Source organism: Phocoena phocoena, chromosome 5, assembly GCF_963924675.1.
Source record: "Phocoena phocoena chromosome 5, mPhoPho1.1, whole genome shotgun sequence".
Lineage (NCBI taxonomy): Eukaryota > Metazoa > Chordata > Mammalia > Artiodactyla > Phocoenidae > Phocoena > Phocoena phocoena.
The window spans coordinates 137,979,619-138,040,566 of record NC_089223.1 but is presented as its reverse complement, the minus strand read 5'-3'; the positions used below and the strand labels follow the sequence as shown (position 1 = coordinate 138,040,566).

At 54.6% G+C, this 60,948-nt stretch overlaps 1 protein-coding gene across 1 annotated transcript; it reads left to right on the top strand.

Annotated features, from left to right (window-relative positions):
- Positions 1-11,887: 11,887 nt before the first annotated feature.
- CFAP99 (cilia and flagella associated protein 99) lies at positions 11,888-46,521 on the top strand. The gene is made up of 15 exons (XM_065877292.1): positions 11,888-11,998; positions 21,676-21,820; positions 22,175-22,269; positions 25,435-25,547; positions 27,057-27,234; positions 30,126-30,206; positions 30,367-30,441; positions 31,343-31,414; positions 31,633-31,724; positions 32,381-32,585; positions 43,770-43,911; positions 44,018-44,169; positions 44,986-45,191; positions 46,125-46,287; positions 46,405-46,521. Exons 1-15 carry the CDS (start codon positions 11,888-11,890, stop codon positions 46,519-46,521), a joined length of 1,947 nt encoding a protein of 648 aa, XP_065733364.1.
- The last annotated feature ends 14,427 nt before the right edge of the window (positions 46,522-60,948 follow it).

The window sequence follows — 60,948 nt, the reverse complement described above, 5'->3', positions numbered from 1 at the left end:
CTCTCCAGTTTTAAAACTTTCTCATTGTCCTCGCCAAAAGAAACCCCATACGTTTTTGCTATCATCCCTCATTCCACCCCCCTACCCCCGCAGCAACCACTGATCCACTTCCTGTCTCTGTGGATTCGCCTTTCCTGGACATTTCACATAAATGGAATCACACGCTCTTTGTCCTTTTGTGTCTCGCTTCTTGACACAGAGCATCAGGTTGTCAAGGCTCATCCACGTCGCACTAGGTACTTCATTCCTTTTCGTGGCCGAATAGTAGTCCATTGTGTGTATATACCCCATTTTATCGATATTCACCTGTTCACTGTTGATGGACATTGGGGCTGTTTTCACCTGGCTATTCATGTTACTGTGAGCATGGGTGTACAATTCTTAAATGCATCTAACATCTAGGTGGCTGAGTCTGCTTTTAGACTTTTTTATAACTACAATATCCCTAAAAACAACTGGAAACATTTTCAAAAATTGAAAATGCAAGAAAAGAATTACTGTTCTAAAGACATCATCCCTACAATGGGTATGCTAACCCATTTTCCCCAAGAACCCAGCCAGTTGTACCCCCGTGGTTGGAGGGTGGTTTGTCAAGGGGAAGGCATTAGCTGGAGTAAACCCCACCACGGCAGAGACTTACAGGGCCCCTCATGCAGAGCTCAAAGGACCCCCTCAGCCATGAAGGGAGCCCCACGTGAAGTGCCCCCAACATTCCCCTGTCCCCATCCAGCACGAAAACTATGAGAAAATGGAAGGGCTTCAAAATACTTACTGTAAGAAGGAAAAAAACATTCCATTCATCTTAACCAACTACTCTACATAAATTACCATAACATGAAATGTTCTGTTCTACTTTTGCTTAATCTATTCAGATCAGTGGGAAAAAATCCATTCATTTTTGTCTTCCTCCTTCAAACACTTGAATTGCCCATCAATATCTAAGTTTCTTTGCAATCCAACTGTAAAAAGTACAAAAGTAATTGTTTCACCAAATGGAACTCATGTAAAACCTGATAGCAGCGACAGTTCATTCCCGAGGGACGTGCACAGCTCAGGACGGGCTGCTTATGGATTCCGGCTCTGGGGTCAGACAGACCTGAGCTCAATCCCAGTCCTGCCTCCCCCTGCCTGTGAAGGCTCCAGCAAGTTCACCTCATTTGCATTTGGACAATCAAAATGTTAACAAGCACCCCAAAGCCTCAGTGCCTTAAGCAACAGAGGTCTCTCCTAAGCCGCCACTCACTCCCAGCCCCTTCCCCAGCTCCTTCACTCCCCCATGGCCCTGGGGTTCTCCACTGGATCCGGAGCCTCCTGCCAAGGAACCAGGGACGCAGACCACATCCACAGGAGGACAGCTCAAGAGGTCTGGTGTTGGGCCTGACATGGTGGACCCCACTGTTGCCCACACTGGCTAAAACTCAGTCCCGGGACCTTCACTTGGGAGAGGGTACCCAGATGGTAGGCAGCGTCTCTGCCACGGGGGAAGGCGCAGGTAAAAGGACCCCCGGGACGCCCGAGTGCCCTGAGTCAGGGTCTGTTCCCAGCAAATGAGCACAAAAAAAAGTCGGTGGGGGGGGTGGCACCCGTCGAGACATTTCATTCTCAAAATGACCCAGTAGGAGTAGCCGGCAGCCACAGTGGCCTCTGGCACTCCAAAAAGTCCTCCACGCACGGTTCTGTTTCAACTCCACACCTCCAACCCACCTGCAAGTTCCACTGATAGCGACAGAGGTCATTTCTTGAGCCATCACTGTGAGTCTTTGACAGACACGGTCCCCTCAAATTCCAGGCAACGGGTCCCCTCACCCCCGCCTGGCAGACAGGGCTGCGGGAGGGGCAGTCAGGGTTCCCGCCCAGGCTCTGCTGCCCTGTCTGTGGCTTCAACACCATCAAAACGCATAAGCCATGTGGGCCGCAAAGACTTAGGGCAATAAACACGGGAGAAATGCTGACAACCCACAACATTCTAGACATTTATTTGTCTTTGAACTGGAATCAGCTCCCCTTTGTCCACCTTCGTGTGGGCACACGGCACACAGTTAAGGGCTGTGGCTACTCGATGCTATCAACTCCAACAAGACTCTGCTTTCAAAACCAGCAGATGACCGTTCCGTCACTTATGGCTCTCAGATGTGCATTTTCACACTTATAAAACAAGCGTATCTGGTGTTCTGGGAATGTCTGGCAGCCTTATGGAGAGGCACTAAAGCCTCCTGACATCACCCACCTCAGAATGGAGGGTCAAATGAAGTTGCCCAACACACTTCCCGTTCAGGGGGGCCAGTACACTGCGGGTTCCTTCCCCGCCATGCCACCGCCTGCTGGACGCCAAGGCCAGATATCAATTAGGCGAAGCTTAAGCCTCCCTGCCTATGACTCACCCATTTAACAGAAACCGTATCATACATTTCCCATAAATACAATGCACTGATGGTAAAGCACAGAACCCCTAAGTGATGACATCAGAGTTGGCACAGAGCTGGCACAGAAATTGATGCTCGCAGCCTGTCTGCAGCTCAGCCTCTCCCCTCCCGGCCAGTGCCGGTGGCACAGCCTGGGCGTGTGTAGCCCCACAAGCTCCCGCAGCCCCAGACAGAAGTACAGCAAAGCCTGGGGAAGGAGGCGAGAGCTGCCCCTGAGTCTACCTAGCAGACCCGGCATGGGTGCTACAAGCCTCCTTGACAAGTGGACTCTCGGGCCCTCCCATGTGCCCAGGCCTGACGATGCTTGTGTGTCGTAAGGAAGGCTCTCTGGGGGAGGTGGGGCGGCCAGACCCGGCAGCAGGGAGCGGGGCCCAGCGCCTTCTGAATTCAGGGACAAAAAACAGGTGCACTAGGCCAGCCAAGCCCACTCTGACTCAGCCCAGCGGGGCATCCTTCCCGGGGCTTCCGAGCCCCACTCTGGGCCAGGCACCCACTGGCAGAGGGAGCTCGGCGCTGGCACAGCCTGTGCAGTAGGCGTCCGCACCACTGGCTTTCCTGCAGCTCACCTCGGAGACAAACGTGCAACTCCAAGGACAGCCTCAGCCGCGGCTGGGCACTCAGAATTTATCGGCCGAGAAAGAACTAGTTAGCAGCCTGGCCAGAAGTTAACTCTAAAATCCCAAGACCCTGCAGCAGTGTCTGTGCCCAGCGAGGGCTGCACTCAGTGCTCTGAGGACAGCAGCTCGTTTCCCACTCGAGCGAGCGGGGAGAGCGAGGCCCGTGCTGCTGCTGTCGCGTCCCAGTCAAGGTCACGCTCAGGCCCCCGTGCAGAGCCCAGGGCAGCAGGACCAGGTCGTGGGAAGACCACCGTCTCACTCGTCTCCACCACGACCCCTGCCGCCATGCTCTGAACTGGGGACTTTGCTGACCGTGTGGCTGAGTTTCTCTGGGTCCCCGTCGTCCGTGTCATCACCGCTCACCCTCGGCCCCCGTGGGGGAGCCCTGTAAGGACAAGTGGGCTGCTCATCGTCTGTGTATGCCGGGGGCCGTGCAGACACAAGCCCAGGCCTTTCCCCAGCCCCGGGGGCCGCTCATTTAACACCTGAAGGGCTCCCAACTGCCGCTGCACTTCCAGGGTGTGGCCCCCTCCACCCAGTGGTCAACGTGCAGAGTGCCAGCCACCAACGGGCAGCTCCATGCCCACTGCCCACGGCCGGGTGTACCAGGACTCTGGAAAGAGGGAGGGGCCCTGGGCGTGGCTCTGGATGCCCAGCTGCTGACTGAGGCTGGGTTAAATCAACAGCCACGTGGGAAGCTCCACACACATCCCCCCACCCCCAGCCCACAGCAGGCAGAACTGAATTCTGCAAAGATCAAAGGGCTCTTCGTTCAAGAAGCGCACACACCCAGCAGGTTACCCGGCTTCTCTTTGAGAAGGCCATTTCATCCCTAATCTGAACCCAGGATACTGACAAAGTTTCCAGATAAACATCACTTGGTAAAGCCCTGTACTTACAAGGAATGCTTCCCCACAAAGAATGGGGACAAGGAAGATCAATGACCCACAACCCAGAAGTGGTTTGGGGGTGCAGACAAGAGAGTTCTTCCTGAGGTGCACAGGAAGCGTGGTAATTACCACAGTAATTACCATGAGCGTGGTAATCGCCATCCATCTGGACAATGCCACCTACCCGCCAGTCAATTCCTCCTCAAAGATGGAAAACACAAGTTCATCCTGTACCATTACTAACATGCTCTTTGATGGTGGCCAAGAAGACCTGGTGGGGTCCGGTCTGGGTCCTCCAACCCCCGCACCAGCATTTCACCCCTTAGCACAGTCAGCAGGGATCAACGAGAAAATTATAACCCAGCATGAAACACAAGTATTGAGACTTTTGTTTCAAATGAAGACCCCGGTATTCCAAAATGTTTCCCCTCTGAACGTTAACTCTTTTTTCGGAAAGCCTTTCCCTAAACAAAAGCAAAGACACTTAGAAATCCTGAACACTTTCCATGGAAAAAAATCATAATACTGTTTAAAAGACTGCCTTAAAGAAAATAACTGGAAATATGAGAGTCTGCAAATAACTACTGCACACATCAGGTTGGTCTGTTTGTTACTCAGCTTCGGTAGTTGTTAACGATTCAGATATCAAACATTCTAAGTGTCATATGGGAATGTTTTAAAGCATTTCCAAACGCTTTTTAGAACTACAAGAACAATGAATACTTTTGGTTTCAGAATGTTTTCCACTGCACTGTAATGAACAAGAAGCTCAGTGTTCAGTTTTAGACCAAAGCAGGGATTAAATCAAGAATTCAGTTTGAATTGTATATCTATCTCAATACAGCAGTGGAAAAAATCCTAACTACAGGCAACAACCTCCCTCGGACACATCCTCCCACAGCTAACATTTAACACTTCAACTCTTCCAGGCCCGGAAACCTCCCAGAACTGACTCCTGCTCTCACTTGTGCCAAAATGTGTTAAATCAGACAGGAAGGGGAAGCATAAAATTCAATTCATAACCTGAGGCCAATATATGAGATCTGGTTTGAAAAATGAAAAGCTACTGGGGGTGACCTAACCCACTCCAACCCTTCAAATAATTAAGACATTTAACCCCAAAGACAGATGTCCAACAAGGAACTACCATGCTCAGACTGACCGCTGGGCAAACACACAGAGATGTGTCTTGAGTCCAGGGGTCAGACAGCAGGCCAAGACACCACAGTGAAGGAAAGGAGAGGACCAGATGAAACGCTATCCCCTCCCTCCTCCTAAGGCGCACAGCTCTGGGCTGAGTTGCTGGGATTGGCTGACTCACCAGCTCTCCACCTTGCCCTGGTCAGCCCGGGGGCTGGCTTTGGAAGGGCAGCTGCCTGCTGAGAGGGAAAATTAGGAACACGACTCTCAATTCTGGGGCACAGTCTCATGGGGAGTATCATTTTCCACTTTTAAAGACTTTTCCCTAAACTGAAACAGGCAGGGCCACTGAACTTATTCAGCTGCAGATGAAACAGGTTCCACGTTGCTTTTCCGTCCCTTCCAACAACGTGTTACGGTTAGGCAATCCTAGAAACAAGTCCTCTTCCACAGCCACGTCTGGAAAAAGGCATGCGGAGCCCTAGTACCCTTGGCAAATGTGTTTTCAGAGACACCAGAAGGTTACTATGATCCATTTCTCTGCTGGCCCTGCCGTTTGTCACTGAAGAACTGCTGCTGCTGCTATAACCCTCACAACAGCCCTCTGACAAGTCCCCTTGGTCCTTAACTGGTGACAGAAGTCACACAAACAAAAAGCCACTCCTCGTACACACATCGCGTGCACAGGCTGCCGCCCTCCCCTGGCGCCCTCCCCAGCACCAGCAGGTAGGATCAGAGCCGCCTGGGGGGACTGCAGCAAGGAGAGGGCTGGGCAGGAGGCTGCCAAGGGCAGGGAGGCCCCAAACCACAGGCAGCTCCGGGAAGCACTAGGGTCACACCAAAACACCACTAATAAGCAGCTGCTACAAAGACAGGAGGTGCGAAGGGGGAGCAGGGCTGCGCAGCTGCACCGAGCAAGAAGGAACCCGTATCCCCTCTGGGCCAGGCCAAGGCCGAGCAAGGGGCGGTCCCAGGCACCCTAAGCCCTCGACCCAACACTGGGAGAACTCTCCGACTCCAAAGGCGATGAAGTACGAGCCCTTCCGGTCCCTGAACTCGCCCCAGGACCTCGGGTGCCCATCTTCCAATGGACCCGCTGCAGGAGAGCACAGATTTCAGGAACACCTCCCGCCCCCCACCCAGCCCACCCTGGGAGATCACCCACGGTGGGGGAGGGGAGCAGAAAAGCCAGACCCAGAGAAATGGTCAGCCCTGGGCAGGGGGCGGAGCGGGGGCAGTGTTCCTTGGGTCGCTCAGGCACACTGTGGATGTCCGAGGCGCCTAGACGTGACCACTGGCCTCACCCCGGCCAAGACGCCCCCCCCAGCCAAGACCCCAGCGCCCCAGCCCTACCGCGGTGCCAGCCCCCAGGGTCCGACACCCGGACGCCTAGGTTGCTCCCAGGACTCTGCGCCCGGCTCCTGGGCACCGCCGCACCCAGACTAGGACTAGCTCTGGCCGCAGCGGACACGAGCCCTGGGCAGGCGTTAGGGACGCAGCGCCCGCAGTGCGACTGGCGCAGCTGCCGAGGAGCAGGGCGCGCTGCCCAGACCCCGACCCCACGGTCGGGGAGGGGCGCAGCGCCGGGAGGACCGCACCTCCGACCCCGCTGAGCCTGCGGCCCCGGGCGCACTCACCCCGCCACCGCCGCGCAGGGGACTGCCCTGCATTTGATAGCACGCGGGTGGGCACGGGAGAAGAATGGGCACGGGACAAGGATGGGGACGCGAACTGGGCCGAGGCGCGGATCGGTCCTGGGTCGGGAAGGCAGGGCCGGGACAGTGGGATGGGGACCCGCTCTGCACACAAGGAAGGAGGGGTCCGTCCGGGACCCGGGAGAGGGACATGGGGGTCCCCTCCAGAGCCTGGGGTAAGTGGGGAGAGGGTCTGTTCCGGATTGCGGAGGGAGGTTAAGAGGTACATTCCGGGTCCAGGATAATGGGGCGGGGGAGGCAGAAGAGGAATGGGAGAGTCATCCCTGGTGTAAGGAGGGGGGATGGAAAGGTTTTTCCGGGACCCAGGAGAAGTAGGAGGGGGTCTGCTCGGGCGACCACGAGGTGTGAGCAGGGCACCACGCAGGACGGGAATGAGAAGGGAGAGGGGCCCATCTGGCAGCGGGCAGGCGTGGGGAGGGAGTGCACCCTGGCCCGAGGGTAAGAGCAGCAGGCGAGGTTTGGGACCGGGCGGGGTGGGGGGACCCGTGGAAGGGGGAGGGCGACGGTGTGAGCAAGCCGCGGAGTGGAGGGTAGGGTGTCGGCGGCACCACGGAGAGGCCGGTCCCGACCGGGAAAGGGGGTCTGCCTCGGCAACAAGGAACGGGTCCGCTCACCTTGGGTTTGTACAGCCACTTTCGGAACCTGTTCATCATCGCCGCGCCGGCCCGGCCCGGCCCCGGCGGCCCTCACCTCCGCAGCGCTGCGCCTGGGCCCGGCTGCGGCGCGGGGCGGGCGGACGCGGGGCAGGGCCGGGCCGGGCCGGGGTCCCGCGCGGACCCGGGGCGCCGGGCGGGCGGCGTCAGGTGCGCGGAGCAGGTGCGCCGCCGGGAGATGCTCGGAGAGCTGCGCGCGGCACTGACCCGCAGACCGCGGTGGGCAGGCGGACGCGCTGACTGACCAGGCACGGGGGCGCCGGCTCCTCGCGGCTCACTGACACCAGGTGCCTCGGCCGGCCACCGCCGCCCGAGCCACACATGCGCCGACGCGCCGCGAGCCCCAGGCCAGCCGCAAGCCACCGAGGCTGCCCAATCCGGTCGCTGCGCCGCGCCGCGCCCCGCCCGAGGCGCGCTCCCCCGCAGGAGACCCGGCGCGCCCGGAGGGGCCGAGAACTACAAGTCCCGATGGGCATTGCGGGGAAGAAGGGGCCCTGGATGTGGCGACCTTCCTGGGCTGCGGGCGCTGTGCATTCTGGGGGTTGTAGTCTCCCCCCGGACGGCTCCGGAGCGTACAGTGGTTGCTAGGTGACAACGCCCAAACTGCGCCCCAGCACCGCCCGTGCCCTGAGGGTTGCCGGGGTTCCGGCCGAGCAGAAGTGGAAGGGGAGATCCACTGCTATTCCCCAATCCCCTCGCGCCCGCTAGCCCTGCAATTTCTGTGCGGCGGGCGGTGGCGAGAAGGGAGGTTCCGGAGCGCCTGCGGAGCCCGCTGACAGGTACGGGGGGAAGGGAAGCAGGCGAGACCCGAAAGGGGGCCGAGGCGCGTCCCCTCAGCACCAGCACCACCCACGTGCAACTTCCCTAGCTCTGCGGGCCAGTTCTCGTGTTTCTTGTTTCCCATCTTCTTGCTTTCGCTCACCACCTTTTTGGTCTTCTTCCCAGCTCCTTGACTAAAGTTAACGGTGCTTTATTTTTATTTAATCGCCACAATAAACGATGCTTTTTAAAAAGATATTCTCCCGTATTCGCTACTTCCCCTAGCCATGCCCTAATTTGGATCCATAAAAACAATCAACAAAATCTGAGAATCTATTAAGTGCTAAGCAGAAAGCTAAAAACAAGTGTGTGGTCTCCCTTGAAACTCCCTCTGGTACCTGAAGAATCAGGCACAAAGAGGCTGCTGCCCTCTGGCTGTAGGAGGGGACCCTCCCCCAACCGCCTTGCGCTGTCCCCTGCCCCCACCCAGCAGCACTTCGGGTACGTGCAGATTTAGGGTGCACAAGAGGGAGGTAACTCTCTCTTGATAGAGAATTTATTCTCTGCTGCTCATGTTATCACTGGCCCAGCGTCCAGGTGCTCAGATGGGCTGGACTCCCTGGCCCCTCTATTCCATTAGAGTCAATGTGAGTCTAGGCACAGGCAGCCGTCTGAGATTTCCCTGAGTGTTGGCAGTCCTCCGGGTTCGTTTTTGAGTACCTGGTTGATCCTCCCCACTCCCCTCCAGCTACCACCCAGTCACTGCTCCCCTAAAGAGCAAAACCCCTCCGGAGTTGCCTCTTCAATTTATTTCCACCTTTTCTCTCTTGAGCCTGCTCCAATCAGATTTTCACCCAGCCCCTCCTCCCAGGCTCTTTAACTAAGTCATACTTGAGCTCCATGTTGCTAAATCCAACTATGAGAGCTCAGCCCCGCCTCTTCCAGGAACAAGTGTCCCAGCTGAGTACTCCCCTCCTGGACACGCTGTCCTTACTTGGCTGGAACAGATCTCACTCTCTGCCTGTCCTGCTGTGGCTGCTCCTCTTGAGTCTCCTTGGCTGGCATCTCCTTGCTCCTCAACATCCTGACACTAGAGCCTCAGGACTCGGTCCTTGGAAGTCCCTCTATCCACCCTCTCCCTGGATGATTTCCTGCGGTCACATGGTTCAATAAACAACCGTTTTCTCCTGACCTTCCCAAACCTGCATCTCCAGCCTGAACCTTGCCCCGGGACTCTAGACCCCTTTCCCTGTTCTTTGCCAGTTGGATGTCTACCAAATTCCCCCAAACAAAACGTGTCCAACTGCACTCCCAGTCATCCCCCATAAATCCTGCTCTTCCCCCAGCCACTGTTTCCAGTCTGAGAACTTGGGTAGACTCTCTGTGGGTGTGCCCTTGGCCTACTCCAAGTCTGGGACTGTTGTTGCTGCTCAGAGCCTCCCTTCCTATGCTACCCAGTTTGAAACTGTGCTCAGGATGGAGGCTGACATCAGGGAAATGGGTGTATAGTTAGGATTAGATTCAGCTTTATGCAACAAAACATTTCAACATCATAGTGACCCAAACAAGATTATCAGTGTGTCCATAAAATAGGCCCATGGGGAGGCAATCTTGGGAGATATGACACCCCCAAAAGTCATCAGGGATCTGGGCTCCTCTAGCTTGCTCTTCTGCCATCTTTGCTTGTTTCCTCATGGTCCAGAATTGCTGCCTAAGTTCCTCCCATCACCTCTGGAGTCCAGGCAGCAGGGTGGAAAAGAGAAGAAGTATATGCTCCTCCCTTTCAAGGAGACTTTCCGGAAGTCTCAAACTCTCCCACTTCTTGGCATACCTAGATGCCAGGAAGGCTGCCTACCCCCCCCACCCCCCACACCCCACCCCCACCCCCACCCCACCCCCACACCCCACACACCCCACACACCCCACACCCCCACACCCCCACACCCCCACCCGTACTCTGGGGCCCTTGGCCTGCCACCTGCTGTCACCTTCCTGGAAAATCTCCGGCTTCCCAGTCGCAAGCATGCCCCTTTCTGGGCTCCCTCCCCGGGCCGGGTGCAGGGCCCACGCATCCACAGAGCCATCATTCTTCCTGGTTGGAGATGGGTTCCCTGAACGCTGGTGCCCAGAGTTACCACTGGGGAGCCCGAGGCTACCCTGCACCCCTCCTGTCCCTTCCTATGCGACCTGCTTCAGGGCGCTCAGGAACCCTGTCCATCGATTCTGGGATGTTCCCTTGCATTGTGTCTCTCGCATTTTCTGGAACTCCTGTTAATTGGAATTCAGATCTCTGGAGTGGTTCCCGATTTTCTTGGTGTGTTTCTCCTACTTCCTACATCTTCATCTTTTTCTGCTCTCTGGGAGATTTCCTCAGCTTTATCTTCTGCCTCTTCTATTTATATCTTTACTTCTGCTGTCATATTTTAATTTCCAAGAACTCTTTCTTTTCCTGCAGATGTTTCTTGGATACCGTATCTTTCTCCATCTCTCAGAGGTGGTATAGTTGTTTGTTTCCAGGTTTTTCCTGCTGTGTTTGTTGTCTGCTTTCTCCTACTTCCTTTTTTGCTGGTTTCTGTTTCCATGTTTGGTGTCAGAGGCTCTCTGCAGTGTCTGGTGGCATTTGGCCTTCATTCTCTTTCAAGTGATGGGGTGGGGGGGACTCACCCAGTGGACTGTGATTGGCTGGGATTGGCCATCTCATTGGTGACCCCCAGTGTCAGTGTATGTGGCTTTTGTTTTTTCACTCAGTCTCCATCCTGGAGGGCCTCAGTCTGGGTGCTGCCATCCAGAGCCATTCCAGCTTGTTGGGTGGAGAAGAGGTGTCCCTGCTGTCCCCAGGGCGCTAGCAGCCTGGCTTTGCTGATAGCTGGGGCGCAAGAAGCCAGCGGCATGGTGACCCAGGGAAGCTGCTCAGTGTGGAACAAGGGGGGGCGATGAGAGAGGAGCTCCTGGGGGGCTTGGCCACCCTGCTCTGAGGACAATTTTGGGGTCACCTGTTAGAACCACTTCCTGGGGTTCCATTCCTACCCCAAGCGGCTTCTCCAGGGTCAGCCAAAGAAGGGCTCTGAGCAAGCCAGTCTCCTGGAGCTTGTCTGTTTCTGGAATGCTCAGACCTGGCCATTTACCAGCTATGCATCCCCTCTGGGTGCTGGTTACCTCATCTTTAAAATGGGGGTATTGAACGTGGTGACCCGAAGATTCTTCTTGCCCTACACTTTTGTGTTTAGGTCACCCTCTCCCTCCGAGCAGGACCTGCTGAGTCATCCACCACCAAACCCCAGTTGGGCTGAGGGCCGCTCAGGCTGACTCACGAGGTGCCTCCACTCTCTGGCCTGGCCTCTCCCAGGGGTCATCCCTACCCGTGCACAGCTGGAGGGCTTGGGGGCACGTGGGGCAGCCAGGGAGCCTCCAGGGGCAGGGCAGAGAGGGCTGCTGGGGCTATGGGTGAGTGGGAGCCTGGGAGCGGGCTCCCCAAGGCCTGCAGGGACACAGTCCAGGAAGTGGGCCTTGGGTTCCCCCTGCCGGGGTCCCCACTTCCCTCCAACACTCCTTGTCCCACAAGGTCCCATGCCCCCTGGTGGACCTCCTGTCAGTTTGGTGAAGGTCCTTCGCCACCTGCCGAGCTGACAGCCCAGGGTGCATAGAGGGCGTGACCTGTCACGGTTTGCTTTTAGGGTCCCACCTGGGAAGATGGCCTACTATGGAAAATGCATTGAAACTGTGATTAAGCTACTGGACCAATTTAAACCTGAGAAGGACAGTCCCGAGCAGTTCCTGGAGGCTGCGGCCACCTCCCTGCAGGTAAGGTCCGAGTGGTGGCTCAGGGCTCACGGGGAGGCCGTAGCAGTGACACCTGTCAGGTTTTTTGGGGTTTTTAAAAATTTATTTATTTTACTTACTTATTTTTGGCTGCGTTGGGTCTTCATTGCTGCTGCGTGCGGGCTTTCTTTAGTTGCGACGAGCGGGGCTACTCTTTGCTGCGGTGCGCGGGCTTCTCACTGTGGTGGCTTCTCTTGTTGTGGAGCACGGGCTCTAGGCGCGCGGGCTTCAGTAGTCGTGGCACGCAGGCTCAGCAGTTGTGGCTCGCGGGCTCTAGAGCGCAGGCTCAGTAGTTGTGGCACACGGGCTTAGTTGCTCCGCGGCATGTGGGATCTTCCCGGACCAGGACACGAACCCGTGTCCCCTGCATTGGCAGGAGGCTTGTTAACCACTGCACCACCAGGGGAGCCCTGTCAGGGCCTTTTTAGTTTCATTCCTAACAGCCGCTTTCCTTCCTTCACGAGGAGAGGCCCAAGGCGAGACTCCTAGCTAGCCAAAGTCTTACGTCAGCTCTCACTCTGAATCTCGGGTGCCCTTCAGGGATGGGACCCCCTCTTTGCTTCAGGAGGCATTCCTACCTCCCAGAATGTGCGTCAGACTACTCTCGTGACAAGGGAACATGGGCGCCGTAACTCGGGTTGCGTCTGTGGGGTCATCCCATCCTCAGCCGAAGGTGGACGGGAGTCAGCCTCGCAGGCACCTCAGCTCAGCACCCTCCACTGGGGCACATCTTCGTCCCCCAGGGCAGGGATGTGCGTGGGACAGAGGGGCCACACCTGGAAGAGCTACTCGGCTCTTGCTCCCGTGCCCCGGGGGTCCCTGTCCTACCACAGCCCACCCCACTTCAAGCATATGCAGAGAGACCCTGGGCTGAAGTCTCTGGGCCCAGGTCTGACCTCGCTCTAGCGCCTCGGAGGCCTCCCTGTGACTTGACCCCGCATCCGTCCGTCCATCAAGGACAGGTGCCAGGAACGGGTATGCGTTGCCGGAGTGCCACCTTCATGACTCCGGGCCGTGGACTCTGTTGGACGGGGCATCCAGAGGAGACTAAGTCCACCCAGGCAAGCGCTCGGGGATTGCCACTCCGCCTGCTGCCCCCATCCCCCTCGCCTGCGCCCCCTGGAAGGAGGAGCAGATGGGGTCTTAGGGGATGTTCGCTGTGAATCGACAGCTGCAGCCTTCCCTTACTCTGCTTAACAAGGCCCGTGAGCGGCTTTGCTGGCCCTGGGATGTGACTGTGGCCAGGCCCCACCCCCATACACCTGCAGGGGTGTGGCCTCTGCTGTGCCGAAGACAGACCCACCTTCCCTTTCTCCATCAGCCGCATTGTGGTGCAGCAGCTGGAAAACCTGGTTGGGAGGATGGGGGGCAGGGCCCCGGCAGTGCACGCAGAGCTGGGGAGTCTGGAAACCAAAGCCTCTCTCACAAGAGAAAGCTTGGGACCCCTGCCCAATCCCTGCTCCCCTGTGTCATTCAGAAAAGGATGTCTCTGCCAACTGGAGCCTGGCAGTCAGCATGGACTGGGGCACAGGCTGCACCTCCTCAAACCCTCCCCTGAGACCCTAAGCATTGGGGGGGAATGATGAAAACAGCCAAGGCCAGGCCCATCCACAATCCTTCTCTTTCCCAGTCTGAGCTGGCCTTGCACAGCTCAGCGCAGCCCCATCCCGGCCTGCCTGCCCCTCCCCACCTGCAGGCCCGACCCCTTTGTCTACTCCTTCTGTCTGTCCGGCCTCACTCCCCTCAGTGGGTCTTTCCCATCACCCACAGCTGCTATGCATTCCCTCATCCTAAAAAAAAGACCTCTCTACTCCAATTCCCTGTGTCACCCATGTTTCTCACCCTCCATTTCCAATGAGACTCCTTGGCGTCCTTCTGTCTGTCCCCAACCCTGGCCCCCCCAGGCCCTGCAAGGCATCCCTTACTGCTCAGCAAAAACGGTAATGTCCTTATTTCTCCAGAATAATTACTGAAAGTGGGTTTGTTACAACAAATAGTTTGGGATGGGAACTCCCTGGTGGTCCAGTGGTTAGGACTCTGAGCTTCCACTGCAGGGGGCACGGGTTTGATCCCTGGTCAGAGAACTAGGATCCCACAAGCTGCGCGGCACAGCCAAAAAAAAAAAACAAAGTCGTTTGGGGATTTTTTTCCCACATCAGTTGGATTATTAATAGTAGATGAGTCCTAGCTGTCACCGGTGAGCCATGGCATGATGACAGACATGTGCAAGGCCGTGGGGAGGGAGGCGCCACGCCAGCCCGGCCCCCAACCCAGCGGCGCCCTGAGTCTTCCGATGGGGCCATCTGCGTCTCTGAGATGTGCCTAGGCTGGACGGGCGGAGAAGCAGCCTCTTTTACAGATGCACCTGTCTTTTACATCCCTTCAGAAAGCCATCCTAAGTCCAAGTGGAACGGCACACTGGAAACTGACACAGTTTGGACAACGTACCTTTACTTCCAGCTGTCAGAAAATTGGTGCAGTACACCGATCTTGTTAGGCCAGGGCTCAAGACTGCCACCTGGCAGAGAATTACACAGCACGTAGACCCACTGGCAGAGAGTCCGGGGAAGGGCAGGGCTGTGGATTCAGCTGGGTCCCCCAAAAAGAAATGTTGACGTCCTCACCCCAGTTACCTGTGAATGTGACCTTATTCTGAGATACCATCTTTGCAGATATAATTAATAATCTCAAGATAGGGAAAAGTCCAAGGATTTGCGGATGGGGGGCAGGGTGTGGTGACTCTCCCTCTCTAGACTGAAGCCTGGGAACCCCTCGCCTGACACACACACACACACACACACACACACACACACACACACAGAGCAGCCTCCCAGCCCCCTGACAGGGGTTCCCTCGAGCATGGTCCCAATGGCATTTCTGCACAGAGAACATATGTCAGTGGGAGAGGATTTGGTCTAAGATCAGAAAGGGATCCATTTACCGTTGAGAGAAAGTTCTCCATCAGCAGCACGGTGCGCGAGGGGGGCTAAGGTGTGGGGAGCAGCCTCTCCAGACGCCAGTCTGCAGAGTGGTTGTAGAAACAGAAGTGGCCTGACATCTGGGAACAGCACTGAGGACCTGGCTGGGGCCTGGAACTGGAGAAAGGACGGAGGCAGGAGGGGGCAGCACCACTGACAAGGCATTGCTGCCAGCCAGCTCCTGGCCCTCAGTGGGGAGCAGGAGGGAGGAGGTGCTTCCCACCCTGCCTCCCTCCTGCCCCAGGCTTTGCCCACCCTCACTGGTTAATATCTCTTTGGAACAAGTGTCATTTCATTAGTGCACCACCTATAAGGGGGTTGGAGCCTGGGGGCGTCACTCCTCCGGGCTACCCAGCACCACGGCTCAGGCACCAGGACCACCAGGTTGGGTGTAGGAACGTCCAGAGAACTGCCCGGGCCTGCAGGACAGAGCTGGGGTGTGATGGGTACAGCAGGCAGCTTGGGGTACCCAGAAAGCCCATGAGGTCTGAGTAGCCCTCGCAGAAGGGTCTGGCTTTGAGAGAGATTCCCTGGGGGTGGGAGGAGGGGAGAGAAGGAGATCCAGCCACTCAGCAAACAGTGGGCAGGAGGACAGGTGAGCTCTGAGCAGGGGAACGAAAGACTCAGCCCTGGGCTGGCAGGGGAGGTGCCCGGCAGCTGGTCAGTCAGACAGTCTGGGGGTGAGGCAGGGGTGGGGAAAGGCCGGTTCCCCAGCCCGAGTGAAAGGGGTTGGGGGGAGGGTGGGCAGGGAAACCGGAATGGGCTTGTGCAAGGGGCTGGTGGAAAAGCAGGAGTGGGTGGAGCCTGGAAACACCAGCCCAGGTCCCTGCGGGAAGGCCCAAGGTGGCAGGGTGGCGGGGTGGCAGCGGCCAAGTCCCAGAAAGCCTTGTTTCACTTTCTAGTCTGTAGTGTCAGAGAAAACCTGGGCTCAGGAAATATTTTTTATTTTAACATGTTTTTTTAAATACCTGATATGTTGACATCAAAGATCTAAAACCCAAAAGGTTCCAAATGGTACCAGCGGGGGTTTCGCTCCCATACCGGCCCTCCCAGGAGACCAGCGACCTGTGGTTCCTTCCAGAGACAGTCCAGGCCTGTCTTGCATAGATAATAGATCTGGAAAATTTTTGTTTAAGCTCTCAATTTTACATTTAAAAGTTATATATAATTATATATGTATTTTTAAAATCTTTTTCAAAACGGTAGTGCATTGTAACACAGTCCTGCCTTTGCTTTTTTCACTTAACGAGATATCCCGGCGACTGTTCCACGTTCTTATCGTGAAGCCATAAGCATCCTTATGTCTGGCTGTGCCAGAGCCATCACAGCCATCCCCCATGGACGGGATCATGGCTGTTTCCAGTCCTTTACTGTTGCAAATCGCCGTGGGACTGACTGGCCCACTTGTCCCGCTGCACCTGGCCAGACGCGCCCCGGGTCAAGTCCCAGAAAACACACGTGCGAGAGTATTGGCCCTCATGATTTCAAAAGATCTTTCCAGTTGACCCTCCACAGAGACCTCCACGTTAACACTCTACCTGGCAGGTGGGCAGTGCTTGTTCCACTGTGGCTTGCTTACGTAGTGTGCTAGCAAATGTTATCTTTGCCAACCAGATAGGTGGGAAAAGGCAGTTGGTGTAGTTATAATATATTCTTTTTTTGTTTTTAAGACAAAGCCCATACTTTTATTACAGTTTATTTATTTAATTTATTTATTTTTGGCTGCGTTGGGTCTTCGTTGCGTGCAAGTTTTCTCTAGTTGGGGCAAGCAGGGGCTACTCTTTGTTGCGGTGCACGTGTGGTGGCTTCTCTTGTTGCGGAGCATGGGCTCTAGGCGCGTGGGCTTCAGTAGCTGTGGCTCGTGGGCTTCAGTAGTTGTGGCTCGCGGGCTCTAGAGCACAGGCTCAGTAGTTGTGGCGCATGGGCTTAGCTGCTCCGCGGCACGTGGGATCTTCCCGGACCAGGGCTCAAACCCATGTCCCCTGCATTGGCAGGCGGATTCTTAACCACGGCGCCATGAGGGTAGTCCCTCTCCTGTTATATTTTCATGAGTATTTCTTTTTCTGAACTATCGCTTGGACCTGTGTCTGTTAGGAAACAGTGTTTGGCTATAACAACACCAGGAAAGCAGTTGCTTAAAGAAATTAGAGGTATCTTTGCTCACATAAGAAGCAGTCTAGAGGGAAGAGATATGGGAACATATGTATATGTATAACTGATTCATTTTGTTGTAAAGCAGAAACTAACACACCATTGTAAAGCAATTATACTCTGATAAAGATGTTAAAAAAAAAAAAAAGAAGCAGTCTGCACATAGGCAGTCCAGGGTGGGTTCAACAGCTCTGTGGTGCCATTAGGAACTCATTCTCCTTCCTGTCTGCTTATCCAGCCTTAGAATGTACCCTTTGCCTTGTAGTCACAAAATAGCTGCTGTACTCCAGCATTGCATCCATATCCCAGAGAGAAGAGGAGAAAGACAAACAGTATAAGGCAGGCACCAGCTGAATCTCCCCAACTTTCAAGGAGCTTTCTTGGAGGCCACACCTAGCAATTTGCCATCAGATCTCATTGATTGGAGCCATGTGCCACACATCAGCTAGGGGCCTGGAAAAGTTTTAGCTGGGCACATTGCCTCTCCCAACGAGACAGCTTTCTCCTGTTAGGCAGGAAGAAAGGGAGAGGGGCTTGTGTGGGCATCCGGCAGCCTCAATTTCCTCTGCCTACTTTTCTGACTTCGGTCTCTGCGTCACTGATTAGCAGGAGGCCCTGTGTATTGGTGACATGAATTTCAAACCCTGGGTTGCTGTAAAAGCAGCGTCCTGGCCCCGGCCCCTGGTCTAGCTCTGTCCTTTCCCTGTGGCTCCAGCAGACAAGCTGGGCCTGTGAACTCTGAGGATCTCTTGTAGGAGGCACTACAGGTTGTGAAGAGCCGGCAGGCTGTGGGCCTCTGCTTCTCCCGCCCACAGCCCAGCCCCTCCCCAGGACTGCCCATGAGACCCTTGTCGGAGCACTTGCCGCTCTCCCCGGAACCTGCCCTGGTCCCCAGACTCAGGAGCGCTGAACTTGACCAAGGCCCAAGAGTGTATCAGGAACTCAGATGCCCTTGGGTGTAGCCCTCTGGCCTCAGTGACTAAGGCCGGCCCAGGACTCGGGGTCGGCTCCGTGCTGGGGCCTCCTCAGTGGGGTCCAGACCTCACCCTGCCTTCTGTGCTAGCCTGGCCAGGAGGACCTGGTCTAGGGCTCAGTGCCCTCTGACCTGCGTGTCACCTCTGGGCCTCGGTCTCCTCTTTGTGACCTGCTGGCCTGGCCTTCCCGGCGGAGAAGACCTGGCATGTGGGCCAGAGTGTCAGGTCCTGCCTGGCTCCTCACCTTCCCAGACCCCTGGGCCGATGCAGCCCTGCCTGACCCCCTCACCGCGGGCAGGTGGCATCCTGTAGCCGCAGGCTCAAGGCTCTGGCCTTATTAAAAATACACATTCACACCCCCAAACACAGACGTTCAAGTGAACGAGAAGTGGAGCTGCTGTTGTCTGAGCCTGGGAGGCCGGGGAGGCTGTAGGCAGGCATCCCACGGTGTCATGCAGCCTCAGCACGGGCAGCGCTGACTCAGGGCATCCTCCGTGCCAGCCCTGCTGACGCACTGCTTTCTGAGCTGCCTGTTCCGGGCCCCCCGGGCTTTCTCTGACCAGTGCAGTAAGTTAAAAGCGGGGACTGGGGCCCAGCTGGGGCTCGTGCCCTCTGGTGTGGGCACAGCCCAGGGGTTAGAGGAGCCTGAGAGGGAAAATGAGGCAGGATCCTGGTTGCTGAGACCAGAGCTGACCCCGAGGCAAGAGCCCCCCCACCTCCCCTCCTGGCTGTGCTCCGTAGGGAGGAGCCTCCACTCTGTGCCCTGCCCCCACCGGGACATCACGGGGTCCCCACGGCCTCCCACGGAGGCAGGATGCTCCAATCCCTCCCTCTTGAGCTCCCAGATGACATTCCAGCAGGCAAGGGGCAATAAACCTGGTGTGCGCTGCCCGCTGAGGGGGCCAGGCCGTGTCTGACCCTGAGGGGTGGTTAGGGTTGCCTCCCAGGTCAGGTGACATCTGAGCAAAGACCTGATGGGAGTTGGGGAGCAAGTGTGCAGGGAAGAGCACTGCAGGCAGAGGGAACAGCCAGGGCCGAGGCCCTGAGGACACGTCCCGCGTATTGGAGAAAAAGAGGGCAGCCAGTGTGGCTGGAGTGGAGCCAGGATGGGGAGGAGGCGGGGGACTCCGAGGGAGCTGGGCCTTACCGGCCCTTTTTTTTTTTTGCGGTACGCAGGCCTCTCACTGCTGTGGCCTCTCCCGTTGAGGAGCACAGGCTCCGGACGTGCAGGCTCGGCGGCCGTGGCTCACGGGCCCAGCCGCTCCGCGGCATGTGGGATCTTCCTGGACTGGGGCACGAACCCATGTCCCCTGCATCGGCAGGCGGACTCTCAACCACTGTGCCACCAGGGAAGCCCATTGCCGGCCCTTTTAAGGACTCTTTGGGGAGGGTTCTCAGGAAGGACAGACACGATCTGACTTTCATTTTACAAAGAATTGCTTGGCAGCTGGCGGGTTGAAAATACACTGAGGAGGAGAAGCGGGAGAGCAGCTGGGACCCCATAGCCGGAGCCGATGCATGGGACGGTGGGGTGGGCATCAAGGGCTTGGTCTGAACGGTGGAGCAGGGCATTGTGTTTACGGAGCCGTGCAGGCGGGGGAGGGCAGGTCTGGGCAAAGCGCATGGGGTCAGACACCCAAGCAGGGAGGTAGAACAGGGGCAGAGAGCGCTTCCCGAAGTCCAGGGAGAGCCGCCCGGGCTGGCGCACGTTTGAAATCAGCATGTGCCAGCCTTGACGGCCGGTGAGTTCACCCAGGGAACAAGTGCAGATAGCAGATGAGAGGAAGAGGAGCCCGGGAGCAGAGGTCAGAGGTCGGAGGTCAGGTCGGAGGAGGACGTCATTACCCCGGATCAGATGGGGTCCCCGTACTGGAAGGGCAGCTGAGTTAATGTCGGGCCCAGCCCCTGCCGAGGGAGGAGGGGAACGTCACCCCGCTCGCCTCCCGTCTCTCCTGCAAGTATGTCTCACCAGCAGAACCCAACTGTGCCCAGAACCTCCCCAGAAGCGGCTGGAGAAGGTGGCTCTCGGGCCTTCAGCCCCTGAGGTGCGGAGACTGGGAGGGAGTGAGAATGCTGCCGTCTGCCCGCCGGCATCCAGCCACCCCGCTCACACGCGTGGGGTCCGGGGCTCTCCGAGGTCCTAGGCTTGTCCAAGACCCCTCAGATGATCTCATTATTCTGTTGTTTTCTTAGCGTAAAGACAAGGGAAGAAATCACAGAGGAAAAGGTAGATTTGACCTAAAAACAAAGTAAACACGGGACTTCCCTGGTGGTCCAGTGGTTAAGACTCTGCCCTTCCACCACAGGGGGCGCAGGTTCTATCCCTGGAGGGGGAACTAAGATCCCACATGCCACATGGCGCAGCCCCAAAAAAAGAAAACAACGTAAAAACCTCTACGCTCTACATGCTAAGAAATGTTTTATGCAAAGTTATAAGGAAAATTACAAGCTTACGACAGATAACGATCACACTAATGACCATGTTAATTCCCTCAATATGCAAAGAGCTCCTAAAAATATTATCCAAATAAAAAAGGTTAGCCAAGGATATGAATTGATAATTCACAGAAGAGAAATACAAATAAATGTCCAGTAAATGTATGAAAATGTCATTGATCATAAAAAGTTCAAAATAAAGCAAGGGAATGCCAAAATTTATCCAATAGGTTGTCCAAAAAAATTTGGGGGGAGGAGGGGAATGATACAGCTAGCAAGAGTTTATTTTGATGTGTTTCACATCTGTTGGGATCCTGTTCTACATTTTCAGTTTTACACGGTATTAAGTATTTTGTCATCTTACTATAAGTTTTCCAGAAACTTCATTATAATGGCTGTGTCCTACTCACCCACAACACGGAGAGATCGTATCTGATTCCCTGTGTTGACATTTAGGCTGTTAGTACTTTCGACCACTGCATGTACCGTTGCCCTGAGGTGCTTGTACGTGGATATTTTCTGCTTTTTGTCCAGTTTCCTTAGATTCCCAGAAGTGTGGTTACTGGATTAAAGTGTATGGAAAATACAAGGCTCTTAAAACATATTTCCAGAGTGCTTTCCAGAAAGACTCACCAGCACCATCCCACCAGCCCTTCTCGTCGCTGCATTGGCAACAATAGACGTTCTTTTTTTTTTGTTGTCAAAAACTTAACTGGTTTTTTGAATAGGTAACATGTGACACACACAGGTCACACACCCCACAATATTCCAAAGAGTAAGTAGAAAAAAGTCAGTCTCCGCAAACACGAATTCCCTCCCCCAGAGATTTTCCTTGCTTGGTTTTTTTTTTTTTTATTGTGGTACAGAGTCACACAGGACTTTTCCTTCGGGGTCATTTTCCGTGTTTATTTCCGTCTTTGCCCCACCGCACTGTCACCGCCCAGGAGAGCCGGTGGGACCGATTCGTGGGGGAGGACCTGCAGGGTCCGAGGGTCAGTGTTCCTGGCGGCTGGGGTGCTGCCCACTGCTCCGGGGGGCACTGGGGACCCCCACATCGGAAGGCGGCTGCCCTCTCCCCTGGCTTGGCCGGCGGCCCCCTCCCGAGCTGTTTCTCCTCCAGACCCTGAGCCCCCAGGAGCAGGCGTTCATCATGGAAGTTCTGTCTGGGTGCCTCGAGTACCGGAAGCTACTGAGCATCGTGGTGGACGCCTTCTATGTGCGGGATGGCCGGCTCTGCCTGTGGGCCGATTACAGCCTCTTTGAGGGTAGGTGCCTGTGGCCAGGCATGGTGTGGGGCCCGTGGGTCCCTGTGGGCCAGGCCCTGGCCTCCTTGTCAGCCTCAGGCCCTCGACAGCGATGGTGCCCCCCACCCCCACCCCATATGAGACGACGTCATTTGTACTGTCGTATCAGGTTATCATTTTCACGTGGGCCCAGATGGAGCGCTTACCTCTGGTCCCGTGCCCTGCTGGAGGCGGGCGCCTTCAGTTCAGTTCGCTGCACCTGCAGTGCACCTGTCGGGCCCTCAGCCTCTGGCTGACTCCGCAGGGTCAAACGCCAGGGGCCCAGGGCGGGGACCTCCATGTCCTCCTCCCCACTCTTGCACCCTCTCTCCTTAGTGATCTGCTACCTGGCCACTTTCCAGCTGGAGGAGCTCGGCTTTCAGCTCTTCTGTAGCATCGTGAAGTCCCAACCCGTCCACAAGGTGCGCAAGGTGAGTCTCACCTGCCCCAAGTTCTATTCTTAAACCCAAGGTCAAAGGTCTGCCCCATCTGGCACTGACCTCTTACCTTTCTGGCTCACTTTAATGAAAGAAACTGCTGGGTTTGTTCTGTGTTTAAAACGAACCCATACCCTCTCTTTGCTGCAAACGTGCTCTTTTTGTGCCTGGGGAATTTGTTTTCCGTTCCTCATGGTCCGGTGGGTGGTAGCTGCTGGATGCTAGCTGTTAGTCACGACACGGAGTCCTTGCCTGTTCAGTCCGGGCCTCTGGAACCTTCTTGGGCTCCTCTGACTCGTGACCAAGCTCCAGGCCCAGGGCAGCCTCTCCTTCCTCCAAGAGGGGCTGTGCGGCTTTGCGGGGCCGAGGGAGCATTTCTGAGTGGGTCTGAGGATTGGTACCCTTCGAGAGAGAGCCTGCAGGAGCCCACCCCCCTGCCCTGCCCGGGACCACTCCTGTGGCTGCCTGTTTCCTGTGCAGAAAGCCCGGGACTCCTGGGCCTTGGGGCCAGCAGAACCACGAATGAACCTGAGGGTCCTGCCCTCTGCCGGCTACTCCCACAAAGCATTTGCTGTGGGGCCGGCTTCCTCCGCAAGCAGCTCTTGCTTCACCCTCACAATGACCGGGTAAGGTCACTCCTACGGGCACTCATCCCACAGTTGAAGAAACTGAGGCACAGAGAGGTTCCGTAACTTGCCCAACGTCACACAGCACATGAGTGGCAGAGCCAGTTCTTGGACCAGGCTTTCAACCGTTGGCTCGCTCCTCCTTACTTGGCTTGGCGGGGGGGTGATGGACACACACACAGTCACCAGACCAGGACAGGGACTCCCTGGAGAAGAGCGGGGAGAGCTCAGGCCCCAGGAGGGCTTTGGGGCCTCTCTGGAAGGAGGCAGCTCAGGCAGGGTGGGGTAGGAGCCTTCCCACTGCCCCCGCCTGGGGAAGGGGAGACCTGGAGCAGTGACACTTGCCAGGACCACAGGCCCCAGAGATCTGCACCCTCCCCCAGCAGGTAACCTGAGGCAGCAGGTTATTTTTAATGACTCGTTTTTCTGTCTACATATAAATGTAAGCAACTCACAGTGGGTAAGCATTTGCACAGTTATCTTAAGCAAGGGCTTCATTTTTTTATATAAATTTATTTATGTATTTATTTATTTTTGGCTGCCTTGGGTCTTCGTTGCTGCACACAGGCTTTCTCTAGTTGCTGCGAGCGGGAGCTACTCTTCGTTGTGGTGCACGGGCTTCTCATTGTGGTGGCTTCTCGCTGTGGAGCACGGGCTCTAGGCGTGCGGGCTTCAGTAGCTGTGGCACTTGGGCTCAATAATTGTGGCACGTGGGCTCTAAAGCGCAGGCTCAGTAGTTGTGGCACACGGGCTTAGCTGCTCCGTGGCATGTGGGATCTTCCCGGACCAGGGCTCGAACCTCTGTCCCCTGCATTGGCAGGCGGATTCTTAACCACTGCACCACCAGGAAGTCCCAAGGGCTTTAATTTTATGACAGTGTTTTCTGAGAGATCTTTGGAGACTGCCCAGGGCCAGCTTCCCAGCTGGAGAGCCTGCACTTGGTTCACGCTATGCTGTCAGAGTCGTGAAATTCTTAATCACTGTTGAGCAAGGGGCCCACGTGTCAGTTTGCAGTGGTGGAGCCAGCCCTGCCCCGCCTTGGCCTGCAGAGCCTGCAGAACCCATGGGGAGCAGCTCTTGGCCAGCACAGCGCCTCCAGTGCAGGTTCCTGGGCATTTATCTCCCTGGAGAGTCTCTGGGACAAGATTCATGGAAACGGCGCATTCACACTCCCAAAGGAGCTGGGGGCTGCAGGAGGTGGTGTGGCACCCCACCAGGGCCCTCCTTCCTCGGCCCACCCTCATGCCCCAATCCCCACAATGCCAGCCCCATTAGGGTCCGCCCGCCTCGGGTTCGAAGACAGGGAGCAAGCTGTTGGGGACAGGACGGCTGCCCAGGGAACCCCTCATACCACACCCGCATGCTGTCACCACTGTGGTCAGATGAGCTGGTGCTTGGGCAGCCTTGGCTGCGGTCTCCTTGGGAGACAGTGCTGTATGTGGGCATTCTAGGGGGACTGGCCCTGGGACAGCACCTGGAGGGGTTCTGGCAATGCTGTTCCCTCCAAGGACGCTCACACTCACATGCTGGAATCCTCTGGATGGCAGGGAACCCACCCGGAAGCCCACCCCCATTCCAGCCCGTTCCCTGAGGGGGCTGCCTCCACCGCACCCCCAGAGAGAAGGAGGCCCCCTTTAGGAGGGCCCTAGCCCCAGGGCGGGGGGCAGTATGTCCCCAGGTGGGGGTCAACAGACCAGCTGCACTGCGTGGGAGGAGGGGGCTTGGGGATGGAGGGGTGGGCTGGGACAGGGAGTGCAGAGACCCCAGGGCCCAGCTACTGGTGGCGGGGGCGGGGGGGGGCTGGGAGGGGGAGTGCAGAGACCCCAGGGCCCAGCTACCGGGGCTGACTGCCTCCTTCTGACAGGAAGTGGGAGCGGGGCTGAAAGAATGGGTGGGAGAGAGGTGGGGGGACTGAGCGGGGTAGGGTGGGGAAGCTGAGGAGAGGCCCCTGGGGTGGGGTGGGGTGAGCAGGGACCAGGCTGCCAAGTGGGAAGCTGTGGAAGGCTCTAGAAGGACACCTGGCTGCTGCTCCGTGAAGAAGGGCGGGGAGGCCTGAGGGGAGGCGGGAGTGAGCACACGGCTGGGGGGCAGCGGCCCCCCTGGGGAGGCAGCCGTGGGGACCAGAGACCCTGCGCTTGCCCACCGCTGCCCCCTGGCTCAGCCACTCGAGTTCACCATGGCTGCAGGGACGCCTGCTCAGCCCACCAGGCCCCACGTGCGGCCTTCACTGCTCCAGGAGCCACTCAACCCGAGAGGGGCGGACAGGCTTCTCCAGCAGGAGTCGGCCCAGGTCCACAGAGGGTGCGAGGGGTTGGAGCCCGGGGGCCCACGGCAGGCAGGGACCCACTGGCTCAGGCGGGAGCCCCGGCGAGTGAGGGCAGCTCCCCCAGCCCAGCAGGAGGGGGCGAGCGGGGTGGGGCCCCTTGCCTGCTGTGGGCTGCGCTCCCCTCGGGGGGCGATGGCCACGCCTGTCCCCTCGGCCCTGACTCTCCCTGTGGAGGCACCTGACCCCCACGGCTCCCTCTTCCCTCAGTTCCTGGGGTTCCTCTTCAACCCCTTGAACCTGGGCTCATGGATCAAGGATGAGTGGAGCCTCATCTACGAGACCACCCACGTGAAGGAGCAATGGATCGACCCCCTGATGAGGTGGGCAGTGCAGGGCCCTGACCCGGTGCAGGGGTGTGGGGCATCCACGCGGGCAGCCAGCCAAAGGCCAGCAGGGCCTGACGGCCATTGGCTTTAGGACCAGCCGGATCAGGGGGGTGGGAGCTGGCCCCTTCTGCCCTGGAGCCCACTGGCTGAGGAGGGCGCTGTGCCGGTGCCACCTTGCTGCAGGGACCCTGCAGGGACCCTGCTGGTCCGGCCCTGGTCCGGGGATGCAGGGGTGGACGTGGGGCGGGGAGCTGAGGCAGCAACAGCCTCCGATGGGCTCCGGCCCACATCTCTTCCCCAGCTGCCTCCAGGGTGCCACTCCTGGCCCTGGCACCCCAGAGCTGCCCTCTGCCTTGCCCTGCCTCTCCCGTGGCAGGCTCCGGCCCACGCTGGTTTTGCTGGTACAGGCCAGGACCCCCAGGCAGAGGGCCGGCTCAGGGGTCTCTGGGGAGAGGCCTGCTAGGGCCAGGGTGCAGCTGCCTTCTCCAGCTGTTTCCCTTCTGACGGGGCTGGGGGAGCCACTTCATCCCGCTGGGACAGGCAGGCAGAGGGTTCTGGCACAAGCAGACCCCTGAGATGCCAGCTATGTGTGGGAGAGGAGGCCCCGGCCCTGGGCAGCGGGGTGTCCCCCAAAGCTGCCCCTTCACCACGTCTTTGTCCCCACCAGGCTGGACTTGCTGCCTGTCCGCAGGGCTGGGCCTGCGGGGCCCTGTGTCCCTGTCCAGCACCCCATATGCAGCCTTCCCTGCTCGCTCTGTGACCAGCCCCATCACAGACCTGCCCCTTCCCCCACTGCCCCTCCCGAGACCACACTCCCTGTTGGCCCTCAGACATGCCCTTCCTCCCCCTGGTGACCTTGGTCCTCAGGCTGGGGCAGGAGCAGTTCAAACCAAGCTGTCTCCCCAGGGGAGCCCTGCAGGAGGGTCACCGGCCAGGTGGGCAGTGGTGGGCTGGAGTGGAGGCACGGAGGGGGCCCAGACTTTGGGGCAGCCCAGTAGGGCCCTTCTCAAGCCCCTGCCCCGGGGCCCCCCACCTCGAGACTCTGAGACTCTCCCCCCGCCCCGTCCCCCTCTCGAAGCCCAGCTCCCCCTGTTGCTGGCACAGCTCCACGGACCTTCCTTTTGAATCACCAGCCTGCTCCCTGCTCCTGGCTTCCTCCCCCTGTGCCACCTGCTGGGGACCAGATTAGCTCCATGGGTCCTCGGAGCCCCCGGATTCCTGCAGCAGGGACCCACCCTGTCCCTATCCTCCCGCTCCCCCCACCCAGGATGAGGATGCCGCTGGGCCTCAGTCTCCTCCTCCGTGCTAGGGGAACGCTGGTGCGTGTGGCTCTGGGGTGTGGGGAGCCGGCACCCGTGAGTGAAGGGCGGCTGTTGGTCCCACCGCTACCTGCCCCCAGGCAGACCCAAGCTCTTGGGGGTCCTTCAGGTCCCGAGGGGCTGTTCCCTTGTTGGCGTGCTTAGGAAGTCACCCTACGTGGCCGCTCCCACCTTTGCCTTCAAGGTGGCAGCCAGAGGTCCAGGAGCTGCTCAACCAGCTGCAGGGGCCGTTGACCAATCAGCCCCCTCTTCCAAAGACCAAGGCCAAGGTCACAGAGCCCAAGGAGTTCAACCTGACTGCCCCCAGGCCCCGCGCCATCCCAGTGCCTGAACCAGTCCCTGTGGTGGCCAAGACCAGACCAGTAAGTGTGGCTGATCACAGTGGGCTTAGGGTGTCCAGGCAGGGAGAGTGGATCGTGTGGGCCAGTGGGGCTGGGCTTTTCCAGGGCTGACGGTGCCCGGACCAGAGCAGGAGCATTTGATCACCCTCCCCAGCCCCATCTCACCCCACAGAGAGGGAAGCCCAGCTGACCCAGAGCCTGCCCAGTGGAGTGGGTTCCTGCGCCCCACCTGCTGAGGTCTGGTCAGTAGGCGTGGAGTGGAGCTGTTGGCTGCGGGGCACAGGCCCATCTGCACTTGGCACTCGGAGCCCGCTTTTAACCCTGTGGCAGTGTACCGCTCCCTCCCCACTGTGTATGTGCGTGTGTAGGTCGCGGTCTCTACTCCTCGGGCTGCGGGGGTGACCTTATCCGCGCCTCAGGGCCTCTGCCTATCTATCCCATCTGCCTAGGGCCTCTTCCTCTACCTCTCCCTCCCCTGCCTCGCTGACTTCTGTTGGTCAGAATGCTTTGTATTACAAGTAACAGAAAAAAGCAGCTCAGTCTGGCTTAGATGACAGAGGACCAGCTGACTCTCAGGGCTGAAGTAGGATAGGCTTCAGGTATAGTTTGATCAGGGTTCCAGAGCTGCTTCTCTGTGACTCTCTTCGCCTAGTCCCCTCCAAGGGTCAACTTTATCTTTGGGCTAACTTCCCTCATTGTAGCAAAACATCCAGGCCTCACACCCACACTACATCATCCAGGGCATGAGAGGACATCTAGGGTCCAGAATCCTGTGAAAGTGTGATTAGACCAATTTAGGTTGCATGTCTACCCTTGAACTCCTCACGTGACTGGGAGTGTAACGTTCTGACCGGCCGTGGGCTCTACGCTGAACATCTGTGATGGACTCGGCTTCCCAGAACCAATCTGGTTCCCCAAAAGAACTAAGTACTACATGGAGGGTAAGGGGATAGTGCTGGGAGGTGCCAAGGTCCCAGACCACTCCCACCACCTGTCAGGTCTCGTTACAGTCTCTGCCCAGAGAGGCCTTCCGTGAACCCCTCGCCTATCAGGTCTCTCTTAATTTCCTTCTCATTGACCCAGATCCTTTTCTTCATGGCATCAATTAGATTTTAGAGTTGTTTAGTAATTTGTGGGTCTATTTATTATCTGTCTCTTTTATCAGACCACATCCATCTTACTTTTCCCATATCCCCAGTGCCTAGCACAGTCCTGGCTCAGAGCAGACCCTTGGAAAATATCTGTCGGATGGATGGATGGATGGATGTGTGGATGGGTGGGTAGGTGGGAGAATGGATGAGTGGGTGGGTGGACAAATGGATGGATGAGTGGATGATGGATGGATGAATAGATGGGTGTATAGATGGGTTTATGGATGGACGGTGGATGGGTGGGTGGTTGGGTGAGTAGGTGGGTGGATGATGGATGGATTGTGGGTAGGTGAGTGGATGGGTGATCACATGGATGGACAGATGGGCAGATGGACAGAAGGATAACGGATGGGCCTTGTTGCTGAGCAACCCCACAGTTACCCAATCTGTGGGAACCTCAGCGTTTCTGACCCCAGGTCCTCTGGTCTAAGCGTGTTTACCTCATGTCATTTTACCACCTGCATCTCTCTCCCTCTCTGCCTGGCCCCTTCCCATCCGCTGCCCTGCTCCTTAGCTGCATGAGCTGTGAGATATTGGTGGACCGTCTCCTTCCGTGGGGTCCACAGATGGCTGTGCTGGAACCATAAGCTCATTCCCTCCACGCTCCCTGCCCTGCTCTGTGCCCAGGACCCTCTTCGCCTCCTGGGTTGAGGGCTCATTCCAGGTCACTCATTCAACAAATGTGTCTGGATGCCCAGTATGGGCCAGGCACTGTGCCTTCATGGAGCATGTGTTCCAGTGAAAAAAAGGATAAGTAAAATGTAAGGTGTGTTATCTGGTGAAAAATGCTGAGGAGAAAAAATACTTCAGGGAAAGGAGATAAGAAGTGTTGGAGGGGCTGCATGGAGTTCTGGATGGCACGGCCAGGAAAGCCCTCCTGAGAAGCACCGTGGGGTAAAGAACGAGAAGTGAGCAAATGAGTCATGGATTTGTCTGGGGGAAGAACATAGACAGAGCAAAGCCTGTGGAAAGGCCCTGGGGCAGTGCCATCCCTCCCCCAAGGGTCAGGGGGCAGCCAGGAAGGGAAGGAGGGGATGGGAGGGGAGGTGTTCAGGGGGCAGAGAGACAGGATATGGGCTCACAGGGTCCCTCTGGCTGTGGTGGCCAAGGAGGGAGGTGAGGGGTGGCCTTGAAGCAGGTGGGCAGTTTTTGAGGTGGACGTGGCTGTGAGAGGCCGAGAGGGGTTGAGGAGGGCACCGAGGAGGACCCCAAGGCCTCGATGTGGGCCAGGGATGGACAGCAGTCAGGGTCAGCAAGGCTGGGGGAGGGGAGGGTTTTGGGGCAGAGAGGGTTTCAGGTTTGGAGATGATGAGTTTCCTACGAACATTAGACGTGCAGGGGAGGGGACACGGAGTTAGGAGTCTGGAGTTCAGGGGTTTCCAGCCGGGCTCTGCCCCACCCACGCTGTGGACACTGCTCCCCTCCAGGAGCCACCCTGCTGTCTCAGTGTTACTGCTGCAGCCCCTCCCCCTCACGAGCAGCTCACTTTTCTGGGGTCCGTGACACTCTCCCAGCCCTACCTGTCCCTCCAGCATCTGCTGGGCCTGGGCCCTGTGCTTGGCCACCTTCCTTCCTGCTGCTGGCGTGGCGTCCCCCGCCTCCTCCGCGCGTGACCACCGGCCCTGCTCCTCCTGGCGAGGGCACCACCATCCGCCCTCCTGGCCCTGGCACCTTCCTTCACCCACATCTAGCGGGCACTTCTACTCACCCCTCCAAAATGCCGCGGCTCACCACGGGCTCTTCCTTCCGCCGCGCCGCCAGGTCCCCAGGAGCACCTACCAGCCGCCCAAGGAGCAGCGGCTCCTGGAGACGACCAAGAGATACAATCGCCGCAAGGCTGAGGTGGGCCCCCTGTACGCGGAGACCCCTGTGGGGCATCAGGGGCGAAAGGCAGCTGGGGAGGAGGCGAGGGGCGGGGGCGGGGGCGGGGCTGGCCCATGCCTTTGCGGCCCGGGGCACCCGCGGGGGCCGGCGGGCTGGAGCGGCCTGTCTCTGTGCTCAGGAGCTGCTTCTGCGGGCCAGCGTCGAGGAGATGCGGTGCGCGCGGCCCAGGCCCCAAGGGGAGCCCCCGGTGGAGGTAACGCCAGCACACCCACAGCCTGGCCTGTCTTCCCGGCGGCCTCCTCTCACGTCGTAGACACGTCCCTCCCCGTGCCACGGCCACGGCCACACTTCGAGGGCCACGGAGGGTCAGGGCCCAGCGCCGCCAGGCTGAGTGCGGCCGAGCGGGCAGGTGCATCGTCTCCTTCCCTGGGTGTCTCCAGATTTTCCATCCTGAGCACTTAGTGTTTCTGTGAGGAAAACCCCAGGGTGTGTTTGTCAATAAGGAAAGTCAGGGAGCAGGATAGGGAGGGCCCATTCTGGGTGGATGCTGAGTGAGGCTCACGCAGGAGGAGCTGCCCGGCCCCGCCTCCCCGCTCCCCCCACTCCGGACCCGCCTGGGCGGCGGCGGACGGGGCGAGGTGAGCCCCCCAAGCAGTTGGGGCAGCCCAGGAGAGTGGGCACCCCACACAGTAGCAGCAGGCCCCGGGGTGTGATGGCTGAGGTGCTGTGGTGGGGAGCTATACCCGCTGCTCGCCCACCGTGGATGTGGTGCCCACCCTGAGGGTGTCTGCAGAGCAGCAGCGGCCTGGGAGGGGGCAGCCCAGGGAAGGTCCTGGGGGCCGGCCCCGGGGGCAGTGGAGGAGAAGCCCCTGAGCCCAGAGGCTCCAGCCCCCCGACTAGGAGCTGCGGTCCCCGGCCCGGCAGGCTCTGCACCTTCCCTGCCCCTGCCTGGGCGGCTGGACGGCCTTGGAGGACAGAGGTGCTGCGGGGGACCCAGTGCAGGGAGCTGGCTGGGCTGGAACGCGTGGGTGGGCAGCTGGAGTTAGGACAGAGGGGAGTGGGCCAGGCCTCCCAGGGCTGCAGGGCCCCCCGCTCAGCCGGGGTGTGTTTGGGGGCACCTTGTGGGCACAGGTGCCAGACCCTGACCCCCATAGGACTCCAAGGAGAAGCTGCGGCTCCGATTTCCACCTCGAATCCTCAAGGCTCCGAAACTGACCTTCTACAGGGTGAGCGGTGCCCCTGACTCTCGGCTCGGCTCGGCTCGGCTCGGGGCCTTGGCTCCAGGCCCCGCCCCCTGGGGCCCACCTCCGGGCCTGTTCCCCTGAGGACAGCCCCGCCCTTGAGGCAGAAGGAAGCGCTGGGGAGGGGGCAGGAGGGCAGAGGGGCACTTGCTGCTCGGAGGCTCCCCTCCCCCATCACAGCCGGCCCCTACTCTCTCCTGCAGCCCAACGATGACTCCCCGGTCAAGCTGAACACTGCTGCCATCCTGCGAGAAGGGGCCTTATACCAGCGGCAGGTGGAGAGAGAGCTGCAGAGGTGGGGTGGCAGCTCCTTGGCCTCCCCTCCCCTCCGGGAGCGCAAGAGGGGCCGGCGCCTGGCAGCTGCAGTCCTGCAGAGGCGGCTTTGGGTGGGGGGCACCCAAGCAGACCAGTGTCAGGGTCACAGCTGAATCGTAGGAAGATAATCTGCACTCAGTGAGGGAGATGGACTGGGTAGGAGGAGGCTTAGCAGAAGCCTGGCCCACCCCAGAGCCCCCTGAGGGGTCACCTTCTCCTGGGATCCCTTTCTGATACTCCCTCCCCTACCAGCAGGGCTGCAGACCCCTGCACTTACCCCAAGAGTTGGGCTGCGGGTGGGAGCTTGGGTGGCTGACCAGATGGATGAGAGGATGGACAGACGCACAGGTGGACAAGAGGGTGGCGGATGGACGGACAGGTGGGCAGGGGTGGCGGATGGCCAGACAGGTGGGTCACACACGAGTGGATGGGGGCTGGAGATGTGGCTGGAGGGCGGACGCACAGGACCGGGACGGGTGGACGGGTGGACAGTGCGTGGAGCGGGTGGCTGGTGTTGGTAGAGGGCGGCCCACGCCTGTGAAGGCCACTGCCCCCAGGGGAACTGTGGCCTCCTGGTGTCCCATGCAGCCCCACCACAGGAGATGCCCAGCCCCGCCTCTTGCCTTCTCTCCCCAGGCTGGATAAGCTCATGGACGGGGCCGGGGACCTCTCCGAGTTCCTCAAGTGGCAGAGGAAGACACGGGCGAAGGACCTGGAGGAGCAGCTGGCCACAGGCGAGTGCCGGAGGCTGCAGGGGAAGCTCAGCCGCGAGGAGGCCGTCCTGGCACGGCGGCAGGTGGTGCAGGAGAAGAAGCAGAAGGCCGACCAGAAGAAGGAGGAGGTGACGGGCAGGCCGGGGTGGCTGGGGCCTGGGCTGGCTGTTCCCATGGTTGCCGCCCCCAGGCATTTCCTCCTAAAACCCACAGAGTCGAGGTGCTTCCTCTGGCCCCATCTCACCAGGTGGGGCTTCTGGAAGCATCTGGGGTCAGCTGGGCTGCGTGGACTGTCTGGCCAGCACTTCTGGTCCAGACTGCCCCCCGCCCCCACTAGCACGGTCAGTTGGTCCGCACATCCACGTGTGAGGGAGGACCTGAGGTCTGGCAGAAACTTCCAGAGGGCCAGCATGTTTGCATAAGATGCGAGAGAGTCTGTGGACACCCACGTTTCCACTTCGGATGCTCTGGACGTCAGTCCTGCCCTTCCTCCTCCTAGGACGGACGTCCTGGCCGGGGCCTCCCTGCCCGTGTCCCTTCCAGTGGGCCTGGCGGCGGCCCAGATGAGGCGGGAGCCTGCAGGGCCCAGAGGCCCAGCCGTAGCCCCCTCTCCTTAGCCGTGTGCTACTGAGGGCCGCCAGTCGGCAGATGTGCCCCGGGTCCCCGCGAATTACTTCTCCCGGCAGACGCGTCTGTATCTGCTCTTCGTGTTAGGGTTGGCTTTCCTTTCTTTTTAGCTCACTTCTTAAAAATACAAAGTCAAAACAATATGACACATAGCCTCAGAGAAGTCTTACTTCTTGTAAGTCTGTAACTTACAGCCCATTTCCACCTCCACCCCAAGTCCTTATTTTCATGAATTTCTGTCTTTCCTTCCAAGCAAGTATGCACACTTCTTGTTTCCCCTTTTCTTAACATAAAATGGCCCAGCCTGCTTTACCGGCAACGAATAATGTTGTGCACGTTCTTCCTCTTTGTGGAGGTGGCCCTTCGAGGTCCACTGCTAGAGGAGGGACTGCTCCATCAGAGTAGCTGATGTGGAGGTTCTGTCTTGTTCTTGTGGCTGTTTTTGTTGGGGGTTTTGGGGTCTTATCAGAGATGCCACATCACCTTCCCTGGGCAGGAACTTCAAGGCCCCAGCGCCGGGGGAAGGGGCCCAATCCCCCTGACCCACCCACAGAGGTTACTGTACTGAATTCAGGAATTTTTGCCAGTCTCAGAGGTGAGAAATAGGATCTCAGTATAGCTCTGATTTGCATTGCATCTATGAAACGTGAATTTGAGGATGTTTCCATATAAGAGCCACTTGTGTGTCTTTTTCTGTGAACTGTCTGTTCATGTCTTTTGTCATTTTCTTTTTTTTTTTTCCAGTTTTATTGGGGTATCATGGACAAGTAAAATTTGTATATATTTAAGGTGTATAATATGATATTTTGATATACAGATACATCGTGGGGTGATTGCCACAATCAAGCTAATTAACACATAGTTACTTTTTGGTGCATGTGGTGAGAACACTGAGATCTACTGTCTCAGCAAATTTAAAGTGTACAAAACATTATCGTTAACTCTAGTCACCATGCTGTACGTTAGGTCCCTAAAGCTTATTCATCTTCTAACTACAAGTTTTGACCTTTTGACCAACATCTCCCCATCCCCCTCACCCCCCAAGCCCCTGGTAACTACCATTCTACTCTTTGTCACTATGAGTTCAACGTTTTTAGATTCCCGCAGAAGTGAGATGAGACGGCATTTGTCTCTTTGCGTCTGGCTTATTTCACCCAGCATGACGTCCTCCGGGTTCATACATGTTGCCACAAATGGCAGGATTTCCTCCTTTTTTAAGGCGGAATAATATTATAAGGAATAATATAAGGAATAATAATATTCCATTATGTACGTATAGCACATTTTCTTGATCCGTTCATCTATCGATGGACACTTAGGTTGTTTCCGTACCTTGGCTACCATGAACAATACGGCAATGAACATGGGAATGCAGATGTCTCTTCAACATAGTGATTTCATTTCCTTCAGATGTACCTCCAGAAGTGGGATTACTGGGCCATACGGAAGTTCCATTTTTTTATGTTTTGAGGGACCTCCATACTGGTTTCCATAGTGGCTGCCCCAATTTACATTCCCACCAACAGTGCACAGGGTCCCTTTTCTCCGTATCTCTGCCAACATTTGCTATCTTTTGACTTTTTATGCTGGCCATCCTAACAGGTGTGAGGTGATATCTCGTTGTCACTTTGATTTGCATTTCCCTGATGATTAGTGATGTGGAGCATCTTTTCGTATACCTGTTGGCTGTTTGTATGTCTTCTTTGGAAAAATGTTTGTTCATGTCCTTTGCCCATTTTTAAAATCAGGTTACGCTATTTTATTTTGCTATCGAGTTGTGGGAGTACCTTATATATTTTGGACATTAACCCCTTATTGGATATAGGATTTACAAATATGTTCTCCCATTCCATAGGTTGCCTTTTTATTTTGTTGACTGTTTCCTTTGCTATGCAGAAACTTTTTCATTTGTGTAGTCCCACTTGTGCTTTTGGTATCAAATCAAAAGTAAATAAATAATCTCCAAGACCAAGGCCAAGAAGCGCTTCCCCTATGTTTTCTTCTAGGAGTCTTATGGTCTCAGGTCTTACATTTAAGCCTCTGACCCATTTTGAGTTGATTCTTGTGTGTGGTGTAAGATAGGGGCTCAGTTTCATTCTTTTGGGTCTGTATATCTGGCTCTTCCAACAACATTTATTGAAGAGACTATCCTTTCCCCATTGAGTTTTCTTGGTGCCTTGGTCAAAGATTAGTTGACCATCTCCATTTTCTGTTGAGCTTAGAGTTCTTTATATATTAAGGAAAGTAACCCTTTAACTATAGTATGTTGTTACAGATATTTTGTTCCAAGTACTCATTTGGCTGTGCTTAAATGATGTATTTTTGCCATGTAAATGTAATTTTCATGTCATCAAACTTATCAGTCTTTTCTTTCATTGTATCTGGGTTTTGAATAGTTAGCAAGGTGTTTCCCATACCCATGTTATACAAGAGTTCACGCATGTTTTCTTCTAGTATTTCTGTAGTTTCAGTTTTACATCTGGATCTCTATCCACTTGAAGTTTATTCTTATACACGGTGCGAGATCTGGATCCACTTTTAATTGTTTTCAGATGGCCAGCCGGTTGAGTCTTCCAATCCATGAATGCGCTACGTCTCTCCATTTATTTAAATCTTTTATTTCCTTCATCTGGTTATTTAGGTTTCTGTATGTAAGTCCTATACAAGTTTTGTGAGATTTGCACCGAAGTATTTCTTTTATTGTTTTTGAGTGGTTGTAAATGGTGCTGTATTTTTAATTTTGGTGGCCATGTGTTCAATCCTAGTAGGTAAAAATGCAATTGGTTTTGTGTGTTGTTTTTGTGTCCTGTGACCTTGCTGAACTCCCTTATTAGTTTTCTAGGACAAACAAGGAATTTAGTTGTAGATTCCTTGGGGTTTTCTCCGTAGACAATCATGTAATCTGTAAATAAGAACAGTTTTATCTCTTCCTTTCTGATCTGCCTATTTATTTCCTCTTCTGCCTATTGCACTGGCTAGAACATTTGTGCCTAGTTCACCATCTTGGCGGAAATCAGCCTTTCACCATTAAGTGTAATGTTAGATGTAGGTTTTTCTGTAGATGTGCTCTTTATTAAGTTGATGAAGTTCCCCCCCATTCCTATTATTCTGAAAGTTTTTATCAGGAAATTCTGCCAGATGTTTCTCTGCATCAACTGATACGGTCATGTGATTTTTCTTCTTTATTTTATTTTATTTTTTTTTTAATCATCTTTATTGGGGTATAATTGCTTTACAATGGTGTGTTAGTCTCTGCCTTATAACAATGATTTTTCTTCTTTAGAAAAATTTAGTTAATATGGTGGATTACACTGACTGAATTTCACATACTGAATCAGCTTTGCATCCCTAGAATAAACCCCACTTGATTATGGTGTATAATTCTTTTTCTATATGTTGAATTCTATTTGCTACGATTTTGATTTTGTTAAAGTTGTTCTTGCACATAGTTTCATAAGGGGTGTTAGTCCGTAGTTTTCTTTTTTGTAATGTCTTTTGTCTGATTTTGGTATCAGATAATTCTAGCTTCATAAAATGAATTTGGAAACATTTCCTCCTCTTATTTTCTAGGAAAGATTGTGTAGAATTGGTATTAATTCTTTGAACATTTGGTAGGATTCTCTAGTGAAATCATCTAGGCTTGGAGGTTTCTTTTTTGACTTTTCTAAATTAGAAATTCAACTTCCTTACAAGTTACAGGGTTATTCAAATGATCTGTTTCATATTGAGTAAGCTGTAGTAGTTTGTGTTTTTTGAGGAATTGGTCCATTTCACTAAGTTTCCAAATTCATGTATGTAGAGTTGTTTGTAATATTCTATTACCATCCTTTTTTATTTTTTTAATTTTTAAAAATTAATCATTTATTTTTTATTTATTTTTATCTGCGTTGGGTCTTAGTTGCTGCATGTGGGTTTTCTCTGGTTGTGATGAGCAGGGGCTACTCTTCGTTGCGGTGCACGGGCTTCTCATTGTGGTGGATTCTCTTGTTGCGGATCAGGGACTCTAGGCGCGCAGACTTCAGTAGTTGTGGCTCGTGGGCTTAGTTGCAACACAGCATGTGGGATCTTCCCGGACCAGGGCTCGAACCCGTGTCCCCTGCATTGGCAGGCGGATTCTTAACCACTGTGCCACCAGGGAAGCCCTACCATCCTCTTTTATGTCTGTAGGGTCTAAAGTGTTTCATTCTTGAATATTGGTGATTTAAGTTTTTTCATTTTTTTCTATTAGAATTGCTAGAGATTTGTCAATTTCATTGATCTTTTCAAAAAACCAGGTTCTTGTTTCATTGATTTTTCTCTACTGTTTTTCAATGTTATTGATTTCTGCTCTTTATTATTTCCTCCCTTCTGCTTGCTTTGAGTTTATTTTGTTCTTCTTTTTCTAGGTTCTTGAGATGGGATTTAGATTATTGACATGAGACGTTTCTGCTTTTCTATTGTAAGCACTCAGTGTTACACATTTCCCTTTATTTGTTGCTTTAGCTGTGTCCACAAATTTTGGTATGTTGTATTTCATTTTCATGCAGTTCAATGTACTTCTTCATTTCACTTGAGATTTTCTCTTTGACCCATGGATTATTTAGAAGTATGTTGTTTAGTTTCCAAGCATTTGGAGATTTTTCTGTTACCTTTGATCATTGATTTCTAGTTGATTCCATTGTGGTTGTTGAACATACTCGGCTCTATTTATTTTAAATTTGTTGAGATTTTTTTCGTAATTGCTTGTTGCATTTTTATGAGGGCTTCTTTACAAATCATTGTCAAATCTAACATCTGTGATCTCAGTGCTGAGATTAGAGCTCAGTGCTCTACTGATTGTGTCTTCTTTCAGTTGGAGATCATCCTGGCTTTCGGTATGGTGAGTGATTTTCGATTGAAACCCGGACATTCTAGGTATTATGTTACAGGACTGTGGATGTTACTTAAGCCTTCTGTCTGAGCAGCCTCTCTCTGACGCCACTCTGGCAGGGGAAGGGGGGCACTGCCACATTACTGCCAGGTGAGCTTAGCAACCCACCGTCCCCACGTGGCCTCTGTTGACCTCTGAGAGGGGGCCCCTGATGATTTGTGGGTAAGGGCTCCAGCTAGACCTCCATCAATAAATACCCACCCCTGACTGGGAGAGGGAGGAGTACCTTATAACTGCCCCCCACGTGGCCTCCACTGTCACGTGACAAGCATGGAGGTGAGAGTCCTCACTCTGCACTAAGCCTCCTGTGATACCACCTTAGTGGGGATCGGGAGGGACCCTTGTTCCCGTGGGTGGGGGTGGACACCAGATTGCCATGAGCTCTCCTCTGACACCACTGACACCGGGGGCAGGTCCCAGCTTAGGCTCCTCTGTGCCACCTCCCCGTGATCTGGGGAGGGCAGAAGTCTTACGCTCACTCAGCCTTTGCTCAGGTTTTTCCTGTGATGTCTGGTTGGAGCACAGGTTGTGTCACACAGTTTTCTGTGTCTGTAGGCAGCTCCTTTCCTGGTCCCTTGGCAGGCTTTGGTTGGGCTTTTTTGTCTGCACCTATGGCATTTCTGGGTCCTCCAGCACCCAGCCTGGGACACATGAGGTCAAAGAAGACCCAGGGGCACCACCACCCCCAACACCGTGCCATCCTTCAAGTCCCACGGTCCCAGCCAGCCAGACTTCTTCCCTCCGCCTTTCATAGCCTTCTGTGTGTTTAGTAATTTATATTCAGGGGTTTTAGTTGTGCCTGGTGGGAGGAATAGGGAAAAGCACCTCTACTCCATCTTCCCGGAAGTGGAAGTCCCAGGTGTCGATTCTGATAAAGGCTTTTGCAGCATCTGTGGAGATAATCATATTATTTTTCTCCTTAACTCTGTTAATATGGTGAATTATATTAATGATTTCTTTTTTTTTAAACATCTTTATTGGAGTATAATTGCTTTACAATGGTGTGTTAGGTTCTGCTTTATAACAAAGTGAATCAGCTATACATATACATATGTTCCCATATCTCCTCCTTCTTGTGTCTCCCTCCCTCCCACCCTCCCTATCCCACCCCTCTAGGTGGTCACAGAGCACCGAGCTGATCTCCCTGTGCGATGCGGCTGCTTCCCACTAGCTATCTATTTGACAATTGGTAGTGTATATATGTCCACGCCACTCTCTCACTTCGTCCCACCTTACCCTTCCCCCTCCCCGTGTCCTCAAGTCCATTCTCTACGTCTGTGTCTTTATTCCTGTCCTGCCCCTAGGTTCTTCAGAAACATTTTTTTTTTTTTTTTAGATTCCATATATATGTGTTAGCATACGGTATTTGCTTTTCTCTTTCTGACTTACTTCACTCTGTATGACAGACTCTAGGTCCATCCACTTCACTACAAATAACTCAATTTTGTTTCTTTTTATGACTAACATTCCTATTAATGATTTCTTAATGTTGACCCATCCTTGCTTTCCTGCGACGAATCCCGTGCGGCTTCCCTGGAATTTGAAAGTCCTTGGACTCACATGGAAAAGTCCAGAGGCAGGAGGCAGTGGGTGGAGAGCAAAGGCGGGCTGTAGTCAAGCAGCCGTGCACTTCCCTTGACCGGAGACCCTGAGAGGATCCCGGAAGAAGCCACCCCGAGTCACCTTCAGAGGTCCACCTGGAGGGGCAAAGACCCCATCAGAGGGGTGGGTCCTGGAGGCCAGGGCTTGGACTGGAAGCTGCGGCCTGACAAGTGGGCTTGCTGGGCAGAGGGACTGTGTTCAGGCGACCCGCCCGCGGTGCAGAAGCAGCAGCTCCACCAGGGAGGAGAGCTGCTGGGAGGGAGGGAGGCCCCTCCTGCAGGCTTTGCCCCGGGGGCGGGAAGGCATTTGGAGCTGCTACCTTCTACTCCTTGGGGCTCTCTCAGTATTCCTGGCATGGGGCTGTTCTTGTGACAGCAAGGACAGAACAGTCTGCCCCTACGGCCCCTCCCCTCATCCGCCTGTCCTGACGCCTGGTCAGCAGGAGGGGCTCCAGCCCGCACAGGCCGGCACCCCCTCCCATGGCTCGATGGCGGCTTGGTGAGGTCCAGCTCCGTCCCTCCCAACCCCGGGGGTCTCGTGGGCCAGAGGCCTCCAGTCAGAAGCACAGGAGTCGTGGACCTCCAGGGAACAGCTTGAGAGAGGGCACCCTGTGGGGGCTGGCGGCCCAGCCACGACACCCAGGCACCCTCGGCCTCGCGTCATAATTAGGGCAGCTCCCCGAGCCCCGAGCCGTGTTCCCCAAAGCCCGGCTGACTCTGGCTGGACCATCCGGCACAGGTCCAGAGGCTTCTCTCCCCGACCTGGAACGTCCAGGTACACGCATGTAGATGATGAACGTGTTTTATGAACAAAGTAACCTGAGTAGACGGCGCTAAACATTTGAAGACAAAAGGAATTGTATTGTTTTCGTGTGCCATTCATGCTGGACTGGTGACTTTCACAGCCTCTGTGTCTTTTTTTTGTTTTTAGTATTAATTTATTTAGCTGCGCCAGGTCTTCCTTGCGGCGTGCAGGATCTTTAGTTGCGGTGGCGTGCCTGCGGGATCTAGTTCCCAGATCAGAGATTGAACCCGGGCCCCCTGCTCTGGGAGCACGGAGTCTTAGCCACTGGACCACCAGGGAAGTCCCCGGCCTCCGTTTCTTAATGGGACTTTGTCTCCACAGGAGGTTCCGTTGCCACAGCCTGGCCCATGCAGGGAGCCCCTTCCTCGCCTCTGTGCTCTCAGCATCCCTCTAGAGCCTGGAGGCATCCTTTCTTTCTTTCTTTTTTTTTTTTTTTAACCGGTACACGGGCCTCTCACCGTTGTGGCGCCACCAGGGAAGCCCGAGGAGGCATCCTTTCTTTTGAGAGGTAGGGTGTTTTGGGCCCACCTGAATTTTCTCTTCTTGAGACGTAGATTCAGTTACTCCCCGCCCCCCCCCCCCCCCCAGGCCCTCACCACAGAACCCAGTGTTGATTTCCATAGCTGAGGGCTGGGTGGGGGAAGCTTTCCTGGTTCTTCCGTGGTGACCAGTATTAATGTGCTCTAGCAACAGGGCTGAAAAGGATATATTTGTAAAGTCATGAGTGTAGCCCTGACATTGTTTTATCGTAAACAATGCGAATATATTTTCTTCACTTAATTTTATCTCCCTTTATTTATTTTTTTGGCTGTGCTGCGTGGCTTGCTGGATCTCAGTTCCTCAACCAGGGATTGAACCTGGGCCCTCAGCCGTGAAAGCGCCGAGTCCTAACCACTGGACCCCCAGGGAATTCCCAGTTTTATCCCCCTTTTAAAATAATTTGATGAACCATAGAAATAAGTAGCTATATTGGAAAAAAATGGGTAAAGTTCACATAATTCTTACTTTTTTTTTTTTTTTTTTTTTTTTTTTTTTGCGGTACACGGGCCTCTCACTGTTGTGGCCTCTCCCGTTGCGGAGCACAGCCTCCGGACGCGCAGGCTCAGCGGCCATGGCTCACGGGCCCAGCCGCTCCGCGGCATGTGGGATCTTCCTGGACCGGGGCACGAACCTGTGTCCCATGCATCGGCAGGCGGACTTGGGTGGGCCGCGCTTGCTCTAAGCCTCTTCCGGCTCCTGGTGACCCCAGGAATTCCTTGGTCTGTGGCAGCCTCACCCTATCTCTGTCTCCACTCCACCTTCACGTGGCCATCTTCTCCATGTTTCTCTGGGTCTTCTCCTCTTCTTATATTGACACTTGTCATTGGATTTAGGACCCACCCTAAATCCAGGATGGTTTCATCCCAAGATCCTTAACTCATTACTTATTGGATCCTTAACTAGTTGGAAATAAGATCACACTCTGAGGTTCCAGGTGGACATGAATTCTGGGGGGGCACCAACCTACTACACCAGGGTATATTTGTCACAATCAAGAAACCAATATGGGCACGTAACTTAACTAAACTCCACACTCTATTTCGATTTCAGCATTTTTTTTTTCCTACTTATGTCCTTTTTCTCTCCAAGATCCCATCCAAGGATGTCCCAGACTCGTCTTGGCCATGACATTGTCTCAGGCTTTCCTTGTCCTTGGCACCCTTGGCAGTGGTGAGGCGTGCTGGTCAGGTGTCCTGTAGAACGTCTGTCTGTTGAGATGCTCAGACTGGGTGTAGGAGGAAGACCACAGGGGCTACGTGCCTTTTCATCCCATCCCTTCAAGGGTGCCCGCCGTCAGCAGACTTATCAATGAGGAGGTTGGACTTGATCACCTGGCTTCTCACTGCAGTCATTCCCCCTTTCCACGTTGCACTCCTTGGAAGGGGTTTCTAAGCGGGGCCCACGCTCAAGGAGGTGGGTAGGTTATGTGGATTCTTCAGCACAGAAGACTTGTCTCTTCTCCCCCATTTACTCACTTATATATCCATGTATATCAGTCCACTCATTTATATCAGTGTGGACTCATGCATATTTATTTTATACTTTGTGTTATAATCCAATATGACGTGATGTATTTTGTTGCCAGCTTTGGCCACTGGGACCCCTTTCAGGCTGGCTCCTGTGTCCCTTCGACCTGTCCCCATGCCTCCCACCATCCTTTTGTTTTTTGAGCACTTCCTTACTTTATGGTGCCATAAAATGCTCCAGGCTCATCTTGTATCTTCCCTGCCCCAGACCTCAAATGGCCATTTCTCCGAGAACCATGGTTCCTTTTCTTAGAACCTGGAATGAACTTGCACAGAAAGGGATGGTCAAAAGCCATTTTTATATGTGCTGGCAAAGTGCTTTAAGAAAGGCTTCCTTCCTGCCCAGCGTGCCTGGCATCCACGCTGCCACACATGGACCCTGCACATACCATGCAGTCGGAGATGAGCCCCCAGGTGCCAAGACCTCCGGGACTGGGAGTCCAGGGGCTCCCTGGCAGCGCTGGGCAGTGACAGGAGGTATACATCCCACCCTGTCCTTTGTAGTATCTTGAAGACTGAAAATGATATTCTGAATTGTTCACAACAGCTCCACCCTGGAAAAAACCTGAATGTCTGTCAATGGTAGAACGTATCAAAGAGTTGCTATATATTCCCCGAAACAGCCACGAGAATAAGCCAACTGCAATTCCGGTGAAAACGTGGATGAGGATAGTACCCCCAGATACTGAGCAGAAGAGGGAAGCCACAGCCAGGACACGGGGCGAGTCCTGTTTGTGCGCGGTTCGAAGTGGCAACACCACGCCCCCCGGTTTAGAGCTGCGCATTTCTCAGGCTCCTCCCAGAAAGAAGGGTGTGGGGTGACCATCAGGGTGTGCCCGGGGGCGCATGTGATGGGGAACCTGGGGCTTCCCGGGGGCTGGCGTGTCCTACGCACAGGCCTGGGCAGAATCTGGACAGCCAGCTCCACGTGGCTGCAAAGTAAGCAGTGCCCTGCTCTCTTGAGTGGAGTCAGCGGTGGGTGGGCTTCAGGGCAAACCCAGTGGCTCTGACTTGGTTTCCCCAGGACACTGTTGGCTGCACTCCTCAGCTTATTGTCAGATCTGGCGGGGTGGCTGCGTGCTTCTGGGCTCACACCCCCAGGACCACAGTGGAGGAAGGGAGGACGTGAGGCGGGACTTCCCCAGCAGGCCCCACCTCCAGGCGCTGATGAGCTTAGACCCAGGTTCCAGGGCGATTCAGGGTCAGGGACTGGGTCCGCCGTCCAGACCTCAGGCTGCTCCCGGGGCTGGGGCGGGCCTAGGGTCGCAGGCAGCGGCTCTGACTGTGCCCGGCCGGTCGTCCAGACAGCTGAGCTGATGCAGCAATGTGCCGAGAGGCGCCTCCAAGAGGAAAGGTCCATGAAGGAGCTGGTGGAGCAGGTGATGGAGACGCAGAAGAACGTCAAAGTGGCGCAGACAAAGCTCCTGAAGGGCCGACGGCAGATGGGTACAGCGGGCAGGGGGGGTTCGGTACCCTCCCATGGGAGCTACCTGGGCCCAGCGCCGGCCCTGCTGCTCTCTGACCCCCTCAGCACCCCCTGGCTGGCCCTCAGTTCAGGAGGTGATAGAGGAGAGCCGGGAGCTGCTACAGCACAGTGCAGAGGCGGCCAAGGAGGAGCAGAGGCGGCGCTGTGAGCTCATCGCACAGTTGCGAGCCCTGGAGACGCAGCCCACGCGCAAGGGCAAGCTGGTGGACCTGACCCAGGTGAGGACGTGGCCCCCGGAGCCCATGCCCCTGTGACGACCTCGGGGAGCTTCCCCAGGTCTTACTGGGCCTGGCATTGCCATGAAGGATGTGTGCAGAATTGCCACCAAGGCCAAAGGCAGTCTGGACCCAGGCCGAGATCCACCTATCCGCTCATGCCCAGCTCCCCCGTGCCCGCCATGCTGGAGGCCTGGGTCTGGTCCAGATGCTCAGTCCTGCCAGGGAGGCCTCCGTCACCCCTGGGGGTGGGCAAGGTAGGCTTCGTGGAGCTGCGCGTTGAGGGAGCTCCCGGAACTCACTAGGCCTGGGTGGAAAGGGCAGTGTAGGGAGAGCACAGGTGCACAAAGGCCCAAGTCTGGGCAAGCAGGAGGCTAAGAGAAGGGCAGCCGTGCCTGGCAGCCTGTGTGAGAAACACCACAAGAGGCCAGGCTGGCGCGCGGTGACGTGTGGGAAGGCCTGGTCCTGGGGGGTGGGCAGAGTCCAAAGGGCTGTCTACCCAGGCCCCCAGGTCCTGGCTGGGGAGACAGTGCTGAACTCCACTTGGGCCCTGCCACAGGGGAGGGGCCTGCAGGGCACCCAGCTGAGATGTCCCCACAGAGGTCGAGGGCTGCAGAGCAGGCCCAGGCTGGAGAAGCCGGATGGTGGACACGTCACACAGGCACCACTGAGTAGACAGGAGGAGGTCTCCTGGGCACCAGGCCAGGCCTATGGCACTCAAGAGTGCTGCTGGTACTGGTGCCAGCGCCCTGGAGATGGCCAGGCAGGCTGGGCCTGGGCCTGGTTCCCAGCCTGGGGCCTCCCCTGCCCACCCTGCAGATCCCTGGCTATGGCCTGGAAGGGGAGATGTCGGTCGTGGAGCTGCGTGAGCGGCTGGCCCTGCTCAAGGAGACCCAGAGGTGCAAGGAGGAGGAGAAGCGAGACCAGATCATCCAGGGCAAGCGCGCCAAGAGCCGGGTGCTGCAGAACACGGTGGAGCAGATCTCGCTGTGCCGCGCGGCCATGGGGAGGTCTGCAGCCTTAAGGTTAGTGCCCATGGCCCGGGGCGGATGCCTTGGGTGGGCAAGGAGCAGGGAGACTGCTTTTGCACCCTCCTGGGTGGCTTCTTGTAGCAACCCACCACCCTCCCGCCCAGGCAGTTCCCTTGCAATCACTTGCCCCCCAACTATTTTCTTTAAAAAAAAAAAAAAAAAACACACATTTATTTATTTGTTTATTTACTTCTGGCTGCGTTGGGTCTTCGTCACTGCACTCGGGCTTTCTCTAGTTGCGGCAAACGGGGGCTGCTCTTCACTGTGGTGCGGGAGCTTCTCTTGTTGCGGAGCACGGGCTCTAGGCGCGTGGGCTTCAGTAGTTGTGGCTCACAGGCTCAGTCGTTGTGGGTCGCAGGCTCTAGAGTGTAGGCTCAGTAGTTGTGGCGCACAGGGTTAGTTGCTCCGTGGCATGTGGGATCTTCCAGGACCAGGGCTCGAACCCATGTGCCCTGCATTGGCAGGCAGATTCTTAACCACTGCGCCACTAGGGAAGTCCCTTTTTTTCCCTTTTAAACAAGGACTTAGTTGGGGTTCACACATCAAATTTGTCAAACATCTCTCCTCTCTTTTCACGGAGAGCACGTGGACACACGCACGCCTCTTTGTTAGGAACACTGTGGTGACTTTTCCGGCCCCTTGTGGCCGAGTATGGAAGAGATCTGCAAAGATAGCAGAATCTTAGCCGCAGCCATCTCTAGGCAAGAGTGGCAAGGGGAGGGCAAGATGAAAGGGCGTTCGCATTTTATCCCCAATACCAAGATAGTTAATACCTACGGAATACTTTTTAAACTGTGAAATACAAGGAGCAAAAAGATAGAGGCGCTGGGGGGAACCCCGCCCCGAGCGGCCCTCTCCACCTGCACCTAAATCCCTTGAGTCAACCCGCGGTGGGGTTCTCCTAAGCCAGCCCCGCCGCCCGCCCAGGTGGGAGGAGAAGAAGGCGCAGTCGGCGGCCGCCGGAGCGCCCTCCCGGGACGAGCGGGTGCTGGAGCTGCAGCGCAGGATCCAGGAGAAGGCGGCCGAGCGCCGCGGGCAGGAGGCACTGCTGCACGTGCCGGCGCCGCGGGCAGCTCGTCCCAAGCAGCAGGTGAGCCCCGGAGGCGGGCGCGAGGGTGCGCAGCGCAGGCGTTGGAGGTAGCGGGGGGCCGGGCGCGGTGTGGGGGGACGGCCCTGCCCCGCGTCGACCTCCACCGCCCGCCCGCAGGCGCAGCTGGAGGCGCAGCGCGGGCTGGAGCTGGAGCAGAGCCGGGAGCGCAGGCTGCGGGCGCTGCAGCGGGGAGGCTCGGCACGCGGGCCCGCTCGCTGCCTGGGGGCCGTCTGAGCTGGGCGGGGGCCCGCCCTGGGACCCCGAGACCCCGAAACCCCCGCCCGAATAAAGCCTGGGCGGCGGTGTGCACCTCCCCTTCCTTGGCCGCGCCCCCCGCCCCACTCCGCCCCAGTCTCCTCCCGCCCAGAGCAGGGTTGCCAAATAAAATGCCAGTTATTGCGTGGGACAAGCTAATGCTAACAGAAGGATCCGCTGGAATTCAAATTTATTTGGGCGTCTTGTATCTTATGTGCTAAACATGGCCACCCTAGCCCAGATTGTAGCCCTTCCTACGGCCTTGTGCTAGGCATTCCTGCCCATGCCCCCCCATCGGCGTTCCCAGAGCCTGCTCTACTTGTGGAAAGCTGGAATCCCCATTCTCTGCCCGGAGTCGGGTGGCTTAATCCGGGAACCCCCAAGACTGAGAATGTGATTGTTCTCGTGGGATTAGTAGAAGTCACCAGGGTCTTGAGCCGCTGGGAACTGGCCCTTCTCGGCCTTATCTCCCAAACCTCACGGCGATGTGGGGGAGCTGGCCGGGATCTGTCTCCCACTCCCCGTCTGCTGACGAGGCCCCTGGTGCTGAGAGGTGAAGTGACCTGCTGGGAGAGCCAGGACCCAAAGCTGAGCCTGGATGCCTTTAGAGCACTGCCCAGCCTTCTCCAGCATCACTGAAGGAACATGGTTAGAGCCACTGGGCAGGAGCTGGCCCAGGGCCTGGACAGGAATGGAGTGATTCCCCTGGGTCCTCGGACCCATCACTGGACTGGAGGTGCGTGGCTGTGAGGACAGCCTGGCTGAGTGAAAGCCTGCTGGTGAATAAAGCACAGTATGCTACAGCTCTCAGGAGAGAGAATGGAAGCCCATGCATGGGGTGCAAGGCAGTAAGAGAGGGGCTGGAAACTGCCGGGCGGATAGACGTCTCGGAGAGACCCCCCCACACCCTACATCCTCCTTGGGTCTGCAGAGGGGGGAGGCTGCACCCCAGGGCACATTCAGACTAAGAGGGTGGACATCTCAAAGGGACGAGAACAGACTAAAGACCAGCGTTCTCCCCCAATACTCTGAACTGTGTCAGAACCCCAGGACTTCCCCACAACTGAGGTTGGTAGAACGAGGAATTTCCCACCCCCGTCAAATTAGAGCTGGGAGCAGATTAAATTTCATTAAAAAAAATAAACATGGCATTTCTTACATCCTGTGTTGTTATTCAAACCCATTTCCTTTGATATTGAGGGAATACGTTGATGATGACCTATCCCAAGAGAGGCTCTCAGGAGCTCTGAGGGCTTCAAAAGGGGAATTATTAGCTTCTATGACTGGCAATCCAAAATAGGGTAGACTTCAGGACATGCCTGATCCAGGAGCTCTGTCTCCAAGCTGGTAGCAGTTCCAACCTCACATGTCTGGAGGAAGAAGGACCATCTCTCCCTGGTAGTTCTCGTAGGAGGGAAACCTCTCTGTCCTCCAAGCCTTGTGCTCCAGTCTCACTGGCCTGGATTGAACATGCTCTGCTGAACCAGTTCCTGTAGTGGGAGAAGGTCTGCATGGGGGCTCTTGCAGCACATGGGGGCCGAAGCAAGCACTGTGGCAGAGGGAGAGAATTACCCTTCACCTATCAGACTGGCCTCTGGAGCAGAGGGGAGAGGTGGTGGCCCAACAGACTCAGGGTGCTATTAGGAGTAATGCTGGTTGGCAATCCACAGGGTCCCCACCTGCCCTCCTGGACTGGGCAGCTGCTCAGAGCTGCCTTGAGAGCACCTGGGGCTTCGGCTCCATACAAACCCCAGTAGAGTCAGGTCTTGGGCCACCCCCTGAGTTTATGGGCTGAGGGCCAGCCTTGTGTGGTAAACTGATGGCAACAATGTCTCCCGGTATCCATGCTCCTTGCCTTGTGACCCCTGCCAAGGCAAGGAACAGAGTAGGAAATAGGCAGAGTCTATTTCCCCCAGTCCTTGAATCTGGGCTGACTTGCTTTGGCCAATAAGGTTCAACAGGGCTGGCTGTGCACCAGTTTAGAGCCTGGACCTAGGTGGCCTTGGAGGTCCCTCTTGTTCTCTACCTGGCCGCAGTGTGGGCATGTCCAGGGTGACCTTGCTGGGATGACCTGGTTATTCTCAGAACAAGAGAGACAAGCTGGGCTCTCTTTTCTGGTTGCCAAATCCATGCCCAAGTCCAGTTCTGGGAGCTGAACTCAAGGAACCTACCACCAGATTCTCTAATCTCAATTCTGATATGCAGCCCCACCCAGGGCTGGCATGCACCAGTGTTCACAGTGTTGAGTCCTCCCGCCTCCCACCTTCCCCGAGATAAGTACTGCTATTATCTCCATGCTGCAGGCCAGGGAAACGTGAGACTTGCCTGAACCATGGAGCTGGGATTCAATCTCAGGCAGGCGGGATCCAGGGCCCACACTCTCTTCTTGATTCTGGGAGTTGCACCAGATGCCCCAGAGACCTCCAGGCTTTTGCCTGGGCCATGGCCCCTTTCCCAGGACCGGGCTGGACCGGACCTGGGCGAGAAGAGTACTCCACGGGTTCAGTCCTTCCCTTCCTGACACCTATTGTCTTCGGGATAATCCAAACTCTTAGCCTGGCATGTGGGCCCTCCAAGGTCTGACTCGTGCCTTCCCCGACCCCAACCTCTCCCAACCTCTGAACCCGTGGCGCACTGGGCAGCCTCCAGTTTTCTGGACATGCTAGCCCACCTTTCCCCATCCAGGCTCCCTCTTCCTGGAACTCTCTCCTCCATTCTAGTCCTTTCAGTTCGCAGGTCGTTTCCTCCGGGGAGCCCTCCCAGACGTCCTGGTTGAGTGCCTCCTCCGGGATCCCGAAGATGGGCCGGGCTGTACTTCCCTCGCGTCTCCACCAACAGCCTGGCAGAGCCTGGGATCGCAGGGACCAGGCGCAGGCCCAGGGCCTGGCACGTCGTGGGGCGCGGGCGCCCGGAGGACCTGCAGATCCAGGCCGATAGTAGAGACCCCAGGAAACTGGCTGGGAGAGGCGCGTCGGGCTCCGCGCCGCAAGCCGGGCAGCCGGAGCCCAGACCACGACTCCCGGGAGGCCTTGCGGGCCGCGGGGCACATACCGCTCTCTCGCGGGAAGGCAAAAGCTTGAGCTCACGAGCGTGGGCGGAGCCGGAAGGAGGCCCATTTCAAAGTAGTAATAGATGGTTTCTTATCCAATAAGATTGAAAATATACCTCCTCAACCGGCCGACCACGGGAGTAGGGACAGCGGTGGCCAATAGGGACGCGCGGAGGGCGGAGCCGAGGTCTCCGGAGCGGAAGTGGGTCTCTGTTGAGGCGGCGGTGTCTTGTTGAGGGCTTCTCAGCGGCTTCTCAGCGGCTTCCAAAGGTCCTTCCTCGCTTGGGTGCGTCGACCGCCGCGCCTGCCGAGCCTCACCAGCGCCAGGCAGGGCCAGACTTTGCGGGGAGGGGGCGGCAAGGCAGGGCCGGGCGGATTCGGGGTTCGGGCGGCTTCGCGGCCTGCGGAGGCCTCGGCGCCGCGGCCCAAGGAGCCGCCGTGGCGCGGCCGACCACGCTCGAGCCCCGACCTCCGACCGGGCCTCCCCGGGCCCGCGGGCCTGTTCGCCTGTCCGCCCGCCCCGCTCTCCGCGCAAGGCTAGCTCGGCGCGGGGACGGAAGTGGGGAGGCCGCGCCGCGGGTGCCGGCCGCCCTGGCAGGCCGCGGCGCCTCGTCTTAGCGTCGCCGGGGAAACTGAGGCTGAGCGGGGCGGGACGCGCCCAAGGTCACTCGGAGGGCCGGGCGGGGCGCGGGCCTGCGCCGGCGTTCGGGAAGACCGGGCGAGGGTTTGGTCCCCACCGAGACTGCCGCCTTTGTGTGCTCGCGCAGCCGCTCCGCCATCGCGGGTCTGCGAGTCGGCTCGGGCGGCCGGGCGGAGTCTCCTCCGGGCTAGGACGGGGCTGGGGCGCCCGCCGGGGGCAGATCTCAGGAGGTCCTCAGCTTCCGGGCGTTGGCCGGGCGCGTGGCCGCCGAGGCCTGCGGCCGAGACCCCCGCGGGCGCCTGGAGACAGGTGCGTGAAGCACAGAACTCAGTGGACGCCACTTTCCACCCTTTGACCCGTCGAGGGAGAAGGGGAGAGTTCAGATCCTTGGTAGGGGTTTTTGTGAGGTTTTGGCTTTTGTGTAACTCCAGTCCCTTCCCATCGACGGTCACGGCCATACCTTCCTTGTGCTTCTGCGCCACGTTCTCGGAGCCAGACCTGGGGTCTCAGCTCTGCGGTCCTGCATTCGCTGAGGCTGCCTGAGTGGCCGGGGAGACCGAGGTGGTCTCCCCAAGGTCACAGCCTCGGTTCCCTGACTGCGGAGCTAGCTAGCCCTTTGAATTCAGTGACCAGGAGTTTGCTAATGAGAGGCAGAAACGTTGAAGGGAATCGTTTTGCTGTCTTTCTGGTGGTTTGTTTTTTGATGGATGGGGGGACATATTGGGTAGTTTTGTGTATGAGTTTGAGGTGAAATGGGAATATTCAAGTAGAAAGATGTGTAGCTGGCTTCTGTATTGCGTGAACTTGAGTTTCCAACTTTGACTCACATCTTGCTGTAATCCAGTATTTATAAACCTTTTTACAACGACGACTCCGCTCTCCCCGCCCCGCCGCACACCCGAGCTTTTTTTACACGTTGTTTTCTTGATTGCCCACTCCAGGAAATTTTAATGCTGCTTTCACACTGTATGCCCTTTTTATGTGTTGTATGCATGTTTATGCTTTGTACATAAAAAGAGGGGGCTTTTTTTCGCCCCCTTTGAGAATGCGTACGTTAATTTTTTAAGTCATCATACTTTGAGGTCTTCTGCATGTCAGGCTTTCTGCTTGCACAAAAATAGGCATGGTACAGGCCCAGGAGCCAGAGTGGAGAGAGTGAGAGACATTCCCTGAGGTTGAAATATAAATGGTAGAAAGGTGGGACTGGAGAGGTAAGCAAGAACTAGATCACAAAAGGTCTCCGGTGTTCCTCCACAATAAGGAGTTCAGAAATTATCTTAAGGCCAGGTGGGAAATCACTAAATTGAGTTTTAAGCGGGGAAGTTAACAGGGTTAGGTTTGCGTTTTAGAAAAATCACTGTGCTATGAGAAGGATGGTTAGAAAGGTGGACAAAACTAGTGGCTTCAGGACCACTTAGGAAGAGAGAAAAGAATAGCCTGGACCAGGGTAGTGACTAGTCACTGAACTTGGTGATTGCCAGTCATGGCAGTTCTTCACTGGCTCTTTACTTAAAAGCTCTTAGCAAGGTCCATGTCCGGTAGTTTATACCCCTGCCAATTTTTGGAAATGTTTTGGGGTGCTACTCAATGAAATTATGTGCACAAGGTAATTGGTTTGTATGCTGTATAAACATGGCTTTGTATGTTCTTGTGTATATGTTGTCCATGTCTCATTTTTGAATGATTTACGTACGTCTCTCACCGTCCCCAAATTAGGCATTGTTGAGGGGTAAGGTGGCTCCTGTAGAATATTCCAGGGTTGACTCTGTTATTGAGATATAATACACATATGTGCTCTTCTAACTTACCTTTCTAAATAGCTTGTTTCCCAGCAGGACTTTGGGAATTTTAGAGCGAGGCATTTCGAGGTTTCCTCTCTGAGGAGGAAGGCCCAGAGCACAGATACCGACTTACTCTGAGGTCACAGTTCAAGTGTGAGAAAAACATATGAGGTTAAGTTGGAGGGTGCCACTATAGGGTTATGGAATCTACTTTGGAAGCATTTTTTTTCCCCCCGGCATAAATAAGAATTGGCAGGTTTATTGAATACCACATCACGCAGAGTAGGAGAGGCCTGGAAACATTTGAAAATGAGTATTATCAGTAGCCTGCCGGTGCAAAAGAGAAATTGTGACCATCATGCCTTCCCGTACTCTTCTGAAACCACGTGGTTTCCTGGTGTATCCAGTAGGGTACATTAACTGTAGAATGTACCTCCAGATAGCTGAGTAAATTAGCTTGCTATATATATTCAGATTTGCTGGGCATACACAAATTTAAAATGAAAGAATGTCTGCTAAATGACATTATTATCTGCTAATGCCTTTTTGTTTTGGAATCATAATTTCTGGTTTTAGGAATGCGACTCAGTTGTCTGTAAGGGTTACTCTAGGTTTGTGATACCACGTCTACTGTTTAGTAGTCTCTACCACTTACAAATCCACCCTGCCAGGTAGTTGTGGTTAGTTCCATTTTGTGTGTCCTGAAGCACAGGAAGGGCAGAGTCACTTGCCCAGGGTCACACATTTAGTAAGAAGAGACCTAGCATCTGGACCTCACGTTCCGTTGCCTTTGTTCCTTTTGCTGGACTTTGTTATGTCATTCACATTTTTCTGTGGTGGGAAAGCACAGGGCTGGTGTTTCTAGTAGCTTTAAATAGTGAAAATAAAACTTAAAAGTGGGGGATATTGTCTTTATTTTTATGTTTCTTTTTCAAGTAACGTTTACCCAGGAAGGGTCTGATTATAAATATTCTCAAGAAGCTGAATTTTCAGTGACTGCATTGTATTCCTGAAGACTCTAGTTATTTTTCGTGAGTCCCCCCCAACTCCCAACCCAAGGAGGTGGTCTTAGGACCTGGACATTTGTCTGTCTGCTGCACCTCCCCTCTTACTTCAGCCAAACTGTTGCTAAATTCTCCTGCTTGCTATAGCAGACCGGTATAAAATTTGCTTTCTTTCTAAGCACCTTCTTGATATTTTTCAGTTCTTAACTAATATTTAAGAACTTTTTGCTCTGGCCTCTTTTTCCAAGTTGAAAATGCCATGATCATCTGTTTTTAAGTCTTCCTTTATTTCCTTATGGTGACTCTCTCTCTCTCTCTCTCTCTCTCTCTCTCTCTCTCTCTCTCTCTCTATCTATCTATCTATACCTATATATATATTTTTTTTTTTTCTTTTTTTTTTTTATTGCGGTATGCGGGCCTCTCACCGTTGTGGCCTCTCCCGTTGCCGGACGCGCACGCTCAGTGGCCATGGCTCACGGGCCCAGCCTCTCTGTGGCATGTGGGATCTTCCCGGACCGGGGCACGAACCCGTGTCCCCTGCATCGGCAGGTGGACTCTCAACCACTGCACCACCAGGGAAGCCCAAGGTGACTATATTTTTACTTGCAATGTCAGGCTCCAGTTTTCTCATCTCTGAAAGTCATCCTTTTTTCCCCCCTCTCAAAAACACTTTATGCTATCTTTTCTAAGTATTTGCCATCTCTTTCAAGCATCTAATGAGCTTGGTAATTTAATTTCAATGGGAAAAATCATTATTTTTCATCCTGTTTGTGCCAAGTGGTGTGCAAAGAAGAGGGCATGCTCTGATCAGTATTTGACATAGAGTTATGTTTAGCATACTTGTACAGTAGAAGAAATTTAGGGTCAGGAGTGAGAGAAATGTAAGTAACATTTCTTTGAGGTAGGCCTTGAACAATGAGGAGTTCCCCAAAGTGGAATGGGGGTAGGGGAACCTTTGCAGGCAAGGCAACAGCATGTATCAAATTATGGTGCTGTGATAGGAAAGAGCATGGAGTTGATACATCCAGGGTACCTGAAGTAAGGTACAGTCAGTTCTGCTTTAAACACTTGTTTGGAAGCATGGATTTATTCCAGTGGGATTGATACTTTAGGAAACAAGTTGAATATAACGGGAATATTGAGTTTAGTGTGCATAATTTCATCTATGGGTAATAGGTAAACAGAAAATTGAACTCAGCTGAACCAAGCCATGTAGACTTGGTTCATGCATCCAAGTCTACATGCATCCACCAGCTATCTCAGTTGACTGTGTGTGCCATGAGCCACACCCTGTGCATGTCTCTTGTTACAACACTCACCCTATTTCCCAATAACTCATGAGCTGCAGACCTGGTTAAGTGCCATAGTTGTAGTATATATGCATTTCTTAACCATTTAATTTGTCAAACTGTGCTGTCATTTTTGTTAGGTTTTTGTTAGCTTCTTACCGTGTTTGTGTAAGTTTGCCATCTTAAGTTTCTGGGTGTTACACCCCCAATTCCACTTTTTCCCTTAAACCCTGTGGACTTTTTGTGTCGTATGGTGATTTTTAGGAAAACATACGTCTGTAACTACAAATGAGGCCAGACGGGTGAGTTGTTGGCTATACACGTGAAGGCAATGGGTTCGATCATTTTGGAACATTTGCAATTTTCTTGGGCCTCTTGGAGTCTGGCCGATTTTTTTGAGCTACCACATGAAGCTTTTAACTTCCTCTGGCCCACTTAATGTTCTTCCTACTGCTTTCCTGCTTTTTCTCTTAGAACATTCCCAACATTCCCTTTATAATAGGTGCTTGCTGTCCTGGGAGCCAAAGACCATTGACTTAATATTTTCCTTTCTAGGGAGAGAGTTGAAGGAAGAGGATCTGGATTCCACTGCCAAGATTAATGTCTTTAGAGAATTGGGTTTGGCTAGCCATTTGGTGACTGCATGCATCCATTCATTAGCCAGCGCACTTGTGCAGCCACCTGAATGGAAGGCTGTGCCTTGTGCGACGGAGCTCTGGGGGCAGCGCTATTTGAGACCAGCTCCCCTCTTATGCAGATGAGGGAATTCCTTCTGTGGGGCGCTGCTGGGCTGCCCTTTGCTGTAGGTGTACCAGCATTTATAATCTTCTGCCTCCCCGCTGCCACCGCCACTACAGTCTGCACGTCGGCTCTGTTTAGTGGCTCTTGGTTTACTCCACACACATACACCCCACCCTACCCCAGCCCAGGTTCATGATTCAGTAGAAGCAGCTAAGATTCCTAGCTTTGTGCTTGGGTGCCATCCACGCAGGCCCAGCATGCCTGCCTCCTGTGAGTTTTAGAGTTGGAGGTTGTTAATGACCTCACCACCTGAGGTCAATTTGTCCCCTTGGCCTCTGGTATCTTCTCAACCTCTGGTGGAAATCTTAGGTTTCCTTCATTATATTACCCTTGCTCCTGGCCCCCAACAATTGCCTTGTTTGTATCACCGGCCTGCTCCAGAGCCCAGACCACTGTGACTGAAAGAAAATTAGAAGTTAGGGGTCAGAGAGGTGGAAAGGCCACTCGGCTTTGCTTCTGTGCTATGCCAGAGAAACCCTTCTGCAAAGAAGTAGTTATAGGACCAAGTAGGCAGCTTCTGAGCTGCCAAAATTAGTTGGTTGAATTTGGTGTCTATTAATATCCCTCCCAGTTGTGAAAATCCTCCAAATCAATCACTGATACAGCCTCATCAGACGTGGCCGTGAGAGAAGTAAAGTGCCCTTCCCGCCTGCACCCCTCCACCACCACCCCCGCCCCCAGGCTCCAGGGGTTTCATTGACAAAAGGGTCAACCTAGTATTTGGGGGGAATTGATCATAAACCTGCATGTGAAGCTGTGGAGAAATTTCTAAGAACAGTGTCGCTGAGTAGAGAATGAGCCAAGGTCCTCTTTGGCTGTGTTAGAGTCGTAGGTGTGTCCTGCAGATCCCAGGACATGGGGGAGACTGAGGGTCCCAATACAGGTGAGCCCTTTACAGGTGTTTCTGGGGCTGTACCCACTGCAGAGTGTTTCTGAGTACTCGACTAAATCCTATTTAAACTATCTAGGAAAAAAGCATTAGGTGAAGTTTATTTTTTAATTTTTTTGTTGGGGTAAAATATATATAACGTAAAATAGACGGTTTATAACCGCTTTTAGGTGTTCGGTGGCATTAGGTAAATTCACATTGTTGTGCAACCATCACCATCTATCTCCAGAACTTTTTCCATCTTCCCAGACAGAAACTCTGTATTCATTAAAGGATAACTCCCTGTTTGCCCTTCCCCTAGTCCCTGGCAATCACCATTCTACTTCTGTCTCTGAATTTGATGTCTTGGGACCTCACATAAGAGGAATTATGCAATGTTTGCCCTTTTGTGTCTTATTTCACTGAGCATAATGTCTTCAGGGTTCATCCATGTTGCAGCAGGTATCAGAATTTTCTTTTTAAGGCTGAATAATATTCTTTTTACTGTGGATTTTTTTTCTCATCATTTTAAAAAAGCTGAGGTTCATTCTTAATTCTGGAGCCTTGTACCTCAAGACCTGAATCGCAAACAAAAGTAGAACATCGCTATGCCCAAAGAGCTGTTCTTTTTCTCTAGTAGAAGCAAAAGGCAATCCTTGATGGGTCCTTTGTTTGGACAAAAGGAAAGAACTTCCCTGAGTGACAAATCACTGAGCAGGTGTGAAGTCTCCTTGGCTCTGGTGCCCCTTTCAGGCTTCTGAGACTGACTGCTTCATCAGGGTCATAAGATTAATGTGTGAAAGACCCAGTTACTGTCTCTCAGCCTAGTTAGCTGCTTTCTGTTTTTGCCAGATCTAGTCTAGTCCCTGCAAAAACCTCAGGGGAGATCGGTGGTCGAGGCTGCTGAGCCTCCTTTAGGGATAAATAACTGGGAGAGGGTTGCCCCACTGCCTCTGTGCTGGCTCGTCAGCTTCCTTTAAGCCTAAGCAGGAGTGATTAGCCGCATCCTGCCAAGTCTTTTCTGGAAATGAATTAAGCCTCGCTGAGAGCCGGAAACATTTGTTGCACTTCTTCCTGGGGCTGAAAGTTTGCTTTGCTCTCATCTAGCAGCACTCACTCTTGTAAGAAGAGCTATGGTTTCTGGCTTTTCTGATGTAATCCATACTTATTACTTGATTTATTGATTGTCTTTCCACTTAGAGTATATGCTCCAGGAGTGTGTCTCTCTTTTAAAAAATAAATAAATAAATTTATTTGTTTATTTATATATTGGGCTGTGTTGGGTCTTTGTTGCTACGCACGGGCTTTCTCTAGTTGCAGTGAGTGGGGGCTCCTCTTCGTTGCGGTGCGCGGGCTTCTCATTGCAGTGGCTTCTCTTGTGGAGCATGGGCTCTAGGCGCACGGGCATCAGTAGTTGTGACACGTGGGCTCAGTAGTTGTGGCACACGGGCTTAGTTGCTCCGCGGCATGTGAGATCTTCCTGGACCAGGGCTTGAACCCGTGTCCCCTCCATTGGCAGGCCAATTCCTAACCACTGCGTCACCAGGGAAGCCCCGGGAATGTCTCTTGTTTGCCATTATATTTCTAGCCCCTGAAGTAGTGTCTGACCAGAGTAGGCCCTGTACATAGTTGCTGAATTACTCAGATGATAGGGTGCCTCCAGGGTGCTGGGAACCTACTGGGCCCTTTGATTCATCATCACGGCTGCAAGGTAAGGGATATTTTTCTGACATTGAAGATGATAAAACTGAGACATGGAGATCAAGTATTTGTGCAGGGCTCTGGAGCTCATTTGGCCAGTCTCATCATTACTGTCTACACCATGCACCCTCCTTTGTATAACAAGCAAGACATTCATATTTCTCTTAAGTGCTAAGGTCTGGATATTCATGTGACAGTGGCATCAAAGTTCATTTAAGAAGCTTTGAAGGGAATTCCCTGGCAGTCCAGTTGTTAGAACTCCGCACTTCCACTGCCTAGGGCTCGGGTTCGATCCCTGGTTGGAGAACTAAAACCCCACAAGCCGCGAGGTGCAGCCAAAATAATAAAAAGGAGAGACGTGACCTAGGCTGTTGGTACTAGCCAGTGCCTAATCAGTTGCTGGTAGATTGGCATCACCCTGATGAGATTCTGTAGGATTTAGGCTTTTCTCTGCCTTTGCCATGCCAACATGAAGGGGTCGCCCCGGCCACTTCAGTCGGACTCGCTCTGCTTGTATCTCAGAATGGCCATTTATGAGTTTACAGTGAGATCTGCTTTATAGTTGCCCCACAGAATGAGTGAGTGACCCAGTGTGTCTGAGTATCCTCTCCCGGAAGGAAAACGTGCAAGGAGCCACCTTAGAATCCAGATTGCCTGGGGCTTTTGGAAGCAGTGCCGGGGAGTTTGGTCTCAGATTTTCAGTGAGTGGTTGTATCAGCCTCGGCTGCCCTGGCTTGTGTGAGGGCTCTGTGTGCCTGCCGTGGGGCTGGGCTGGACAGAGCTGATCATCCAGATATCTCTCCCTTGGACTCGCTGCATAGTTGCTGCTTCTTTCTGTTTCTGGTGCACCCCTCCCCCTCCCCTTTTCTGCTGACTCTTCCTTTCTCGGTTTGTGGGAAAACTGGTGGGAGATACGGTGACAGAATCCGGCTCTAGTCTAGCACTGCCAAACAGTCTGTTTCTAACCATCACATACAATCACATCCACATAGGCGTCACATATATATGATTACGTGTGTCACACTCCTAACTAGAGTTGGGGGGTATCGTCTTTAGTGTCCATAATAGCTTCCTGGGAAGAAAAATCAACCTCTAACAGTAACATCACAATTGAGTAGACCATTAAATCTGTAAGAACACTGAAGGTACTAACCTCACCAACCCCCCTCCCATCTAGTCAGGGGCCTCACGTCTTTCCACTACCTCCAAGCCACACAGCTTTCTTCTTGCTTGGGTTCCTCTAAGTCTCCACGCAGGTCTGCATTCTGACGTGTCCAGTTTCCCTTTGGTCCTCAGCGCCCAGGTGCCGCAGTCTCCAGATGCATCTCTGTCTGAAACCCTTGATGGCCCTGCCCCTGGGGTGTGGGGTAGGAGGCCTGTGATGTTGCGTCACGCCACGGTGTGGCCCTCAGTTCTCGCTGCTGACACAGTACTTGTCTAGGTCAGATAACTCCTCTCCCCTTCGATGCCCTGCTGCCCACCCGATTTGTTTGTTAAATAACTCCGGTCACTTTCTGGCCTCATCTTCAGTGTCACTTCCTCCGGAAAGCCCAGCTTGGCCCTCAGTAACAGTTTGGGCCTCCGCTTGCTTGGTCGACAGTGTCTAGCTCCCTGTGGCCGGCTCACTGGCCTCGTTCTGGTTCCCCTGCCTGTTTACTGCTGCTTTCTCCTTGAAATGCCAGCTTTTGTCTAACTGATACCTCCAAGTTCTCCAAGCTTTGTTTCTGGCTTTTTATTCTCTTTACAGGCTTCTTTTTTCTCTACCTGAGTCCCCAGATTTTAACACAGATTCTAGAACCTCTACCTCTACCCTAGTTATCTCTCCTCTGAGTTTTTCAGCTACCTTTGGTAGTTTCTACTTGGATACAAGTAGTTTCAAGTAGAAACAAGTAGTAGAAACAAGTAGTTTCTACTTGGATACCCCACATGCAGCATTTCTAAAACTAAAACTGTCTACCCTTGACACCTGTTTCTTTTTATCCCTTCTCTAGCCCGGTTTCATGGCATTACTACCATGGAATAACCAGTTAGACACCTTGGCGTGGGTTTGTCTCCCCTCACCCTCCTGTCAGAGCTTTCGGGATTCCTGACATCCGGCCTTCTTGACCATTCCCAGTGCCAAGCTCTACCCCAGGTCTTTTCTTAGTGGCAGGGACAACATTTACCACTCCTCTATCACCTCCAAGCCTTCAGTAAACATGAGCATCTGCTTTGGGCAAGAGGTGAGCTAGGTACAAAGTATCCTCTGTGGCACTTACATCAAGTGAGGGCATGCTGGGACTTCCCTGGTGGCACAGTGGTTAAGAATCCACCTGCCAATGCAGGGGACACAGGTTCGATCCTTGCTCCCAGAAGATCCCACATGCTGTGGAGCAACTAAGCCCGTGCACCACAACTACTGAGCCTGTGCTCTAGAGCCCTCAAGCCACAACTACTGAAGCCTGTGTACCTAGAGCCCGTGCTCCACAACAGAGAAGCCACCACAGTGAGAAGCCACACTGCAACAAAGAGTAACCCCTGCTTGCTGCAACTAGAGAAAGCCCGCATGCAGAAACGGAGACCCAATGCAGCCACAAATAAATTTAAAAAAAAAAAGTGAGATCTTGCTGAATGACTGCAGTTTGCTTTGGAAACCAAGGGGTGGTAGGGCCATTTGCTAAGATGGAGTGCTGGCATGTTAGGAGGAGTTTCTTTCTGGACACACTAAATTTGAGGAACCTGGAAAACATCTGTGTTCCATATTGTTTCTGGAATTAATACATGTGATTCTGGCTTAAATTTGTTTAAGACTGGGGGACTTCTGGCATCAGACTGCCCTGGTTTAAATCTAGGCTCTGGTGTTTACTCGGTGTGGACTTCGGGCAAGTTACTTAACCCCTGGTCATCCTTAGCTCCCTTGTGTGTGAAATGGTGATCATAATAGTACCTTCCTCCTTGTTGGGTGAGAGGAGGATTACAGGAGATGGTGCTTGGAAAGTGCTTAGTGTCTTGAACGTAGAGGTGGCCTCTGAGTTTTAGCTATTGTTAATTTTATTGTTCTGGTGACCTCTATTAACCTGCATGATCCAGAACCCTTTGCAGTTGGCGAGAGCCACTTTTCCCATGACCCCTAGCCTCTCTGTTCACACACTGCACTTCCATGTCCCCAAACTGGTCTGCAGGGAATGCCCCGCCAACCCCCCCACCCCCCCACCCCGCATCTTCCCACCTCCATTCTCTGGTGAGATCCAGCCCCTTGGCAGATTCCCCTAAGGCGGCCAGCCTTCCAAGTTT

Bases quoted from the DNA above. Each gene is read 5' to 3' on its own strand.
- CFAP99 (XM_065877292.1), top strand. From the start codon at position 11,888: ATGGCCTACTATGGAAAATGCATTGAAACTGTGATTAAGCTACTGGAC. The intron at 30,207-30,366 runs GTGGGCCCCCTG...CTCTGTGCTCAG, and splicing joins ACAATCGCCGCAAGGCTGAG to GAGCTGCTTCTGCGGGCCAG. The intron at 46,288-46,404 runs GTGAGCCCCGGA...GCCCGCCCGCAG, and splicing joins CAGCTCGTCCCAAGCAGCAG to GCGCAGCTGGAGGCGCAGCG.